This window comes from Acomys minous, assembly GCF_964271855.1.
Source record: "Acomys minous genome assembly, chromosome: 10".
NCBI classification, from domain to species: Eukaryota; Metazoa; Chordata; class Mammalia; order Rodentia; family Muridae; genus Acomys; species Acomys minous.
In genome coordinates this window covers 40771725-40843813 of record NC_140491.1, presented here as the reverse complement: position 1 = coordinate 40843813, position 72089 = coordinate 40771725, and positions in this window count along the sequence as shown.

The following is a 72089-nucleotide window of genomic DNA, read 5'->3' as shown; positions in this document are numbered from 1 at the left end:
AAAGAGATATCTCATTACTGAGAGCAAATGACATATATTATGTGGAATTACATAATAAGGAAATCATGTTGCCTCTCTTATATTTGCTTCTCTTTCAATCATCTTTGTATGGCACCGTATGCGTGCGTATGCTCAGAATAATTTTATTCGATATGTAATTATATGATAGTGCTATAATTTTGTTCATGTTGGTTTTACTTTGCTCTCAGGTACCTTTCCTTTTGGCAGCATACGTTAAATAGATACATGTATATGAAACTAATTGTGTGTGTGTGCGTGTGTGTGCGTGCGTGTGTGTAAGCGTGTGTGCACACACCACTGCTAGATATTTATAAACTCCTTTTATGTTGGCTTTTTGTTACCCAGTCTATATTTTTTAATATTTTTTAAAAAATAAATGTTGCCTTGTCTATGACTTCCTATAAAATAATCTGGTTTTACTTATGTTACTTTTACATTCTATTGCATTCACAAATAATTACGTTTCTATTACTTAGGTATACTTATGTTTGACAGATGTTATTCATGTAGTCTAAAGTTAATAAATATATCTATTTTGTTCAAACCACATAAACAACTTTGAAGGATTCAGCAGAACCCACACTTTTCATTTTTTTTCTTTTCAAGTCTTTTGCACAATGTTTTAGCCCAATATGTCTGAAACTTCTAAACTATAAATGGTGGATGTTATGAGTCTCTTCTTATATGTACATCCCAGTAACAATTGTTTGCTCATTGTTAATTAGTCTTTCTATTTTGATACATTAAACATTGTTACAACTTTCTGTGATTTACAGCACTGTAACATCATTTACTGTTTTCATAACACATTTCAAGTAGAATTTTGGCTGATGCTTCATATGCATCTGCAGTCCTAGGTTGAGTGGAAATGTTGGTGGTGGGGTATGATTACTGGAAATATTTTTCTTGGTAACTGAAAATTTGCAGTCATCTTTGTTATCATGTCTGTGTCACTATCTGGTCCTTATTCGGACAGCAGTTTTAAATAAATAATTAAAGTTCAACATACAATCTTATAGCCAAGTCATTTTTATGTAGTTCACATGTATATTTTTAGGTTAAAGATGGTGCTCATCCTCCTGACTTCTAAGTCATAGATGTTTAAGCATATTTGTTACCTTCATGTGAAATAAAACATACAGAATGTAGTTATGTAGTCCATTTTGCTTGACTTCTTTAACTCCACATTATATTTGCGAGTTCCATTCATGCCACAGTGCATAATAGTCATTCATTTATTACTATTACTATTAGATTTTCTATTTTAAAATCAGAGCAGAGCTTATTTATTCATTCTGCTGTCAGATTTTGTTATGTATTATTCATTTCTTTTTTGTTACAGAAATATATTCATCATGATTATGAAAAGATAGTATTCAAAAGTGTGAAAAAGCAAATACTGTGCACACTACATACCATTTTTTCTTTTTAAAACCATCAATGAAAAGGTAGAATTGTATGGATGTCAACTTAGAATGAAGGATATTTCATCAAATTTGGGGGGAACTTTAGGCCTTCCTTTAATGGCTCCTAAATTGAGAGCATGCTCCCAAACAGATGTGTCTCTTTGAGGATTTTTTAGAGGCAGGGTTGCTTAGAATAAATAGATAATTGGAGTATTCCTTTGGGACTGGGTCTTGTCCTAGTTCATTGTGTGTCTTTTCCCATATTCTGTCTATCCTGAAATAAAAGCTTACCCTCTGTGTGCTCAGGTTACCAGGGACGTGAGCATGGGGCCAGGAGTCATGGAGTGGACTCTGAAACGGTGAGTATGATCAGCCTTTTCTCCATCAAGTACTTTCTGTTATGTGCTTTTCACAGTGATGAGAAGACTAACTTAAATAGGGTTATTACTTGTTTGTTACTGGGTGTAATAGGTCAGAGTAAGATGATATATATATATATATATATATATATATATATATATATATATATATATATATATATATATATATAAGAAGATATTGTATATAGGACTCAGGTCATGCCAAAACCTACTTCCAGACATGACTATTAAGACCATTTACAAGATGGGCCCAGTGCTGCCTCACTGTAATCTAAGCACAGTGAAGTCTGAGACAGAAGAATCACAAGTTTGGTGAGATACTCTGACTCTGCAAAAAGAGCGGGAACAATAAAGAAAAGGAAGGAATGGGATACACAACCACATTTAGTTGTACTTATTATGTAGGTGAGTGAAATAACTTTTCCTTTTTCTTCCTAACATATTTGGGCTTGATTTATATAACCTGATGGTTCTAAGTGTACATTATGTATGGACAGATGCACAGAGAAATTTGTATGTAATATGAGAAACCTGTTTGCATAGACTCCTAATATAAATGGAGATTAACCTTGACCGGACTTAACTGGAATGAAGAATAGAGCCACAGAATGGACTGAACGCTGCACTTTTCAACCTTTTCATGCCAAATCAACCCTGGGGATCAGTGAGTTTTGTGAAACTACTTTGTTTTATGATGGCTGTGTCTGCAGATTAGAGGCTTTCATAAGTGAGAACTGGTAGTTAATCAATTTACACACAAAGTTCTTTGAATTCTAAAATTATTTATAAGGAATTACCTCTGTGACCTGGGGTTGGGATACTTTATTAACTGTCCACATCAGGAGTTTTGCAGCTAAGAATGTTGTCTTCTCTAATTTATTATCTTGTGGAAAGTGACTGTTTCATGGTCTCATCAGCATTTATCAAAGACATTTAATTATATATCCATTGTCGGGGAATTTTGGCTTATTTAAAACTTTTGATTTTTTATAATCTGCAGAGTTTGATGTAATAAGCATCTACATCTTTTCCAGTTTTCAACATATTTGCTGACTGCACAAGTGACCAAAGAGCTGTGTGAATCAAGAGCCAGCCAATGTCCAGATGATGTATACTGAGGGCAGGTGAGAACTGAAATTAGTTTTCTTTGCATCTACCTTATTTTAAAAGCATTTTTAAATGAATTCACATTTTCAAACAATTTTTGAGTATGTATCAACAAAGAAAGAAAATGTAATCTTGTAAGGATCAGTTAGCAGGAACAATCCTAGAGCTCATTGTAGAAAAATACAATGGACAAACGTTCATCAAACTAAAATTTACTGTTCCATTTATTTCTCCTAACTCCTATTAAATACAGAAAAGCATTCATTATTTGTTATGATTTGATTATGGAATTCCCTCTCAATACATTCAGTATCTTAAAATATTTTTGCCAGCTTGTAGTGTTATTTTGGAAGATAGTTTTCGCTATCTAGGGTCTGCAGGCATAGTTGGGGAAGTGGGATACCTGGGATTCTGCTTTTGAAGGTTGTGCTTAAATATAGTAAAACAGTAGATCTCCTACTCACTGTCTGTTTCCTATCCATAATGGGATGTAGCTCCTCTATCTGACTCTCCAGACTGTACTGTGTTCCTCTTCAACACATGGCGGCATAATCAAAGGGGTTAAAGACCAAGAAGTCTGAATTATGATAAACTGGAGTTTTTTTCTTTTAAGAAAGCCCCTATTGTATTTTGTTCAGAGTCATGTGGGAAATATATATATATATATATATATATATATATATATATATATATATATTGCATCCAAGATTCAATAGTTATAAATTTTTGGTCTTGAATTAATCAGCATTAACATAGCTTACGACTCAAAAAATAGACTTTATGCTTTCTTAAAGTTTTCCCCCCTTTGAAGAATTCTCAAACATTATTTTAATAAATTATTCCATAAGTGCCTCATTTCAAGTTCTTCAGAAGGTAGGTAGCATCACATTTAAACTAGTGGATTGACATATTTCAAAGTTGTTGACATTTATGTCCATTAACAATATACTTAATGTTATCCCAAACCAAGGCTATTATTGGAGTCATGGATTTTTACAAAGAAACATAGTAATATATGTCCTTGAGAAATGTTGGAAAAATTTACCATCAATATTATGATGAGGGTTTTCTAATTTTATGTAGAATTTAGATTTTCATATATCAGTAAAAGAAAAAAAACAATGTCCTTGAATCGTCTTTTTTTTATATACTTTAAAAGTTGTGTGGTATTTGAAAGTAGAAGGCTTTAGCCCTGATGAGAAAACAGTAAAAATAACCAAGTTGATAAAATATAACTTTTGGAAAAATGTAGAAATATGTCCAGTGATGATTGGAGTAAGGGAAAGAAGTGGTCAAGTCTGAGTTTAAAAGTATTGAAGACAATCTTTGAAGAAAGAAAATCAGTTTACAGTAGAGGGATGTCAGCTTCTACACAAACTGGAGGTAAATGGCTGCTTTTTATTTTTTTTATTTACTTGAAGTATAAACAAATGATACGAGTACTATAAGTGCGGGTAATGTTCATGCCTTGAAAGGAGCAGAAAGTTTGTTTTCCTAGGCTAAATATAAATGATAAAGATCCTTTTTATCAGCCAGGCGGTGGTGGCGCATGCCTTTAATCCCAGCACTCGGGAGGCAGAGGCATGCGTATTGCTGTGAGTTCGAGGCCAGCCTGGTCTACAAAGTGAGTCCAGGATGGCCAAGGCTACACAGAGAAACTCTGTCTCAAAAAAACAAAAAACAAAAAACAAAAAACAAAAAACAAACAAACAAACAAAAGATCCTTTTTATCTCCAAATGGCAACTACTATGAAAAGAAGATGACCCATGAAGACTCAAAAAGTGGCTTACAGATAATTGAAAGATGCTGCAGATCACTAGCCCCTAGGCAAGATGAATTCTGGGAGAAAACTTAGAAACTGAAGGGCTAACACTTGAAGAAATAAGGTGATATGTAATTAGAAGATACCTATGATCTGATTAACATTTACATATTTCAAAACTCTGTGCTACTATAGTTAATGAAGTTTGTTGAACAAAACAAAGAAAAGCACACATTCTAAATCCAGTGGCTTCATTTAAAAATATCAATAAATGTGCTGATTACCATGTGAATAATGGAGCAAAAACAGTTAGTAATTGTGCTGATTAAGATTTTCATTCCATGCAAGGCAAACATGCAATGTGACAAACATATATGATGTAAATAGTATATCTTTAGTATATGTGTTATGGAAATTCCAGAAGTAAGAATGTAAAAAGGTAAGGGAGGAAGATAGAGTCCAAGGGCAAGAAATTTACAGTAAAAATTATAGCACGTATGAACATGTATTGTAACTTTTTGTGGGACTTGTGTTTGGTTGATGCATACAGACTATGGTGATACTGAAAGGCTGAAAGCATAGGTGCAAGGAATTAATACAGCTAAGTTAATGCAGAGAAATAAAGTCCAAGTGGTCATGAAAGACAAAGTATACCTTTATTGGTCAAATATTTGATTCTTCAAAAGATATGACAATTACGTATTTGTTGAAGTTAGATCAGGAAATACTATTTTAGAATCCATAAAAATAAACTGCGGAACTATAAATGCAACAATGAGAAATGTTGATATTTCTCCTTATGATCCACTGACTTAAGAAAACTGGAATTAATGTTTTTGGGTCATGGTCACTTATTAAAAAATAGAAGAAAGGAAGGAAGGAAGGAAGGAAGGAAAGAGAGAAAGAAAGAAGAAAGAAAAGATTCACTTAAAGGAGAATTGGTATTTGATGCTGCTAAAAGAATCTTGCCACATTTTAGGAAACAAGAACACTATAAAAGATCTGCTTAGAACCTAAGAAAGGGGTTTTTCCAAGTCTATTGACTTGGGAATAACTATAAGAAATGATGTTTCAAACTCTAAAAAGAGGATAGGCCTTCATATCCTAGGTCATTGCTTTTAAAAACTAATGATGTCCAAATTTCTTGATGACAATTACACACAAACAGACACCCCCATAGGTGCACTAGGTAACCCTTGACATCGATGCAGGCAATCATAGGAATCCTTCAGCAGCCAGGACTATATTTATTTGGGGCTATGCACATCCTCTTTCTATAGCACAGTTAGCAGCTTCGAACTAGCATTTTTAAGTTCTTTGAACACATACCCCTTTTCAAAGCAATGTGGCTAGCAATCTCTTTCAGACTTAGAACTTCCACTTCCGTCAAGATGAATGCACACTTGTCTCTGAACAATCCAACATGCTTTTCCTCAATTAAGAGTCATTGTACTTGAATAGATTCTTTCAGCATTTAGTCCCAAAACAGTCAGTAGAAAGCCAAAAGAGTCAATTTTGTTTGTATGCATGAGACAAACTGTGACTTCTAAGTCAACTTCTAGGGAGTAACTCTTATTTGCCTCTTTATGTCTAGAAATTACAATTAAAATAAGATATATTACAGGTAAGGACATATGCTACCTTTTATCTAGATGTAATCAGGCGTGAATATGATTAAAATGAGGTGTGTTTTTGATAATAACGCATGCCACCTTATGTCTATTCATAATAATTGGTTGTGTGTATGAATTAAATTCAGATACATTTTGGGTAATTAAATATGCAGTGGATAAAAGTTCAAAACTAAATCAAAATAGGAAACACCTAATATATACTTGAACAAAGCAAACTCTTCCTTCTTTTAAATCTCTTGGAAGAAAGTCCACAACTTTAATTAGACCCTTGAGAACCTTCAGGTATGTGGCCCACTGTCAATCTGCATACTATAATCCTTTCTATTCTGTATTTTCACTGTGCTTTGTATAAAATACACTATTCATAATATACCCATTAAAATAATTTTAATTTTAATATGGGAGCTTTGCTCTTTGCCTTAATTGCCAATTGGGGTTTCTTTCTAACCAAACTTGTGTAGTAGTGAGCATTTACAGAAATGCCCTATAGCAAAGGGGTTATTGTTGTTAACTCCAGCCTTGTTACTGACCCTGGACATACTGAAGACACAAGATATGCTTTTAAAACTTTTCATGTAGAGATGACAAATATACACCATTATAAAGATAACCAGAATACTTAGAGACTGTAACATCTTTCAGTAATGTTCTGAGGCTTCCTTCATGGCTTGATAACTATGTGTCAAGATAAAATGTAAGATAATCTGTGCTAAGTTTGTTTTTTGTCACAACACAAGCTAGCATCAGCTGGGAAGATAGTATTTCAGCTGAAGAATTACCTCTATCTAGCTGATCCTTCTGGCATTTTCTTGATTGATGATTGACTTAGATAGGCTCAGCTCATTGTGACTGGTACCACTCCTAAGCAGGTGATCCTGAGTTGTATAAGTTTTCCTGAGCATACACAGAAAGCGAACTAATCAATTGGCAGCATTCCTCCATGGTCTCTGCTTCAGTTCTGCCTCTAGGTTCCTGCCTTCAGCTCCTGGTATGGCTTTCCCTAGTGAGACACTGTGACCTATCAGCCAAACAAGCCCTATGTTCTCCAAGTTACTTTTGGGTCATGGTGTTTAACATAGCAACAGAAAATAAAATTAGGAGAGCACCCTATGCTGAAAATGGAGAAAAAGTGAGCAGTTAACAAATGTCTGGCTAAGAGATTGATTAATATTCTTTAGCTGTAAGCAGATATTTTAAGGTAGTAATGAAAGAATTTCGTGATCTTGTGGATCCTGGGTAGTGAAGTTTTAACTCTTTTTTTTTTTTTATACTCAATTTTGTTTTGGAAATAGAAAGATTTTTAAAATCCATGACACCCAAAGTCATCAAGCCCATGTGGCAACAACCCAAGAGTTAAAACAAACTATCAGGTTTGCTTAATCCAATACAAGGTACAGATGAATTCCAAACAAACAAACAAAGAGAATGTACACAAATGCTTCCCTGTAAAGGAATTAAATACCTTCTGCTCTTTGCTTCTCAGGATAAATGGAGTCCTACCCCATCCTCACTGAAAGAACCCCAGCAGGTATCCTTGGGAATGATTCGTTCTCTTCTGAATGATTACATCCTCAGGAACATAGAGCGGTTCGGTTGTGTAAACTGATCTGTTTCACACTTAAAAAGTCTCTCTAAGCAAACAAGAGTGTCTTCTTTACTATGAGCATGAGGTCCATGTCTTACTTCGTCATGGGTTTCAGGGTCTTCATGTTTTGGCTTGCTCAAATGTGTCTTTAGACACTGCTGGTAGAATCAATGATAAAAATCTCACACTGTTTTTGTTTGTTTGTTTTAACATCTACTCTCTATCATGGTATTGATTCTTGGAACTGTTCTTTTCCAATTCTAAGTACATAAACGTCCATAGAGAGCTGTCAGTATGTTTCTTTTTTCCAACCAAAAGTCTTACTACTAAACTCAAATGTTCATATGGAGATGATAGTAACACAACCTGATGGATCTTAATTTCTAAGCAACGTAAGGACATCTGTGTCATTTTTAAGGTGCTTTGTATTTATACCTAAGGACAACTTATGTCTTATGTTTCATGATTTACTTACATCATGCATATCAGGAACCTCATGATAAAAAATTAGTAACCTTAGGATTAGAGTCTTGTATGCTTTATTATTTATATGGATGGATATCTTCAGTAGTGTCATCTTTCTTCTATATTTCTATCAAATGGTGATACTTAATCCTCGAGCTGGACTTTCCTCATGGCACTTTATGATCAGGCAGTTTGAAACTTTTGAATTCTTGATAGGGAAACTCTATGTCTCTAGTGGTCACTGAAGAAGCTGGAAAAAATACCTTCCAACTTTCTTTATCTCCTCAGGGTAAGGAATCAAAGGCTCAGATGGGGAAATTCAGACAAGCAATTGCAAAATTTAGAGGAAAGAGTAAGATGGGGTAGACTCCCACTTAGGAGATTAGTGGAACCCACACAACAGCTGGATCAAGAATGTGAAAGCAATTAGGTACATCTGAAGGGGTGTAACACAGAAAGAATATTACTTCTATAGAAAACTTCCTCAAATAAGAATGTTAAAATAGCCTACCTAGTCATGGTGAATGATATCTTTGATATGTTGTTGTATTCATTTTGTGAGCATTTTATTGAGTATTTTTGCATCAATGTTCATAAGATAAATTGGTCTGAAGTTCTCTTTTTTTGTTGGGTCTTTGTTGGGCTTAGGTATCAATGTGACTGTGGCCTCATAGAATGAATTCAGTAGAGTTCCATCCATTTTTATCTTTTGGAGCAGCTTGAAGAGTATTGGTATTAGCTCTTCATAGAAGGTCTGGTAGAATTCTGTGCTGAAACAATCTGGCCTTGGGCTTTTTTTAGTTGGGAGATTATCAATGATTGCTTCTAATTCTATAGGAGAAATAGGATTGTTTAATTGGTTTATCTGTTCTTGATTCAATTTTGGCAAGTGGAATCGATCAAGAAAATTGTCTGTTTCCCTTAGATTTTCAAATTTTGTGGCATATATGCCTTTAAAATAGGATCTTATGATTCTTTGTATTTCTTCAGTGTCTGTTGTTATGTTTCTCTTTTCATTTCTGATTTTGTTTATTTGGATAGTGTCTCTCTGCCATATATATATATATATACATATATATATATATACATATATAATTTATTCATATGTATACATATGAATATGTGTATATTCATCAGTTTCACATAAGGAATTTATATTTTTATTTCCTTTTGTTTTTTACATTTATATTAAAACCTCTCATTTCTAATCATATTTTTATTTATTTGCAAGGTTCTTTCAGAGTTACAAAATGAATACTGCTACTGATAAATACACAGCAGGTGAGTGGTTAGATCTTGTCTTACATACACATTGTTAATATCTTACTGAAGATGAAATGTAATTATATTTAATTTATGTTATCTTTAATATGTATTAGGTAAAATAAAGTTCTAAATTCTATAAGTTATTATATAATACTGTCACATTCTAATTTTAGTTTACTTTTATTGTCCTTTAGTGAATTACCCCGAGTCCTATTTATTATTTTTATACACTGAAAAATATTCATTTTTATTTTTATGTTCATTTCAGGAGTTTTAACACATGAATAATTTCTTAGCAGCATTTTTGCAACCCAATTCGATTCTGCAGTTTGTACCTCAAGAAACTAAGTTGAGCCACCTGTCCTCCAGAGGCCAATTAAAACAGCAAATAAATATTCGAAGCTGAAAAAAAGATTTATTAAATATGGCCACATTGAGAAGGGGGACAAACAGATCCAGTCATTCCATACAACACATGTTTCTGGGTCCTGAAGTAAGATAAAGATTAAATAGAATGCCAGGAATATGCAATTTTAGCAGTCCTCCAGGGATCTCTTATTTTCTGGGCTCCTGTCTCTGTCTCATCTAGGAAGGTGATCTGGGAAGGTAGAGAACTATGTGAAATCTCTTTGGGAGTGAAAAGTCACCTCTCTGGGTGGTCCCAGGCCTTTTCCTTCCACGACAGTGTGATTCCAGATAGAATTCCAGTGTCTTGTGGTCCATTGTTTCAATAGTCTGAGAGGTTGAAGAATACAGGTGTCTTTCATAATACTTTATTTTTTTGCCTCCTAAGCCAGTTACAACATCATTTCTTTTATTCCAGGAAGCTACCCAGTCAGTTCCCACATGAAACCCCTGTCTGTTCTCTGCTAGCTGAGCTGGGTCCCTTTCCTGGCTTACACCATCATCCACAGTTGGCTGGATCTGCTCGCATCCTCACTCCATGATATTCCTGCCTTTCCTGACTTTCATTTCATGGGTTAATGGTTTGTGGAGAATTTCTTGCCAGCTGAAATGAGGACCTTTTCATACCTTGGATTCAGCAAAAGGGCATCCTCTGGGAATGAGGCAGCTAATTTCTCATCTCAGAAAGACGAATAATAGACTTTTTCCAAAAGGAGAAAAGCTATCTCTTTGATTAGTCATACCTTCTGCATTAAATTTTCAATAGCTTCTCTTAAAAATCTAATCTTTGCATTGAAAATTAAAGTCATGTGAGTCATAGGAGAGACATTCCCAAATGTATTATTTTTCCTAGCCTGGTTAAATTACCTAATAAATGGTTATTTTTAAAATAACTTACGCATATATAGCCATGCATTCCATGGAAGAATAAATCTGATATATTCAATAGAAACAGCAATAGGTATAATGTATTGATAAATGAAGTATGTTAGAATTACTTATGTTTTCTGAATGATAAATCCCATTTAATAATGATTTTTAAATACTGCAGACCATAAGTGAGTTTTTTAAAAAAAATCTCCAAGCTATGCTAAGCCCTTATTTTGAACACTATACTCAGAATGTCTTAATCTTACAGTATATTTTATTTATTATCCAGAAAAGTTTAGAAAAGAAAAAGCAAATAATTCCATCAGTATAAACAAAGATAACTTTTTAAGCCATGGAATTCTAGCTTCTTCAAAGCAATGCTTAGAGAAACATCAAAGTATAAACACTGAAGATCTTTTGAGTATGGAATTGGGTAGAAAGAGTATTACCATGATATTTACCAAATTTAAACTAAGCCGATTATGCAAATGTATCATCACATTGGATTGATTGCAATTTCAACAAAGGCTACACAAATAGTAATAGATTGTATGATTGGAAATATGTGTATAAAATACTTTTAGTTAAACCAAAACATAAGATATTGGAAAGTAGTTGGATGACCTTAGAAATCTAAAAAAAATCTTTGTAAAATCTCTTTTGAGAGACCACAGTGATGTCACTGCTCATCAGGCCTGCAGTCTCTGCAGAAATTTAGGGGCAGGGTCATTAACAAAGTTAATGAAAATCATCAGATGAACTTGGAATGTTCTCATTGTGGGATAATTCAGATTGAATGATGCATCAAAGGACTTGTTAATTATATCAGGAACTTAAGCATATAACTTTCAAGGAATGACTTAATATTGGGTCTGATATTTAAATGTTTGAAACAGCAAAATGTTTTACTTAATACAGGACTTCATAAACATACCACAGTATAATTTTAGTTAGAATCAAAAGTCCCAGGCTTTATCATTTCTTGGTGTTTATTAGAATAGTAAACTTTGTTTGAGCAAGACTACATAATGTATTTACCATACAGGCAGTGTGTGCTATTGTTTAAATATATAGGGTAGACATTATGTGGATGTATTTTACTAAGTGATGCCATATTATTACATTATTACATATATATTATATTATTCTCTATTTGGGTAGAAAAAATGACAAGGCCGGGATGACTCTAGATTTACTCCAAATGCTATACCGAAAGGGCATGCTTCCATCCCTCAGAACTTTTCCACCCTTCATTTATCTATCATTAAAACTGAGGCGGCAGTACCGTTCGCAAAAGTTTGTTGGGAGAATCAACCAGATGATGTATATGGTAGTGGTTTATGATGTCTATCATGGATAAAATGCCTAAAATAATGACAAAGTAAATATTTACCATTTTAAATGCATAATTATATTCATGAACGGATAACCTGAACATAAAAACTGTTCCTAATAAACCTGGTAAATGTCATTGTTCCTTACTCGGCTACATCATTAAAGGAGCGTAATATATTCACTTTTCTATTTTTTGATTAACCACGATGGATGACCAAGACAACTTACAAAAGTTGCCATAAGCCAAAATAATGGAACAGCTGAGCGCTCACACTTCACTGTACAAGCAGGTAGTAGAGAGAAAGAGCAAACTAGGAATGTCGTGTGGCTCGTGAAATCTCAGTGTTTGCCTCCGTACTTTCTTCTACCCTCAGAAGCCTACCTAAGCAGTGCCACAAACGGGGAAACAACTATTCAGTCATCTGAGAATTGGACAAAGTTTCTCATTCAAACCCCCTCAAGGGGCTTGGCCAACCATGATGGTGAAGAGTTGTAGAGATGGAGATGCACGGTAGAATCCATGCTGTGGTACAGACAATACGATACTGTGTGTTGGATTGCACACGAGATAACCATCACATCACAGTCAGTTGCAGACATACTACATAAGTTCCATCCTATTTGCGCTTTAGTTGCTTTTGCTTACAAATGGCATCACAATGTCAACTAGCGAAGAGAAATTTGTTTAACGCAGGATTGTGGTGAAAACCCGGGCCTAAGTTCATCAGGTATTTCACAAAGATAATACTAACTGACAAAATGTGCATAATAGGTGGGCCTTCTTAGTGGGTTGAGGTGAGCCAGCAGCCCCGCCTCCTGGTAAGGCCTGAGCTTGGAAATAGGCAAGTATCACCTCGCTGCCTGCCGGAGAGAGTTCCCAAGACCCTAGAACAAAAAGTGTCAAAAGGCTAGTTCCTTGCAGAGACATGTTTCTAAGAAAACCACACAGACTTTAGGCCAAAAGGTGTCAAGAGCTGGCTCTTTGAAGTAACACTTATCAAAGCTGCCCTGGAGTGATCCAGAGGCAAAGCTCCAGGAGGTGTCCTGGGTATGACTCCTGCAATTTATATACCCTTGCCTTAAAACCTAGAGGTATGGGGTGGGGGGAAGTAGGGGGTGGAAAAGAGGAGCAGGCACTGGCCTGTCTATCCTTCATGCTAGCTCTGTCTTTCTTGGTTAGAACATTATGTTTGAGAATTAAAAGCTAGCTCATTGATTTTATTTTGACTAAGTGCACTTGACTATCCGATTTTCTCTTAAGTCTGGGTCTTCCATCCTCTGCTGGAAAAGTTGCAGACTCCTGATGCATTATCTTAGGTAAGTGCTGGCTGCTCTGCACTCCCTTAGGCTAGGGGATGGGACTGGAAAACTCCCTCCTTGCAGAGGAGGCCTTCTGCATGACAGAAGCACAAAACTGGTATCCTGAAGACTGAAGAAAATTCAGCCTAGCTTCCCAGCTGACAGAAGCTACAACACCCATCTCTGCTCTCTGTGACCAGTTAGAAGGACAAACCTCAGGAGGCTTCATTCCCCGCCAATAGTACCCACAATGATAGGCCTTTAAAAGTTGTGTCAGCATTTTGGAAAAGCCTTTAAGGTTTATAGAATAAAGAAAAAAGAATTACCCGTGTAGTGTCTCTTTTCTCATGCACACATACTGTCACACCCACTCCGATACACGTACAAATGTACCAATCCACTTTGGAAAGTTTAATTAGGGTTTTGTGTACATCTGCCTCCAGAAAGAGTTATTTATATTCCTTAATGAAAATTACTGAACTGCAAGGAAACTCAAGTATTTTGATTTTTATGAATCAGTTGATTAAAGTGGAATCTCCAAAGCAAACACATGGATCATTCACTTGTGCTCCTATTTGCTTGGTGTATAAATGGTTCTATATCTCCATGCAGACAGACAGTAAATGCATATGCACATAGTTCTGATAGGTAATATAACAAAATTAGCCAATGTATGATACTTATAATTTCAAATAATGCAGTATGACCATCAGAGTCCTCCCCTTCTGGCCTTGAATACAGAACTGCTTCTTTGGGTAAAATTGCTTTTGGGGGTAGTTCATCTGTGCAAGGAAAAGTCCAGCTGGAGAACCCAGTCGCGCCCTCTCCTCCAAATGCTTCTTGTCTTGAAGGGATAGTCACTTACTTGTGCATGTTGTTCCAACAAAGACAGGAACATTTGCTGAAAAATGGAGAAATAGACTCTGAGACAGAATTCAGGTGGAACTGCTTTATGACCTTGTTTACAACTATGACTCAATTGAAAAAGCAACCTTGATTATTAACAAGTGAATATCAATAACATAATTTCAATCTGTAAAAAGGTAGAACTCTGTTGGTGCATAATTTTTTTAAAACAATCTTCTCTTATGTATTATACAACCAGATCACAGTTTCCCCTCCCTCTTCTTCTCCCAGTTCCATCCCACCACCATCTCCCCTCTCTCCCAGACTCACTCCTCCTCCAGAAAACCAGCCCTCCTAGGCAGATCAAGCAAACATAGCATATTAATTTGCAACAAGGCTAGGCACCTCCTCTCATGTTTATGCCAGAAGAAGCAAGGCAAAATAGGAGGAAAAGAGTCCCCAAAGCAAGTAAAGGTGTCAGAGATAGTTCCTTATCCCACTGATGGGCGTCTGACCAGAAAATCAAACTGCCACAACTATAATATAGATGCTGAGGACCTAGGTCAGACCCATGCAAGCTCTCTGATTATTGGTTCAGTCTCTGTGGATTCCCGTGACGCCAGGTTAGTTGATTCTGTGGGTTTTCTTGTGGTGGTGTTGTCCCCTCTGGCTCCTACAGTCCTTCCTCCCCTCTTCTGAATGATTCCAGGAGCTCTGCCTAATGTTTGCCTGGGATTCTTCGCACTTCCTGTCTCGAGTGGCTGGATGAAGCCTCCCTGAGGATGACTACGCTTTATGCTAGGCCCAGTGTTACGATTAATAAAAAGAAAATAAGATGGCAAGATAATAAGATGCCAGGCAACAGATATTATATTATACAAGGTTTATTAAGTGAGCATGTGGGCGAGAAGAAAAAGGGGGAAGGGGGAACCCAGAGAGAGAAGGAAGAAGGAGAGAGAGAGAGAAAGTAGAGAGAAAGAGTGAGAGTAGAAAGAGAGAGGAGGGAGAGAGAGAGCAAGTAAGGAGGTAGAGCAGGTAGAGGGGGGAGAGGGGTAAGAGAGGGTAGAGAGAGGGGCACATGGAGGTTTGTCCTTTTATATGGCCCTGGGCAGGGCCACACCCCCGTGGCAGGTAAGCAGTGACATTACAGGAAGGCAACTGAAGGAGAATCCTAACACATAGTCTGTGGGGGGAAAACAGTATTATTAGGAATCATTTCATTGGCTCGTTTGGTTGTGTTTTGTGTTGTTTTTCCAGTTGCATTTGGTTTTATCCCAGGTCTCTTGAGTCCTAGGCCACCAGGAAGTCTAAGGGTGGGCTTGGATCCAGATCTCAAGCTGGACCACTCATTGGTTAGCCACTCCCTTAAGTTCTGTGCAGGCTTTACCTCAGCATATCTTGCAGGCAGGACAAATTGTGAAGTTCTAGGTTTTGTGTGTGTGTGGGGGGTCATTGTCCCAGGCCCTCCATTTGAAACTTTGCCTGGTTAGGGAAGATGACCAGTTCAGGCTCTGTACATGCCCTTAGCAGGAGCACTAGTAGAGTTAGTTTCCATTGCACATCTACTATAGGAAATTGCTTTCATTTTCTAGAAAATGTCCTGCCAGATCAACTTTATTTTTCTTTCAGTTCATTTTATTTTTAATAACTATGGTGTGTGTGTGTGTGTGTGTGTGTGTGTGTGTGTGTATGTGTGTGTGTGTGTGTGTGTGTGTGTGTGTGTGTGTGCATGCCTGTGCATGTACACATGTGTAGTGTAATGTAGTGTACATGAATATGCACCGAGTTGCCAAGGTATGCCAAAAGAGGACACCAGATCTTGAGTTACAAGCAGCATACACCACCTTCCATGGTTACTAGGAACCAAGCTGTAGTCCTTTGGATGAGAATTTGAAGAGCTCGTAATTGCTGAGCCATCTCTACAACCCCTACCAGAATACTTTAAGAAGAATAAATGTTCAGAGAACTCTATAACGGGAGATGAAGTTTTTGACGTCTTCTGTTGTTATTCCAAATGACTCACAACTTCAGCTATCCTGTCTCCTGTTATTGAAGAAGAGGGTACACTTTTAATTTCATTTAAGATTAAATAGAAATAAAGGCTTTTGTATCAAAAATTTCTAGCATTCATTGACTTATTTTCAGGCTTCATGGCTATCCATTCAGTACCAGAGTGCTGATTGTAGATCAATAGCAAACTCAGTCTGTCAATAAATAATATCACTTCTTACCCTACTCATTAAAGAATTATCATTAAGACTATTGAGGAAGACAGTGTTTTTTTTTTTTAATTTGACATTTACTTCATTATAACCAATACATGTTCAGGAAATGCCCAAACTATACAACAATTTTCTGTGAATTTGAGAGATAGCCAGATGTCTTTGTCATGGCACTTCAGGTAAGTCTGTAGTTTTGTTTATTTTGAGTCAGAGTTTTGGTATGTAAACCACCTGGCCTCCAACTACAGTCCTCTCGGTCCAGAATTTCAACATCTAATTTTGAAGTATGCTTTAGCATGTTCAGTTTCTTAATTATAATTTAACTTTTACCTTTCCAGTAAATTATACTTGAATATTAGCGGCTTCTGAATATTTTTATAGGTTGAAGTTTTCATCTAAATCTCTCGTCTTAAGAAATCACAGAGATTTAATAATTATATATAATTTTCAGAAGAATTTGATTCACTGATTAATATCAATAATGAGGATTAGATGAGAAAACCATGTAATTAATTTTACATTGCTGTTTGTCTCAAGTGTCATTTAATTATTAAATATCTCCTGTTTCATTATAAAGAAACCCATGGTGGTTCTATAATGGGATTCTTATGAAGTAGAAATAATTTGTAATGGTATGGTATTTTAAAGCAGATACTAATCTTTATTTTATCTGACGAATCTTTACCTGGAAGAAAAAAAATCTGTATTTTCTCTAGGTAAGCCCATTTAAAAGTAACTGTCTAAATTATATATGTCTAGAGAAATGTTCAGCAATAGATAAAAGGTAGTTAGCAGTGATGCAAATTTATTACTTAATCATAAATTTGTTGCATAAAATACTTTTCATATATATAGTATATTATATACATATGTTTATATAATACACACATATATATGTATATACAAAGTGTGTGGCTTTGTACCAGGTGTTGTAAAATATCTTCCAGATTTAACTCTGCTGGGAAAGCAGGAGTGGTCCAAGATATGTACACGTAATTGACACTCTAGAGATGCCTGGCCATTGTAGTTGATGAACCACAATTTCCTATGTGGAATTTGCCTTCCTCTAAGAAGAGACTCTGAGGAGCATCCTTTTCTTTGTTTGTTCAATATGTGGGCATCTTCCACAATGGCGAAGTGGCTATTTGGTACTTTTATTTATCTATTTTGCTTGCTTTCAAATATATTTCTAAGTGATGTGTATGTCTGTATCTGAGTTATATTCACAGGAGTTTGGAACCCACAGAGAACAGAGGTCCTCAAGAGCTGAAGGGGCAAGCACCTGGGTACTGGGCTGGTTGACATGGGTACTGGGAATTGAACTCAAATTCTCTGAAGAAATAGTACATGATCTTGGCTGCTGAGTTATGTCTAGACCATGGGTTTTATTTTATTTTATTTATATGAGTCAGTTCAGTCAGATCGGTCCTCCTCATATGTACTATCAGCCCATAGATTCTATTGTTATTATCTTAATAATCTTTGTTGAAAGAAGTCTTAATTTCAATTCAGCGAAATTTGGTTTTAATATTTGTTTGCCTTTTAAAAGTTCACTGATGATACTATGTAAAAAGTTTTATTTTACCAGTTCTTGAAGGAATTTTTAAATGATTTTTTAATAGAAATTAACAGATTGAGGTCTATGATTTATCTCAAGATGACAATTTTGTATGGTTTAAATAAAAAGTCATGACTTGCTCTCTTTCTAGGTTCTCGGTTCTTTAAAGATCGCATTGAGATTCAGTGAAGTATGTCCTTTAAATTGGGAAATCAAACAATGATGGGCTCATCTCGGCATCGTTTATTCTGTTTCACTGGTCACTATATCTAATTTGCACCAATATCAAACTGTCTTCCTTACTTCGGCTTTGCAGTTAGTGGTGATGAGCATGAGTTTATCCTTACACTGATTTCGTCTTCTGCATTGCTTCCTGTGCATCATCCTCACTTTCATGTATTTTTAAAATCACCCCATGGAGACTGACAAGAAATTGATGCGAACTATTATAATAGGTGAATTCCAGGTAACTTGAATTTCAGTACTGCACTGTGAATGTGTGAGCATACATGTGTTGCAATTATTTCAGTCTTTAACTATTCTAGGTGATGTTTTCTGATCTTTAGTAGTGGTCTTGTACATTGTATATTAGATTTACTAAGCAATAGCATTGAGTTTTCATACTGATGTAAATATCACCTCCAAATGTGCCATGTTCAATTTTCTGCAGATAACATAATAGCATAATAGTCTCTTTGAGCTATTTCTCTGAAGTCATGAAGGGCATATAAAGTCCCTTATCACATTTGGTACTTCATAGACTTTTATGTTGTTGTTTTTGTTCCACATGCATGACAGTATCACCTGTGAAGACTGTCCCCAGTTTGGCACTTCCCTGTGTCAACACTCAGTTAGAGTAGGTATCATGCTTTCTTCAAAATTGTTCAGTCATCCATGTCCTTCTGAATCTGTATTCATTTTGTTAATTGTTATTATTGCAAAATGTTTCTACTTCCCCATTAATTATACAACTAGTTTATTTATATTTGAATGTAAAATAACAAATTTTATATGGTATTGTGTATATGTATTCCAATAAGGTTATTTTCATTGTAATTTCATTTTAAAATTAACTCTTGCTTGATATGATCATGGTATAGCATTCTCCTTTTCTTCATCTTCAATGTATTGGCACTAGTGTGTATTTATATTTAATTTGAAACAAAAAGGACTTTTGAAAAATATCATTTGGAAGTTCCTCTCATTACTCTGCTTTAATTTCATTTACATTTATTATAATTCCTAATAAAATTGTATAATAATCAGTTAATATATTATTTCTAATGTTATATTATGTTATTGTAATATTCATGATGCTGATATCTAAAGCATAAATATTAATATACAATGCTATACATATTGTTCTCTCTGTATATGTCTCTTATAATTCTATGTAGAACCTTTTTACAATTTTTGTATGTAAAATTTAGAGCTGAAAGTATTATGATTATTTATCATTGCCATTTTCTTCTTTTGTGTTAAAAAAGATTACATGATCACTCCTATCAATTAAGATAACTTCAACATATATAGTACAAAGAAGCATCCATTTCAAGGTTCACCTGAAACTTTATTGGGCACTGAGCGTGGCATTTATCTCCACTTCTCCCAAGGAAGGTGCTTTGTTTGTCCTTCTTACCTGGCTATTCAAAAATAAGGTCAAAGCTGCTGTTTGTTTGTCTCCTTCGTGTTTAGTGGAATGCCAAAAATTGAAATACTCCGGCTGAGAATATGCAAATCTTCAGAATATGTAAGGAAGAGAAGAAAAAGTTAGCATACTTGCTTTCAAGATTATTGAGTTTATGGTATCCACAAAGAGGGAATGGCTGTAAACTATAAGAAAGAACAGCTAAGTTCTAGACACACCTTTATAAACTCAAAAAGAGAGTAAAAAAATGAATGATTTCTGTTCTTCAGAAAATGTTCCAGAGGTTTAAAATGTATAAGTTCCATCTAAATCTAATGATGTTTTAAAATACAGAATAAAATAATTTAGATTTCTAAATTCTTTTCCTCCATATGCCCTTGTCAGTGTGTCTCATCCTTATTTCAATCTTAAAATGAAAAACAATATTTTCTCCAATAATTTAAAGATCAGAACATAGAGAAAACAAATCTGAAAAAAAATCAACTGAATACCTCTGTAGAAATATGCAAATCTCAGTGTTGAAACAAAACTATTATAGATGACTTGGATACATTTTGTGTGGATATACATACAAAGAGAATTCAGTATGGGAGCAAAATATACATACCTATATGCATACATATACATACATATATATAAATACATATACACATATAGACATATATAGAACTAACAAGTAATAGCTAACAGTTAAATTTTTTATGAGTTAGCTCATTAGTTGCTAAGAAAAGCTCATGGAGTATTATTGTGAACTGTTTTATGCAAAAAAGAAATCGAGATGAATTAAACAATTTTATTCAAGTCATTGAATTTAATAAACAGCCAGAAATGGAATAAGTCAAGAAACACACGGTGTAATGACTTGGCTATCCCACTGTTGTCTCCTTTCCTCTTTATCCCCACACGTTACCTTGTAACTTCTGGTTCTTTATATCTATTTCTCCAATGTCTTGATTTGTCTGTTGAAACTATTGTGCACTTGTATCTGAAAGATGCTCAAGCCTGTGTTACTCCTTCATGCAAGTTCCTACTGACCTCACCTCAGTGTCCTCTCCTCATATGACTGTTTTACTTTCAGTTCATATGAATTTTGCAAGTCATTACATATACCTGTTTATGGATTTATCCATTTGCAGCAGTTGTCATAAGTAATTTGATTCATTTTTCCTCTTCTTCTTTTATATAATACTTTTTATTAAAAGTTTTTCTTACTTTTTCCTTCTGGAAGAATGACATAGGATCCGGGTATGGTGGAGCATGCCTGTAATCCTAAGATTCAGGGAGGCAGAAACAAGTATATCTCTGCGAGTTCCAGTGCAGCCTATTCTAGGACAGCCAAGGCTATACAGAAACCATGCCTCAAAACAAGAACAAGAAAGAGAAGATGAAGAAGAAGGAGAAGAAGAAGAAGGAGAAGGAGAAGAAGGAGAAGGAGAAGAAATTATATAGGAGCTAGAATTATCAAGAATATCACTTATAAAAATTAATTTAATTCTTTTGGCCACGTTCTTTCTTAAGAGCAAAAGTTTTAATGCACAGTACATGCAGACTTACCCATGATGTTACTTTCTTTATGAACTATCTTGATTATGAGTTAAGTACAGAATCGGGCTATTCAGCTGTCACCTTCCTGTCACTTTGTGTGACAGTGCCCCTTGAGCTCTCCTCTCCAGCTGCACTTTCAGGCCCCTGCTATTTATGCCTATGTACTAATCTGAGTCCCAGGTACTGTCCTTAATTGAACTTTTTGCAATGATTATATGTGTGTATGACAAAGTATTCTAACACAAATCATTTTATTCTATAGACATGCAAAAGATGCTTACTTTACCTATAAAACTAGAATTAATTGGGGATTATTCAAAGGAGATAATATTTTACATTGCAGAAGGCATACTTTAAAAATAGAAAAACTAGATTAAAAAGAACTCAGAGATTGTGCATGACCAACAAGATTTTAAGATAAATTGATCTTAACACAAAGAAAAAGGTGCACTATCATCATTAAATTTAAAGTAGTGAACATGTAATTGGTTCAATCCAATTGCATCAAATGCATTGCTTGAGTAGCCGAAGATCAGAAGGCCTCAGGGATTTGCATGTGAGTGTGAGTTTGAGAGATGAGCACCGTTTACCATTTCCAGAAAGCTTGGTTTGTTAGTTTAAACACTGAGAATACACCAGATGAGAACTGAATTAAGAAAAAATTCTAACCAGACCTATATTGGTTCAGCTACTAATTTAATTCTTAATACAATGCACATACAATTTTAAATCAGATGAGTGAATTCGTATTCAAATTGATGCTTAACCTTTTAAAATGTAAGGTCCTTGTCAGCTGGCTCTACATTTTGATTGTTTTAATTACTGCAGAAGCATGGTTTTGTGTAATAAAAAAACGAGACCAGGTGGACATTTTTTTTTCATTGCATTGCCCTGAATTTGTATTCTGTGACGATGCATCTCTCTTTGTGAGGCTTGTTCTGTTATACCGAGCTCTGCTCACTCTAGAATTTTCTTTATTTCCTTGCACTTTCCAAGTTAAACTTCAGCAATGCCCCTACCCTCGGTTTCTGTTCTCTCTCCAAGCCCTCTGATCTCCTTCCCTGGCTCTACACTCATCTGATCCCCACCCTCTTTTCCCTCCACTCTCTCTCTTTTCCCTTGTTCCCTCTCTACATCCACTTCTGCTGTTTATTTGATTTTCCCTTTTGAATTAGGTTTAAGAATTCTCCCTTAGGCCTTCCTTGTTACTTGGCTTCTTGGGGGGTCTGGGAATTGCAGTAAGGTTATCCCATACTATACGGGCTAATATCTGCCTATAACAGAGTACAACAGTGTAGGCTCCTGGAAGATTATGGGTGTGACTCTAACTAGGAATCCTAGTAGCAAGGGTCATAGAGACGGAAAAGCCCACTTTCTAGCTAGACAGGACTTCTAGTGGACAGAGGGGAAGACAAATCTGTACACACGAACTTTGACCTAAAACATTCCCTTTCTACAAGATGTGCAGGGATAAACTTAGAACAAAGAGTGTGGGAATGTCCAACCAATGCCTGATGCAAGCTGAGACCCACGCCGTGGGAGACACCCAATATCTGATGCGATTAAAGATACTCTGCTATTCTTGCAGACAGGAGCCTAGGATAGTCGTCTTCAGAGGGGCTCCAATCAGCAGCAAATCAAAACAGATGCTGAGACTCACAGCCAAACATTAGGCTGAGTGTGGGGAACCTTCTGGAAAGGTTAAAACCTTGTGGTATGGATAGAAGGATGCTGAGGGGACAAGAGCCCCCTATGAAGACCAGTAGAGTCAAATAACCTGCCCAGGGGGACATAAAGAGACTGAAGCACCATCCAAGTACTATACATGGACTGGACTTAAGCTCCTACAGATATGTATCCGACGGCAGCTTGGTCTTCTCATGGGTCTCTGTTGCCTGTTTTCCAATCACATCCCTCTGTTGAGGCTGCATTATCTGGCCTCAGGGGAAGAGGATACACTCAGTCCTACTGTGACTTGAGGTTCCAGGCTTAGTTGATGGTGTGTGTGTGGGTGCTCCCCTTTTCTGGGAAATAGGTAAGGAAGGATGGAGAAGAGGGAAGGAGGGAGGGTGAGACCAGGAGGAGAGGAGGGAGAGGGCTGTGATCAGGATGTAAAGTGATAAAAACACCATAAAGTTCAGGCATCAGTTTCTGAGAGAGTGCCCCTGTGTTAACCTCCTGATGAACGCTACTCCATAGTTAATAGTCATTTACAATATGTTTTAAAAGATGGTATTTGGCTTCGCAAATTCACAAACAAGTAAATATTTGCTCTTTACATTTTGGAAGTACCTGGCTAACTGAAACAAGTCGCAGGGGAAATGATGTGTTTTGCTAATGTTTTGAGCTCTTTACAGGGTATCTTTTCTACTTCACATACAAGGTTCACTTTAGACTTTCTCCTAGGAGAAACAAAAACAAAATCTGTTTCTGTAGAGTTACAAGGAGACTTACAGGAAGACTGACAGCTGACCTATTTTTACTGCCTCAAAATACAGAAGCAAATTGGGATGGATGCATCTCCAAATGCTTTCCCAGGGAATGAAGGCTAAAATCCTAAAATCTAAAACAAAAAGTGTCCCTTAAATAAATAAGCATAATCTTTGCTTGTGTTTCTCTTGATTCTTTTGTGTGTATACGTGTGTGTGTGTGTGTGTGTGTGCACGCGCGCGCATGTGGGTGGGAGTGCATGAGTGCATGCATGTGCGAAGGAGAGAGAGAGAGAGAGAGAGAGAGAGAGAGAGAGAGAGAGAGAGAGAGAGAGAACGAACATGTACACTTATATATGTTTGAGTTAAATGCTAGAGAACCATATATGGAATAGATGACTTCATTTGCCACAGGAAAGGATATTATTAATTGCATCTCTAGGTTAAAAAAACATACTAAATGGATATCGTATGTTAAATATGGGAGGCTTTCTCCACTGGTAAAGGGAAATGTTTTAATGTCATCCTCAACAGCTAGGATGCTGAATGGAAGAATAATAGGTAGCCTGGAAATTTCTATTTCTTTCTTATTCCCCCAAATCCAAGAGCATGAAGGCATGCTCCTGCATACAATGTGAAAGCTTACACCTCAGCATGAGAAGAAATATCAAAAACAAACTGCTCCCTGTCTCTTTCTAAATGCAAAGCAGCGATTTTGCTGTGCTTATAGTGGAGATGTGGCAGAATCGTAAAGGTTTAAGAGGCCTGATTAACCTGGCATGGCAGTTTTGTGTCCTGGGCATTTGGAGCTGGAAAAATATTATCTTATTCTGTTCTATTGAATTTTTTTTTTTTTTAGAAAATGAACAGAGCTGCTTACTAATATAAATTCCTTTATGAAGAACCTGGTTTATGAAGAACAACTCTCCAAAACTCTATTTTGTTGTTGCTGTTGTTTGGTTAGTTGGTTTTGGTTTTTTGAGACAAGGTCTCTCTGTATAATAGCCCTGGTTGTTCTGGACTCACTTTGTAGATCAGGCTAGCCTCAAGCTTGAACTTAAAGAGATCCACCTGCTTCTGCCTCCTTGGGTGCTGGGCTTACAGGTGTGTGCCACCACGCCTGCCTCACAACTCTGTTGTTAGCGGGTAAAAGTTGAATTTGTGTACATGTCTGTATTACTTCACCTTCTCTCAAAAGCAAACAAATGAGCTGCTTCATGAATGTACCAGGCAATTACACATGTTTCTGACTATACACATAATTTTGAAATAATCTTTTTGTTTTTAACATGAAAGTATGATGTAGGACATGTGGGGCAATTCTTGTTTCATATATCTCTTTGTATGTATGTATGTATGTATGTATGTATGTATGTATGTTTGTATGTGTGTGTGTGTGTGTGTATGTGTGTGTATGTGTGTGTGTATTTGGTTTTAAGACAGGGGTTCTCTCTGTAGTCTTAGATATACTGGACTCACTTTGTAGACCAGGCTGGCCTCAAATTCACAGATATCTGCTTTTCTGAGTGCTGTAATTAAAGGCATGTGACACTATGCAGGCTGTGTCATGTATCTCTTATTCCACAGTCTGGTATCACTTGAAGGATTTTAGCTTCAGTAGGCATAGCCAATATTGCTTTCCTATCTGGCATGCAAATGATATTTCCTGATAGCTTGGAGTTGCCTGAGTGGAGAGGGAAAACTTGCTTGTGGACACAGACACAAGGCAGTCACACTGATGATGGAGCTTTTTAAATTTTGAAGCTTTACCTAGGTTCCTGCAGAACAAGTATCCATAAACAAACAGGAGGATGTATGCGGTACACTGTAAGCCCTACTCACCCTCATAAAGAATCATTCACAACACTCCCTCTCAACAATTCTAATCAGGCACAAGTCCATCTTTAATACAAGGGCTGATATATAGACCCAATGTGTTTATGAAAATAATACAAATTTTGCGTCTTTGTAGTAACAATATAGATATGTGATGGCACAAAGTATTTGTAAGCATCATTATTTTATCTAGTCATTAATATTTACTAGTTTATTTACTCTTTAAGGAGTAAATAACTTTTCTTGAATCCTTGTTTCTATACAAAATTAGCCTGGTCTGAAAGATGATGCCAATAACTTAACTCAGATGACAAGCACTATAAATTGCTTGCTCTATTCACACAGGCCATCTGTATCTAAACTATTACCCAAATCTATATCCATCCCATCTATATCAAACCAATGAAAATCAGTCTAAGGTAGGTGACCTTTTCTTTTTCTGACCATATGTCAAAGATCTCGTTGTTTTACTGAGAAATCACAATATGATCAAGTCATAAATTTCTTCCTTAGTGGACTATGTTCTATCCTTTGGAGCATCTCACATGGTCTCATAATCAACAAAAATGCTTTTAATTTTTATTTATTTATTCACTTTACATCCCTACCATAGCCCCCTCCCTCTTCTCTTCTGGGTCTCAGTCTCTCTCCTTATTTCCATTCCCACCTCCTTTATTCCTCAGAAAAGAGGAGCCCCCCCCCCTACCCAACACACCCCATTTCATCAAGTCACATCAGGACTGAGCATGTCCTCTTCTTCTGTGACTTGATGAGGCAGTCCCATCAGAAGGAAGTTATCAAATAGCAGGCAACAGAGTGCATGCCAAAGACAGCCCATGCTGCCCTTACTAAGGGGTCCACATGAAACCTGAGCTGGCCATAGCTTACATTTGTGTAGGGCACCTATGTCCAGTCCACACCTGGTCCCTGGTTGGTGCTTCAATCTCTGTGATCTCCTCTGGGCCATGGTTAGTTGGCTTTGTTGGGCTTTTTGTAGAGAAAAACAAAGCTTTTTATTTTTGGTTACATGAAACATCAGCACTTTTCAAAATCCATTTTATTCGGATATTTGGCAAGTTTGTGGGACCTTAACCCAATCCTCCTTTCTGCCTTAAACTCAAAGGAAAATAAATACAACCACTGCATATAGGCTGGTACCTATACACCATTGATTTGTGACAGTTCCATGTTTTGGTCTTTGGTTTGGAAAAAAATAAATACTATTTTTTGTGAGCCAGAATTAATGCTAAGTGCTGACACAGAGTGTCAAATGACTCTTTACTTAAAAATGAATGTGAAGAGATAAAAATAAGAAAGTAGGAATTCTAAACGTTCTCTAAATAAAACCCTTTGTTCAATATACTACCAAGTCCAGAAGGAAGCCCATCGCACCTTCCAGCAACTGACTATTCCACAGCCAAGTCCTTTCTTGTCTTTGTTCAGAAAGTTGCCTCCACCTCTCTCTTTATTTAGGATCTTTTATTTCAACTAGGTATACTATTGTATATTTCCATGATTGGGAGCTTCCTTTAGCACAGTGTTATCCTCAACTTCTAGTGATCATTTTTTATAACAGGGGTTGGGATCTCTGCTTTTACAAGGGCTTTGATTGTCTGTGCCTTATCTTCCGTTTCTCACACTAATATCGTCTTCACATTGCTCTCTACTGCCTTCTCCTCAAAAACTATGATTATAACATATGTGAACTAACATTTTATAAATATGTTGTTTAAAAGTGATTTTTCAACTTGATGAGATCTAGAATCACCTAGAAGAATAACCCCTGGGCACACCTGTGAGAGACTATCTAGACTAGGTTAGTTGAGGTAAGAAGAAACACCTTAGCTGTGGCCAACATTGTTCCCCATGCTGGAGGCTGAGACTGAGCAAAAAAAGAGAAAAGAGAGGAAATATCTGAATATAAGATAAGAGCCATCGTTCTGTGCTTCCCAACTATGGTCACATGTAACAAGCTGCCTCAAACCTCCACTACATTGACTGTATGAAAGACTGTACCTTGAACTATTAGCCAAAATAATCCATCCAATTTCAGTTTGCTTCTTGTCAGGTATTTTATCACAAGAGTGAGACAAATCATGCAGTCACCATGTTGATATGTCTGTATTTCTGATCTAATTTGTATATACATATATGTATATATATATATCCTGCTTCCTTGATCATGCAATAGTGAATGGCTCCAATACAGAGCAAAGATATAATATTTAAAAATGCTTAAATTCTTACTCTTCTCTATGCTATGATTTTATTTAGTTTCTTTATTTTATAAAAATATAGCTTTTAACAATGCACATTTGTTATCTTACATTCTATAAGCCCTAAGTCTATTGTGTGCCTCTCTTAGCAGTAACCAATGTTCAGGCAGGGTTTCCTTTTTTATGTTTTTTTATTGAAAAATAAAATTATTCACAATCCATTTCAATTGCTATCCCATCCCGTGCAGCCTCCCATTCCTCCCTCCCTCCCGCTTTCACCCTATTCTCCTTCCCTATGACGGTTATTGATGGGGACCTCCTCCTCTTAAATATAGTGCTAGGGTATCAGGTTTCTTCTTGGTAGTCTGCTATCCTTCCTCTGAGTGCCATCGGGCCTCCCCATCAAGGGGACATGGCCAAATAAGGGGCACCAGAGTTCGTTTGAAAGTCAGTCCCTGGTCTCCACTTAACTATGGAGAATATTCTGTCCCTTGGCTAAGTCTGTGTAGGGTTTTGATGATGACTGCACATATTATCCTTGGTTGGTGCCATAGATTGAGCAGAACCCCTGGGCCCAAATCTGCCCATCATAGTGTTCTTCTTGTGGGTTTCTAGGACCCTCTGGATCCATCTATTTACCTATCTCCTATATTTCTCCCACCTTAGGATTGTCTTACCACTATCCAATTTTCCTGGTAAGTGAAGACAATCAAGAGACATACCCCTTAAGGGCCGTGTTTCTTATGGGGGTCTCAGTGACAATTTCTTTCTTTGTCTCTGATGGCTTCTAAGCTCAGCAACATTCCTGGACAATATTCTCTTTCACAGTCCTTACCTCTACTACTGGCTTTGGGTCTTGCAGTCATTTCACTTGTCTCTGATGTCTACTCATCTCTCCTCCTCTTCTCTGCCTCCTTTTTGAACTTCTATGGACCTAACCATAGGAATAAGTGGATAATCTAATCTAGAATAGTCTTTTTCCCCTGAAGTCAGTTTATTCATAATTACAATCTGGGAACAGCCAGATAATTAATTCAGGATAATCTTCTCCCCATCAGGTCAGTTTATTCATAATCATAATCTCTTTTGACTTGAAATATAAAGTGTTTACAGGTTATAGTGAGGCAGAGGAGTAAAGGGAAATATTTAAAAAGTTGAGACTTCACATCACTTTGACTACTTAAACAGTCTTCTTACAATGCACATGGTAAACTAGGACCATCATCTAGATGTACTGTGAACATATAAGTCTGTCCTAGCAATACAAATAACAATCCTGTTGGTGATTGAAGATTCCCATCTGCATCTAACAGAAACTAAGTTCTATTTCAAAGAATGGAAAAAGTTTCTCTGTTGCTAAGAATGAACTAGTGACTCCCCCAACTATGGGAAGTTTCTAGTCAAGCATGTTCCTTGATATGTTCAACTCTAAGAGGTTAGACTGTGATCTTGCCTGTAATGGTTTTGATTTTGAGGGAGAGCACAAAAAAAGCTATGTCCTTTTATTGGACCTTTGAGGAGAAACCCCTAGTTATCTTGTCATTTCCTATGCATAATTGAAAGAAAATGCACAATGAACAAGAATTTACATAATCCAGGCCTGTTCATCAAAGCTGAAAGCCAACCACACTATGTTCCTTAATAACTGAACATGCTTTTCTCTCTAGCATCAGAAAAGTGAGTTATGAATAGTAACGGGGGCCCTGAGTATTCTCACAGGTGTTTACTTGTAGCATATCTGATCTGTAGAATGTCTTGCTTTTAAGTAAACTTTACTTCCTATTGGCAGCATATAAGTGCTTTATTTCAATTCTTTTGATAAGATGGTAAGAACCTGGAAATACCACATCTAGACAATGACCATGAGTAGAGATAGAGACATGGACTTCCTGGGCCACATTCTTTCAAATGCAATTTTTATTGTGTTCCTTTTGTTAACATTAGATTCAGAGTCTTACTATGTAGCTGAGGTCTTCTTGAATTCATGTTCTTTTTGCTTGGGTCTCCCAAGTGCTAGGACTAGGAGTATGAACCATTAGGCCATGTCATAAATTCCTTCATCTTAATTTATTATTGATAATTTATTATCAACTAAAATTTTTCAAATTTAAATTAAGTCCTTTAAATCTATTTTTTAAATTTTTTTATTAATTTATTCTTGCTACATCTCAATGGTTATCCCATCCCTTGTATCCTCCCATTCTTCCCTCCCTCCCATTTTCCCCTTACTCCTCTCCCCTATGACTGTGCCTGAGGGGGACTTCCTCCCCCTGTATATGTTCATAGGGTATCAAGTCTCTTCTTGGTAGCCTGCTATCATTCCTCTGAGTGCCACCTCAAATCTTTCTTTCACTGATTATTGGATATTATAATATGACTACTATAATAATGAAGACACCTGGTAGTGTGAAGAACTGTCCCAGGTAGCTAACTGCTGGAAGAATGTAAGATTATCATCTTTGAAAGAATGGAATAAAACAATTACAGAAATTATCTCCCAATCATGGCTCTGTTATTCAAATAAGAGTTACATTTGAATGTAAATCCATATAAAAACCAAGCATCTATGTCTGAGCAAATATTCTGCTCTCTGGAGGGTGGAAGTTAGGTCATGTAATTTTATGTATCTAGCCCATGTAGTTTCAAATAACTCTTTGCTTAGATGACCACAGGTTGTTCGATGAATCTCTAACCTGCATACTCCCAAGTCTCAAAGTAGCATTGATTTGATCCATTTTAACTATAATTAAGTTTGCATAGCTCTGGGAGAAAGAAAAAATTAAAATGAAATGGAAAATCTTTTGGGTATTTGAGGATAGTATTCCCTTCATCTCCTTAATCTTACTTAGATCATGTTTCTCCTTCACAATCTCATAAATTCTAGAACAGTTCACAATCAGAAAGCTAAAGAAAATACAAAACTATAGAGATTGCCTATTTACCTTATACACATCCCCATGAGGGTGGAAATTTGAAAGCAAAGTCACAGTGCAGAATAGTGAAGGGTGAAGTGTTAGGCATCAGTCTCTTCAAGTGGAAAGCAAAGGCCTTTCCTAGCAACAGAGCTCATGTTCCTGCATGTAGGTTAGCAGAGGCCAGGTCCTGAACAGAAACAATATGAATTCAATGCCGAGCAAGTTTTCTCCAAATGTTTTGCAGCTTTCCCGAAGGGACTAGCATTCTCTTCAAAGTTTTGCAAATAGCATATGAGAGAAACAAAATAGATTTCCAACTTGGGAAAAGTAGGCAGAATGATGGGTGGTGACTCTGCTGTTGGTGCACTGGCACTGAAGTTTAGTCTCTTTTTGCCTTTGTTTCTGTCTCTATCTCTGTCTCTGCTTCTGTCTGTCTCTCTATCTTGGCCCTTTTCTGTATCTTTCTCTATCACTGACTCTCTCTGTCTCTGACTCTCTCTATCCCTAACTCTGGGCATCCTTTGCTGGAAGAAATAAAATTTAGACTACCATCTTGTGGAGAGCCACAGAGCCCTTTGTGGACCTCGCCCCAAGATGGCGCCTGGCATGCAGTCAGAGCTGCCTCGGTGGGGGTAAACAAGTCCTTATTTGGAAGACCCCTGCTGCTTGCATTAGCTCCGCCTCTACAAGCCTATCAGCGTGTGAGACGTGGCTTAGTGTGATTGGCTGTTTTGGCGGTATAAATGAGCGTGACGGGAGTGGCTCGGGGGATTCTCATGGAAACGAAGCCTGAATAAACCGCTTGAGAGAAGAACTGGTGGTCATGTCTTTCTTGCTGGTCGAGCGAGGCGCGACACCATCTCTATTGCACAGCGCCACTATTGCGCAGTATCCTCAGGAATGGCTGCACAGTGATACTTTCATCTTGTCCTAGGTTGTAAGTGTGCCACTACGCAATGTTCTCTCTACATTCAAGTCTCCTTTTACAAACCGAGTAAGCTACCTGAGCACATGTGAAAGCTCACATTTATTTAGAAACAGAATGTTTGTTGGTGATGCGGTTGACATGAGAAGACCCCTTCAGAAGAGCTTTACTAGGTGGCCCTAGGAAGTTCCATGTAATTTAGCCTGACCTAACTCATATATCAAGGAGCCAGGGAGTCAGGAAACCAGAGAGCCAGGTGGGTCCATAAGTTTATCTTGCAAATGCAAGGAGGAAAGGCTTTTCCTATTGAGATATGAGTGCTTTCTGGGACTTAGAAATTATGTATCATTTTTGTTGTTGTTATATGAGACAAAATCCAGCGGGTATAGCTGATTTGGGAGAACAGAGAAAAAGGTAACTACAGTAAATGTGACATTAACACAGATACTCATAAAAACCTACTGAAAAACTAAGCCCTTGAGAAGTAAAGCCACATAAAAGCAAGATTTGGTGTCTCCTCTTGTTCTTTTCCAATTTGGGGTTTCTGAGTTGTGTACTAAGTTCAGTTAAATATATACCAATAGAGGTTCCATTTATTTTCTCCCAGTAGCCTACTGCTAACTCAACTCAAGTCAAGATGGAATTATCTTGTCAAAAAACTGTAGCATTAAATTACTCCAGGGAAACTTGCAGGTGCAAAATGTGTTGTTTTTTAATGCAAATTTTGGGGTTCTAATCCAAACATAGCCTCACAGCAGATTTACCACACATGCTAAAAATAAACTCTGATGAATTCAAGATGTGTGTGTGTGTGTGTGTGTGTGTGTGTGTGTGTGTGTGTTGAAATTCTACTCAGCTAAATGCATTCATTCTACAGAATAGAAAACTCTACTTTTTATAATGGCCTACATCGTGTTGATTTGCATGCTAAACATTCCCAAGAGCACATTTAATGTCAGAAAAAATTTATGTTTCCTAAAGTCAGAATACGAAAGTTAACCAATTATTGTGAGCAATAAAATTTTTGACAAGTGTTACCCTAAGAATAATTATATAAAGAACAGGAGCTTATTTTCATTGACTATTGATTTCTTCTTTAGAACTTGTCTGTAAGATGAGAAAGTGTTCTTGGTTCTTGTGAAACCTTTAACTGTTTTTCATAATATAAATACCATTTATCCAAACATACTGAGGCATCTTTCAGAGACTAATGTAGACTTAATTTGAATGATACCACAATAGTCAATATTCTGTGAAAGCAGCTTTTAGAAATTTAAGATTTAGGTGCATTTCCAACATTATATCTATCCAGAGATAATACACCATAAAAAAGATGAAGACAGTTGGTAGAAAGAGTCTGCATGTGCTTAATCCTAGTGTGACCTTCAATGTCACTTTCTGTTCTGCTCTTTAGCTTATGTCTTCACAGTGTCTTTCAGAGCATGGTGAAAATAAATGAGGGAGCAAGGCAATTAGCTATTTACAACTCAAAATGGTGAGGACATTCACAGAACTAAGCAGTTACTGACAGCCAAGGAACACAGAAAAATGAATACATACTAGTGTTCAGCTCATTCTTTTCACTCTAGATGGTCCAGGGTCCCCTACGAGGGGATCTTCCCAGCCTGACCTGGGCTACAGATATGTCTGTTTCTTGTATTGACTCTAAGGAAATACTTCTTTGTGTAGGTATCTTCAAAGAGGAGGGAATCTCTCAGTTTCAGCCTTCTTCCTTCAAATTAGTTGGAATCTTCCTAGGATGTAACTTCTGACGTGTAGAGTTAACCTCTGAATATTTTCTATTAATCCAGTGCTGTGCATGTTTTGCTCAGTAGTGCTGAGCTTAGAATGTTTTCTGTCTTGAATTTTCCTCTGCCAAACAAATTATTTTCTTCAAGTTCAATGTCACTCAAGCTATAAGAACACAGACAGAGTTATTCAAAACACCACATATATATCCAATATCCCCCTTTTTGATAGAGTCCTGTTTTCTTCTGGTACCTCATGAGCCAGGACTTCACTGCTTTCATTTCTCGGCAGTTGTGTTTTCTCAGCTCCTTGCAGAATGAACAACTATAATGTTTATAGCATTCTAGAGCATTTCAAGTTCAAGGTTTCAACCTCTTCCAAGTTACATCCCAAAATAACTACAGAAGCCTAAGAGCTACATGATGACATCTGTTGCAGCAATAGCCGTATTTCTAAGTAGCAATATTTGGTTTAATTTATTTTCCTTATTGCTGTGATAAAACACCTTGATAAAAGTAACTTAGAGGAGAGAAGACTTATTCTGGTTCATGAAGCCCATCCTGGTGGTTAAGTCAAAATGGGATGAGAGTAAAGTATCTGATCACATCACATCAGTAATTAGAATGCATGTACATGTTATAATGGTGTTGCTCTCACTTATGATGTCTTTCTCTACCATTTGACATAGTTAAAGACTATCCCCTAAGGGCCTCCCCCAGGGGCTCATTTTCTAGGTGTTTCTAGATTCTTTCAAGTTGAGATCAGGGAGGTATTTAAAAAAAATAAAAATATGGTGAGAAATTTATAAATATTGTAGGCAGACAGGCACACAGCATCATGGGGATCTGAAATTAGGAGCTTCAAGTCTATCAAACAAAGTAAGGTGTCTATTCTTACATTATCGGAGGGATCTCAAGGTTCTTTGGCATGAAGAAGTTAAAGTGGGCTTAGCTAAAATGGGAGTAGTAATGTGTAAGAGAGGTGAAGGTCTAAAGGTCTAGGGATGAGTTTTGGCTGAGGATCTCTAAGACCATGTTCTCAGCATAAAGGAGGCTTATTTGCCCCCAGGGGACAAAGGGTAGAGAATAAGAGTCAAAGACAGAACATAGAGACTAAGGGAGAAGGGAAGGGAACAAGGGAGGGTGGGAAGGAGTATTTGTCCCAGAGGTAAAGGACTGCCTCTGTATAATGAGGAGACAGTTGTGGCCCATGTGAGAATGGTGGCTTATAAACCTAAGAGAGGAATTACTATGTTAGGCTGAGGTGTTGGCTCAATGGGTATGTTAGTTAGGTTGGCCAAAGAGAGCTTTTGATTGCTAGACATCAACACTTTGATAGCTGGGCCTTGATAATCAGCCTCTGGAGGAAGAAATGGCCAAATAGGGGAATAACCTTGGTGGGGAGTTATAGGAAGGTAATCTAATGGTTTTTAGCAAGACAGGGTGAATCCAGGTAGACAAGGCCTGCCAGAGCCTGCTCACCTTGCTCAGGCTGGCCAGAGTCCATTCAAAATTAGTGAGTCTTTAGGTTATATAACACTGGATAAGAGACCATGGTGTGGTTGTTATGTGTCCACATTCAAGGTTTCATGAAAGCTGCAGGGAAAGTGGCTGTAAGAAGCAAAAGCACCTGGAGATTCTGGCTTCTAAAAGCAGTGAACAAAAACATTTAAAAATATTCTAGATGCAGATGGCTTACATACTCACCATTTACAAGAGAACGTTTTAGGAGAGTAACATATATGCTACTCTACAGAAAATGAAATCAGTGGCTTAGCTCTTTAGATTGTTGTTCCTATAAGATTTCTATGTTAAAAAACACAATGTAAGATGAATATAAACAGCTCACACATCTTTCATTATTGAAGAGAAGTCATGAAGAAGAGTCACCTTTTCTCTCTTTTTTTTCTTTTTTCTAATTAATTAATAAATTTATTTATATACTTTGCATCCAGGTCGTAGGCAACTCCCTCAACAGATTCCCATTTTCTCCCTCATATTAAATGAAGTTCACTTATCAAGGAAAGCCACAGCCATGTTAAAGATTCTGCGAAGAATAAACCCTGTAAAATGATTTTCATAGCAAGAAGATAGTTTCCTAGAAACAGAAACCATAAACATATGATCAGATATATATAAAACTTCAGCTGCTTTCCCTTTTGCATCTGCAACTGGAATTGTTTCCCAGCCTTATTCTAAACCCCAATCCCTGCAACTTGCTGAGTGTGGCAGCCATAGCTTCTTCAGCCTTGTCTTCAGCTCTGTTCAGAGAGCTTCCTCCTCAGCAACACTGGATTCCCAGCTTCGTGTTCTCGGGACCGTCTGAAATGCTGTGAAGTGCCTTTCTCTTAAAAGCTCCCCAGGCATTCTGTAGTCTACAATCACATATACATAGACAAATGTACTGTGTTATACTTCTTTATGATATTAGAATAGTTTTACTAATTAAAATTGGAGCAAAAGGGCCTATATTGACCCCACCAAGGTTACTGAGGAAAGAAAGAATATCTGTGAAATTGCTGCCAGTGCATTCCAAACAACTGTATTTTTGTGAATTTATTATTAAATATATTCTGAAATTGTGGGAAGTCACAGATACATTTTACTGTTTCAGACACAGCATACTAACTATACACAGGGTGATTTCTGCAAGTCCAATAAAGTGAATGATCACCAAATTTTGGGGAATACACATACCTAAGAAAGACTAATTAAATTGAATCCTCAGAGGGGAGCAAGAGAAAATAAAAGACAGAAATATATTTTTAAAATTTAATTTATTAAAATTTATTCAGATTATGCTCTGATTGTTATCCCCTCACTTGTATCTTCCCTCTTCCCATTCACACTCCTCCTCCCTCTTCTACTCTTTTCCTTCCCCTGGACCTCTCACAACAGGGGACCTCTTCCCTCACCATATGATCAGGGAAAGGGGGAAACACACTAGAAATAAAGGGAATGAAAAGATGGATGGTCTCTAAAGTTAAACAAACAATTCAATGATAAACAGCAGAATAAGCAGACTCCTTGCCCGCCAGAAATTGATGAGTTTTCAGTGACTACTGCCAAAGAATTCAAAAGCAATTGATTAGGAACCACTCTGGCTTACTCTTAACATTCTCTTTTAGTGTTGAGACTGGATGATGGCAGATGTCAGGCAAACACTGACTCAGAAGATTTTCCTCTAGTAAATACATACTAGAAGACTATGGAAGTGGAAAGCTTTCCTAAACAGGAGCCATTTGATGAAGGGATGTCATAAAATCTTAAGAATAGAATAAGAAGCAACGTCAAGCAAATAAAAAGAAAGAAATATTTTAAAAAATTAATTCTTTTTCTTCTCATGTTTTGTTTTCCTGGGTCTCTGTAATGCCCTATCCAAGGTTCCTGGCCATTCACGAACTTTCAGGCATGGACTCTCTTTCCTGGCATGGGTCTCAAGTTGGGCCAACTCATTGGTGTCTCACTCCCACAAATTCTGTGCCACCACTACTCTAGCACATTTTCACAGGCGGAACAAATTGTAGGTCAATGGTTGGGGCTCTGGGTTGAAGTGTGAGTTCCACTACTAGGAGCCTTGCCCAGTTATAAAAGATGACCAGATTAGGCCCCATATCCCCAGTTACTGAGACACTTTGATAAGGTCACTTTCCTAAATTCCAGAAACTTCTACTGCACTGTTTCTTCATCACTTCCCAAATGTCCCCAATTCCAGTTGTCTCCCCCCAAAGTTTTCTTCCTCAGTCTCTCCCATCCCCTGCCTGGTACCTTTTATTTCCATCTCTACCAGCTAAACTGTACCCACTAAATCTATTCTATTTCTGCTTCCCAGGGAGATGCATGTGTCTGCCTTGAGTTCTGTTTGTTGTTATCTTCTCTCCATCTCACATAGCAGGATGATTATCCTTTCCTTAACAGCTAATATCTATTTATACATGAATACCTACCATGTTTGTCTTTCTGAGTCAGGCTTTTGTTACTCAGATTAAGGACCTCAAGTGAGGTTCTTGAGTTCCATCCATCTGTCTGCAAATTTTATGATGTCATCATTTTAAACAGCTGAGTAATACTCCACTGTTGCCCCACCCTTTCACATCACCATATCCTGGTTCCCAATTCTTGCAAGAATCCATTCAGCATGTAATAATTAAAACACTAAACATTCTGAACAAAGAAAAAATATTAAACACTGCAAGGCAAAAGTCCAAGTAACATATAAAGGCAGAGAGCAATTAGAATTGTACTGAACTTTTCCATGGATACTCTAAAAACATCTTGATGTAAAGGAAATCTATTGGATATATTATTAGTTTTAACCAAAGCAGTTCTATTGAAGAACATGCTAAAGACATATAATACATCTTAAAACTACAAAAAAGAAGAATACACTTTGAAATAGAGGTTGCTCAATCAAGTATTTTTCTCAAAGAATAAGAGACTTGATGCCATGCCTCCAATATAGAAATAGTAAGACAGTGATGCTAATGAGAATATGAAGGACAAAGTGTTGCTAGTTCTTAAGAGATAGAAATAAATTAGGAAATATGACAGTTTCCCAAACAGCCAAGGAAGAAGATGAAAAAAAAAAAAAGTACAGAAAGTCACAATACAGATCAGAAGAGATTTTTTTCTCAATTCTGTCTCTTTTCTTTTCTTTCATGTATGTGTGTATGCATTAATTAATTAATAAGTTAATTAATTAATTAATTTAGAGGCAAGGATGATTCACCAGGTCACATTCATATCTCTGAAATACATAAATTTTTGATGTTGAAAAGGAATAGAATTAAAATTCACATGCTAAATGATGAAAAACTTTTAAAATATGTGTATTTCCAAAAATGATTTAAAGAGAGTAAGTACTTAAAGGAAAATAAACTTGACTTGGAAAACAGTGGTGGCCAGGGCATTCTGCATCTGAGTGGCAGAAGGTCAGAGACTGTGGATCCAGTGAGTTACCTGGTGGCTAACTCCAAACACAAATGTAGGTGTTTCTCTGAATGGGAGGGGACATCCTGGGAGCTGGGGACACAGAGTTTCAGTTCCCCCACCCGACACCAACCCTGACCCTAGCCATCTCATCAGTGAAGAAGTCATACATTCTCTGGGATTCTCTGCACCCACTTGGGGATTTCTGGGTACCTACGTCTAGGTCCACAGGTCCAGTGGCACTCTGCTCCAGCATCCAGACCACGGATTCCTCGTTCTTACCTCAGGGTAGTGCCTGATATCACGGATAGCACCCCAACTTTCAATCTACAGTTCCACTGGTTCCCCTGGGAAGACTGATAGGACAATAGGAGCACGGTTCCAGGTGCACAATGGCAGAACCCAGCTGAATCTGAGTGTCAGGAACACAGTGTCTGCTCTGCAAGCAAGGAGCATGGCTGACTCTGAGAGGCCAGTAGCAATTCATTCCATACTTGCCCTGTCATGCTCTCTGGAGATGTGCAGATCCAGCCTTTGGTTCACCTCTACTAATGGTATTGAAGAGACATACCTGCATGACCTCATTGGATTACAAATGCCCAAGAAACCCAGCAGTTTCACGGAACAAACTGCCAATGTCATGAGCAACCAGATGGCTAATGATCAATGTAAGAACACAGTCAACAAAAATCCAGAGGAATATATCTCCAATAGAAGTCCTAGCGTTATCTGAATGTCCTAATTCAGCTGAAAAAAGAAAATGACATTGAATCAATGCTTTTGAAGATGTCAGAGGCTTTTAAAAAGGAAACAATAGAACACTCAAAGAAACGCAGAAAAATACAGTCAAAAAATAGAGGCCATCAAAGACATACAGGAAATACAAGGAAACATGTAAAGCAAAGTAAATAAATAAATAAATAAAATTGTTAAAGACCTGAAAATGGAAATATAATCAATAAAGAAAATACAAACTGAGAAAATTGTAGAGATGGAAGAGCTAGAGAACAGAACAGGAAGCACAGAGGTTAAGCATCATCAACAGAACACAAGAGATGGAGGACAGCGTCTCGGACAATGAAGATACAATTGAAGAAATCAATACATCTGTTGAAAATATTAAATTAAAAAAATCCTGATATGAAACATCTGAGAAATCAAAGACATCATGAAAAGACACAATCTAAGAATAGTAGGAATAGAGGAAAAAGAAGATTCCAGAATTTAAGGACCAGAAACTATTTTTAATAAAATCATAAACGAAAGTTTTCCCAACCTAAAGAAAGATATTCATTTAAACATACAAAAGACTTATAGAACACCAAATAAACTAGACGAGAAAAGAAATTCAACCTACCACACAATAATATACTAAATCTACAGAAACAGCCAATGGACAGCTCATTCACCACAGTTGCAGGCGGAGCAGGGATTGCCTCTACCATGAACTCTACTTCCCCTGATTTTATCACTTCCCTGTGGTGTGGAGGCCCTGTGGACACATAGAAGAAGGGGAAGCAGGCTATGCAGAAGAGTGCAGTCATACAGGGGGAAGGTCCCCATCTGTTAGAGGCTTAGAGGAGGAGAACAGGGCAGAAGAGGGATGGAGAAGTGAGAATAGGAAGATACAAGCAAAGGGGATAACAATCAAAATGTGATCTGAAAAATTATAACAAATTAACATTTTTAAAAAGACACAGGCTAACAGAATGGATATATAAACTGAATCCAACATTCTGTTCCACACAAGAAACAAACCTCAGGACCATTGCAGGGGGTCCAAGATGGCGGTGCCAATCTCACACCATGTCTGATCACCAGGACAGCAGTGACTTTAGAGTGACCTAAGGAACAAACTGAGAACTACAAAGCAGCCGTGCTGGTGTTTTCCAGGAGATAGGGGTCTACACTGTGTGAAGCATGGGTGGGTCTGATCCCTGGGAGAACCTGGATAACTCACAGAAAAGTCCCTGGGTCCCTGCAAGTGGATGCACAGTTTTCCATGTCTAAGCACTCCACTGCAAGTCAAATTGAAAAAACAAAGAACATTTAAACAATAATCTGGGTAGCAAATAACATAACAAAGATATCAGACCATTTTGCAAACCTAGGGAAACCAAACACAGCAATGCACAGAGTTATCCCACCTTTCACAGATCAGTGTAGTCCTAGGTATAATTCTCTTCCTTAAAATATTAGACTACTTCATTCTCTTATAGATATGAAGAATAAGATCCAATATACATGGTTTACAAAATGTTAACAAATATCTTTAATTTGTATACATTTAGGCTTCAGTAAATTATGACTGAAATTAAGATCCAAACTAAACTTGGTGAAACGAACATATTTTTCTATGGATGTGAAACGTAGTGGGGTGCCAGATGCACACAGACTTTCTGCTGTACAGGTGAGTTTTGCTCCGTGGAACAGCATCTGGATCTGACACATTGACCAAACTCCCTGTAGAGATTGCATGGCTTTGACATCTAGTCTGCAGTGCTTCTCCCTAGAAAGCCATTTGGCCAACATTTTTTACATTCTAAATCTTTAGAATCACAACACCATTCTGTTAAAAATAAAAAAATAAAAAAAGGAAAGAGATCCAGATGACTGCTTCTCAGATAAGGTGTGTGAACATTATGAATGTGTGTCTAAAAAACACTGTTCACTGCAGGTAGGAGGAACCCTGGGCACCATGCTACCTATGTGGTGAGTCTCTAAGCTGACTAAATCTGGTATTATATGGCACTGTGTCCAGTGGCTAAAAAGATGGAGCTATGAGACCTTTGGCAACTTGCAAGGAAACAAAACACATTAGTGAACAAGATCAGCATACCTTTGATACATGCTGAACGTAGTCACGATGCCTGAGTTGAGTGCATGAGATTTTCAGTAAATATCAAGTGAGCAAAGTCTGCAGTGTCATTTCGCAATAAGCTGTTTCAGACATTGTTGCTATTCAGAAGGAGGAAAATCTCCACCTGTTTGTAGATGCTCTTGTTTTCTCTCAGAAGAGTGTTGACTTATTCATTTATTCATTAATTTTGTTTCTAAGGATACATAAGACTTTAAAAATTGTACATATCACTGAGTGCCATCTGATGGTTTCATCCTTACGTGTATTATGTGATACAAATTCAGGTTAACTATGTCTGTCTCATTGAACATTTACCATTTACGGTGGAAGTATGAAAACATTTTTTTCTGGCTTTTTGAAAGACAAAGTTCATTGTTGATGTATCCAGTAACCCTTTCATAAAACAATTGATCATAACTTTTAGCTTTGATGTGTTACCCATTGGTGAACTCCCTTTCCAGCACCAAATACATTCTTATTTCATCAGACCTTACACTGGAACATGCAACTAACAGAATCACTATGGATTTCTTTCCTGTGACTCTAGAGTCCTTTGCTTGATCTCAGAGTATCCTAGTTGGTCTGTGGCTTTTATTAGCAGCATTGTCCGTACAATTTATTTGACCGCTGTACCAAGATGTAGAATGTCATGAGTAATTTACCAATATCTCCTTAGGTTAACAGAAGCCATGTCGTCTCTCGGAGCTTTTTTGTAATGATTCATATATTGATACAATATGTACAGATGCTAATTCTCCAAATGTCATATTTTGCCCACAGAGATGTGTTATTACTTTAAATATCCGGTTTGGAATGCGGTTTGCCGTATTAAAGTTCAAGGCTCTGTCATGATGTCATACACAGCCATGACTTGGGTGTATTTCTCATACTCACTCTTGACATTTATCTAAGTACTGGAGGAAATCAGTAACACCAAGTCTTCCTTCGCCAGTCTTTCCTGCGTCTACTTGGCGGATGCCAAACAAGCAGTCATTTGCTCAAAAACACAGATGCAATGACCATCAGCAAGGAACAGATAAATCCTGTGGTTTTAAAGAGAAATGATACTTCAGATGCCACTGTTCCTCTGGAATATTAGGGACGTGGGTTAGCTGTGGGGTAGAGCATCAAGGGTGGCAGGGTGCGTGGAGCTGCAGCAAATATATGGTCCTGTAAACTAGAAAATAATGACTACAGATGTGGAGGTCGGAGAGCCCAGAAACAGTACAGAGCGAGAGATGTTGAGCAGTCAAGCAATAGGACATGTAGAGAAATAAGGAGCTTTTCTTAAAGAGAAACTGTCTTTTAATATATGAATGTAAGCCTCTTACATCATCCTCTTATTTCCCCATAAATTCTTTTGTGACAATAAAACAAAATTGAGGTAAGACTGTATTTAATGAGAAGTTAAGTCCTGCATTTTCCTTTTCTGTGGGAATTCTTTAAAGAATCATCTGCTCAGAGCTTGCAGATTTGTACCACTTGCAAGTTTAGCTTTCAATACTCTTAAGTAAAATCTAGTTGGAAGTCATTTCATGTAATAGTAATTACTACCAAAATGAAATACTTTCACAGATGTTAAGTTATGCATCCTTTTCTGTTTAACCACTAGATGATTAAGATAAAAAAAATAAATCCATGTTCTGGTTTCCACCAGTGATGGTTGCCTTGCCTCCATTTGCTGGAGCCTTTTTCGATATTATACTTTATAAAAACACTCTGCTAAGGCAAAGATACGTATGAATATTTTTACAAATATTTTATTTTTAGACAACCATATATTAAACAGTTTATAGTAAAATTGGCTCAAGGAAGCAGTGCTTTGGTGAGATATTAGGGATTATATTTCAAATAAGAACCTAACACTCACTTGGTGGGCTGTGAATGCTATATTTTATACCATATCATTAAATTCACAGTGGATGAAGATGGAGAGGAATACGTGCCGAGATCAGGCACAGGATATGAAATATTGTGATCATAAGGACTATTGGGTTCAACCTCAGCTGTTGTCTCTCAGATGTTAAACAACTTGATTTTTGAGAAAAAAAAATCTACTGGCTTGAAGTTCGATGATTATGTCATGGTGGTCGTCCAGCGAGCCCCAAGGATCAACCTCTGCATTCTGGGAATTTCATTAAGATGAACAACATTTTACGGAGTTAACTTTCTCTCCAATCACTCAATAACAATAGCAACAAACAACAACAACAAATAATAGCTATGATCGTCTGCATTTTATTATAAAAAATCCTTCATATGTTCCTTCCACAGTTGGATATTTTCTCTCCTACATTCTTAACAGGAGATTTTTTTAACTGAGTTCCTTTCTAAATAACACATGGGTTATAATTAAATCTTCATTTTCATTGATTTTGTAGAGTTCCTGATTACTGCTTCACAACCCTGCTTAATGTTTTTATCCATACATTCTGCTATTGCCTTAACTCACCACAGAGGCAAAAAGTGATTGCATTCCTCGCATGGACAATTCCTTTCCTCACTTCCCAGATTCTGTTAACAGGAATTTTCTCTGACTCTTTCACCTTCTTCTCCTTTGTCTGCATATGTATTGAAATGCACTGAGCATATGGCATCTTGCATTGTAAACAGATTCCATCTATCCCTTCTCAGTCCCACCTGAAAGGGCTGGCTATGTCTTTCTTGAACTTTGATACAAACGAATCAATAATGGGTTTAAACTTATACCTCTCTTAAGTACATCTCTGTAAGGGAAGTCATAATAACAGTAGAATTTGTATATTGGCTTATTGTTTTCTTGTTCGTGATAATGGCAGATAGGTGAGCCCTTCTACATTTCTGTGTCTAGAGAGTACTGCACTCTGTGGATGTGCTGCCCGTCATCTCACCACTTCATAAATACTTCAGTGGTTTACAAAGCTTGGTGAACTAAAAATAAAGCTATTAGAGTTCTCACAGAATTCTTTGTATGGACAGAGTTGCCGCTTGTTTAAAGAAATGCCTAAGAATGATGGGATGTTGAAACATAAAATAACCATACAGTTTTTTTCTTTTATTATGATCTAGATTAGAATATCTTATTTGCTCCAAAATAATCAGAATAAATTATATACTTTTGAAATCACCAAATAAAAATTTTAATTAATTTACTTATTTATTCAGTTTACATTCAGGAGATCATAGACCCTCACTCCTTCTCTCTCTTACCAGTTGCTCCTTGCCTCCCTCCATCTTCCCCTACTCTTCAGAAAAGGGAGATCCACCCCATACCAGCACATCAACTTACATCATGACTGAGCATATCCTCTTTCTCTGTGGCCTGGCAAACCAGCCCCACCATGGTGAACTGATCAAATTACAGGCAATAGAGACAATGTCAAGTTCATTATGCACTAACCAGGGTACCCACATGAAGTTCAAGCTACAAATCTGGTACTTCTGTGTAGGGTGCCTATATCCAATCTATGCATCGTCTTTGGTTGGTGCTTCAGTCTCCACAAGCTCCTCTGGGCCCTGATAGGTAGGCTATATTGGTCTTCTTGGGGAGCTTCTGTCCCCTCCATGTCCTTCTATACTTCTTCCCAATTTTCCACAAACTTTCTGTGTTCTGCCCAATTTTGATTATGAGTCTTGTCATCTGTTTAGGTCTGATCCTAGGTAAAGTCTCTCAGAGTATAGCAATGCTAGGGTCCTGTCTTCAAGTATAGCAAAATATTATTTAATAGTATCAGAGGTTGGTTGTTTCCCATGGGGTGAGTCTAAGGTTGTGACAGGCATTAGTTGGATATTTCCTCAATCTCTGCTCTATCTTTATCCCTGCACATCTTGGAGGCAGGTAAATATTGGGTGAAAGTTTTGGGGATGGGTTCATATTCCTCTCCATCCACTAGAGGTCCTATCTAGCTAGATGGTGAGAAGTGTCTCTATCTCCAATTTCAGAGCCTCGTTGAAGCTGTCAAAACAAAAGAAAAGAAAGAAAATTGGAGATGGGGTAGATTCTTTCAACTGAGCCACAAGGAAGTTCTTTATTAGATAAATAGCAGCTGTTTAAGAACACTCTGGAAGAATGCTAATGCCTACATAATATAGGAACACTCAGGTTTAGCACAATGGCCCTCAAAGAAGATGACTAAAAGATGGAATCCACAGTACTTGGAAGTGTCTTAAAAACTACACAATCTCTAGGCCAGCCAATGCTTATTGAGTAAAGAATTCCAGAAATGAGCTCAGAAATCGGTGGGATTTTCATTATTTTGTTCTAAACAAACTCTCCAGAGGATTGGGATGAATGCTCGAATTTGAGAGGTAAAATGCATGGCAAAATATGTGGGCCAACCCACAACGATCATTGCTCGCACTTACTCTCAATGGTTCATTCTCTGAAAGGTGGCTCTGACGCTTGATTAATCAAGGACAAATAAAACAGGTCAGATCTTAAGGCTTGCACCTGAAATAACGTCAGGACATTTTAGTGGGATCCTTTAAAAACACTATCCCAGAGAAAAATAGCTATGAATGGCCACTGTATAAGTTACAGGATGACTGTATTCAAATACATCTATCCTTGTCAATCAACATATGTTAATGTCAGTTACCTGGAGAAGTCACAAATCATACAGACCAGTGGGAACACTATGTCATGACTGTCAAGAGTCTGGCAGAATGCTGCCAATTTATTTTTGACAAGTCCTAATATTGTTTTGTTTACTCGTGCTGCAATGACAAAGTACACTAAAAAAGATCACCTATAAGCCACAGATTTTAATCTCAGACACCTCTGAAGGCTTTGAAGGTCAAGATACTTTATTCTCTTAGTTACTGTTCTATTGTCGTCAAGAAATACCACGACCAAGGCAATTCTTATAACAGAGAGCATTTAACAGTGGGCTTGTTTACACTTTCAGAGGATTAGTCCATTGTCAGTATGCAGGTAAGCCTAGGGCCATATAGACTGGAATGATACTGGAGAAATAGCTGAGTCCTTTATCTCCTGATCCACAGGCAGCAGGCAGAGAGAAGAGACAGGAGACAATAGAGAGAGATGTAGAGACGACAGAAATTGATAGATGATAGATAGATAGATAATAGATAGATAGATAGATAATAGAGATAGATGATAGATAGGTAAATATAACTATATGTGTGTTAGTTAGACAGACAGAGAGAGAGAGAGAGAGAGAGAGAGAGAGAGAGAGAGAGAGAGAGAGAGAGAGAGAGAGAGACCTGAGACTTGGCTTGGTTTGGACTTTTGATATCTCAAAGCCTGCTTCCAGTGACATACCTTCCCAACAAGGCCACAACTCTTAATTCTTCCATATAGTCTTCCAACCAGAAAGGACATTCAATTATATATACATATGGGAGAAATTCTCATTTAAAGCACCACACATACCAATATGATTGGTATCCAGAGAAGGTGACTTTCTTCACAAGAGCTGTCTTCTTGCTGTACCCTCAGATGGCAAAATAATCTAGCAGGCTGTTTAATGTAGTCACTGATTTTATTTACAGGGCAGAGCTCTCATGACACAGGGAACATTTCATCATTATCACTTCAGATGCTAGGATTTCATATGTGAATGTTAATAGGGTATAAACATTCATACCTCCACTGTACCAGAGACCACAGCAGACAGAATAACAAACAGTACAGTAGAGTGATAGGATCTTCCACTGTAAGATGCAATGAAACTTATGGTTTATCATGATTCCCTTTGAAAAATTCTACAACATGAGTCAGAAGAGCCAATCCTGCTTATACTTACTGAGTTAGCAATTTCACTTATCAAAATTTATCCTGAGAAAATTTATTATTAAATTTACATATAGGATACACATCGATCATTAATTATAATAGCATAAGTTAAAACTACAGACATATTTATCAATAGAACTGGGCTACAGAACAAATGACATGTCCATATATTAACATAATAAGCACCACTAGTGATAATGGATATATCATTTTTTCTCAACTTTTAAAGATGGAATATCTCATGTCATAATGTCAAATTACAATGCAAGAGATAGAAATGTTTACATTGTAGACTCCAATATGTATATATGGATTTTTATGGAAAAAACTATGGGGGATGGATGTTCCAAAATATTGCTACAGTTGTCTCTTAAAAGATAATTCATTAAATTTAATTATTTAACCTAGCTTAACTCATATTTGACACAAAATTAATTTATGATAAATGATATATTATATCATCTTTATCATGTACACTAAAATGTATTATGTTATGTTATGTTATTACATTTTTGCTATTTAAATACTTTTGTGATTTAATGATATTTGAGTGGTCTTATTTTAAATGACACTTTTCAATTCTCTTAAAATTATATCCTTACCAGAGACATTTAGAAGAAAGAAAAGTAAGGAGAAAACATCAATAAAAAAACAAAATTCTCTAGTTCTAGGTAAAATTTAAATATGTACTCATAAGCTAGAAAGGACATTAATATTTACAAAGTAAAACCTTTATCTTGGAAAAAGAATCCATAAGCACATATAATTTGAAGAAACCTTTGTAAAACTAGGAAAATTGGTTTGAAAACTAAGAAATATTTCAGGAAAAAAAAGAATATATATATAAAAGTTTTTAATGATAAATATAAGCAATTGGCATATATTTCAGACAAATTTATATCTGGTTTACTATGAAGTTTTCTTTTATCCCCTATCAGTTAATACTTAAAGGATAATTTAGGAAACAGTACATTTTAAGCAAGTTAGTTTCATCTACATTTAAAAGTTCAATATAAACTTTGATTCTTGGTTAGGATTTTTCATTTTTGAAAAATATGTGACAAATGATAAGAAAACCCATGGAGTCCTACCAGAATTTGAAGTATCCCTGTTTTTTTCACTCACAATTTCAGCCCACACATAATTTTAGCATCTGTGAGTCAGGCATTATTTTCATGAGTGGAAAGATCATAGGACATGTGATGAGTAAGGCATGTGGCCTTTAGGTTCTTCTCCTCTTGTAGAGAGTCAAATAGAGATAATGAATGTTTTAATATTATTAGAAATATGTGGCATTTAAAAATTCTATTACGTGGGGCTGGAGAGTTGGCTCAGTGGTTAAGAGCACTGTCTGGTCTTCCAAAGGTCCCAGTTTCAATTCCCAGCACCCACATGGCAGCTCACAACTGTCTGTAACTCCAAGATCTGACACCCTACACCAATGCACATAAATTTAAAAATTAAATAAAAATATTTTTTAAAATTCTATTACGCTATAGATGAAGGTAATGTTAAACCCCTTGTGACATTGGATGGCAAATGGCTTAGAGTTGAGGGTTTGCATTGATAGCCATGCGGCAGCTGAGCTCTACTAAGGAACCACAAGTTTCTGAGCTTGCTCAACTGACTTCATCTCTTTGCATTTGGATAATGAAACAAATATCCTGTTTAACAAATTCAATCCAATAACCCTTGTGGTATATTTGTGCCCCTTAATAGACCGTAGAAAATGCCTATTCCATATTTATTGAAAGGAACTTCTCAGCGATATGAATTAAACCAATAGCATTGGCATTGGAAAAATCAATTTGCAATGCTATCTAAAGTATTAGGGCTATCAACTCCGCACACTTCCTTCTGTGCCCTTCATGGTATGGCTGACAGGAAAGAGGAATTATGCAGTGTGTAACAGATCCTGGTTTTGTGTAGTGACTGAACCAGGAGCCTTACATCCAGATCACCCAACGCAGTGCTTGCTCTGTTTCTTGATTACTCTGGTGTAAATGAAGGTCTTACGTGTTCTTGGGCTACATAGTGAGCTCTTGGGCTGCCTAACCCACAGTGGGAAAAAATAACAACCTGTTCAAGAAAACAGCCTTGGATGGGGATGTATGATGCCTATGTGGATTGTCTGCTTCAAAGGAAATTGCATCTAAAGGGTCAAAATTTATACTCATTTGTAGGTGGGAATCGCTGCTCTCCTATTGATTACATAATACACTGAGCTAGAAATGCCATCACAATAGAACTCCAGGAGAGGAGCAAAGCCACATAAAAATTACAGATGAAACAGTATGAGGAGGTGCGGAGAACACTGTGGGAAGTGATCGTGCATAAAGCAGAGAGGATGCAGTATGAAGCTGCAGAAAGAATGACAGTGCTTTCATGTCTTTTGTTAGGTTCTTCTGAGCTTCCCAAAAACTTTAGAAGGTTGACTAAGCACTTGAAGTATTTTAGAAGGAAAACCCTTTAGTGACTTCATATATGAAGCATAGAAACTTGTGTATGATTGTTTAGGACAAAAAAAAAAAGCAATGATGCCCAAAGCAAGGCAGGGGAGGATGCATTTGTTAATAATAGAATCTGAAACAGGACAAGGGGCCTTCTGCAAAATGATGTGAGGAGAAGAACTGTCAGTCAATGTCAGGAGTATGATATCACGTCATTCAGACTGGCATCCAAACCAGCTCAAATATTATCCTTTATAAAATCTGTTAAATTCACTTCATCTTAAGGTGGCACATTGTTGGTTGTGTGGCATCATATGGATTCTGTAATCTGTGCAGAGTTAAATGTGCCTTAATCAGAACATAAGACCTTATAAGACCTTAATGCCAGCTCACAGTACAGTCCAAATATTTGCATTTTTTATTTGGATGGTCATGATTTAAGTAGAATTGATGAATCCTCTGAACACCACACCATTTTCAGGGTAATTAATAGACTTCTCCTATAGACTAGAGGTGGCATATACAACTTTGAATATGAATGATTTTAAGCGGTTATGGTTTGAATTTGAAATTTGTTCCAGAAGAATCTCATGTTGATGATTGGTATTGGCTACTTTATAAGGCAGCAAAAATTTGGGAGGGTAGAAAGTAGCTAGAGGAATTAGGCTTATAAAGACTTTCTGAATCCTGACTCCTAGTTCACACATTGTTTCCTATACAGAACGTCCTAAAGCTGCCTAATGCTGATGTCATACCCTCCCACTGATTTAATGTTCTCTGAAGCCCAGAGGGCCAAACAACAGTAGATTGTACTCTCATATTCCTCAGTCAAAATAAATCCTTTCTTTTGGGGTGTTATAACCTAGATACTAGGTAACAGTGACAGTAACACTAATACATAAGTAGAATTTGTCTGTCATTTGTTTTGAAAACACTGTAATGTTAAAATATCTGTTGTGACAATAGTTACATAAGGCATTCTCAAAAGTCATCCTGCTATAGAACCAGTTCCTTAAGCACAGAAGCTGTAAGATGGAGCTTGCCTGATAAGCTCATGCAGAAAGCAACTCTATTTCAGAGAAGACAGTATTTGACAAGGATCTGAAGTCCCAGGTTGGCTCTGAGTGAGGTCTAATCATGTTCCTGATTGTTTTCTAATAGCTCTGAGATTAAGCCTCCAGGGCTACTGGCAGCTTCCTTGTGCCAAGTTGCTCATGTGATGGTACAAGCTCTGGGTTCTCAGAGAGTGTGGGCTCAGTGGTCAATCCCACACAATACCGGCTGGCTTAGATGCAACTACATTTTATTCATTATGGAAAAAGCTTATCATTCTTACATGTTCTTTCTTATTTTATTTTATTTGAGTGACAGCCCTCCCTCCCTCCCTCTCTCTCTCTCTCTCTCTCTCTCTCTCTCTCTCTCTCTCTCTCTGTGTGTGTGTGTGTCATTCTTTGTTGTTGTTGTTGTTGTTGTTGTTGGAGTGTTAGCTTACCTGTCTGGAGGAATTATATCAGTGATTTCTGGTTTTATATCATCACATGACCCAATCAGATAGATGCCACTGTGAAGATTTATGAAGAAATTCTAATCAGGGCCTCCATTTGCTTTTAGTGCTAAGCATGGGTGATGAATTTCTTCTAGGAAAATATGGTCGATAAAATATAGAAATGGTCCAGGAAACCCTGATTTGGAAATAAGTACATTAGAACTTGTATGATTTGGTCCCCGGAGAATCCAGAGCCACTTCTGGGAACACACTCCATCTGTCATAATTCAGTGAGAATGTATTTGTATGCACGTGGAAGCACCTCAGTGCCTGACTATATGGAGAACAAGTATGTTTTCGCCATAACAGTGGTCCATTGCTGTGATTCAGGTAGTCTTGAAATACTGCAGGAAGATCCAGGCTCAAGGACCGGCTGGGCTGATGTATGATACCACAGGGCTGTAAGGTGGCTTAGTGGAGATCTTGAATAACATCTATGAGGCTCTGGCTTCTGCCCCACCACTGCAGTCTCAGAAAGAAAAAAATAACCAAGAAAATAAACCAGTTTTTTTAACTTTATGATAAGTGTTACTTCAAAACTAAATGTCACATAAACATTGTTTCAGTAATTCATAGAGGAAACCTTAATCATTGTCTTTTTAAAAAATAAACAACCTTATTTCATCTATTTTCTTTTGTAAAATAATGGTTAATCTATATGCAATGATTTATTAAGCCTATTACTTTTATCTTTAGTAATTAATAGCATTAATTTTAATCCTCTTAAGTTTACTACTTGTATTGTCCTTGGTTAGTGCAATAATTTTAGCAGAACCCCTAGACCCCAATCCACCCATCACGATGTTCTTTGTAGGTTGCTAGGACACTCTGGGTCCTTCTACTTTCCTATCTCTTATATTTCTCTTGCATAGAGTCTCAGTAGGATGTCCTCACATCTATCTCAATCTCCTGGTAAGCTAAGACTTTCATGGAACATGCCTGTTGGGCTAGTGCCCAATTATAAGTGAGTGTATACCATGTGAGTCTTTCTGCTTCTGGGTTAACTCACTCATTATGATCATTTCTAGTTTCATCCATTTGTCCACAAATTTCGGGATTTCCTTGTTTTTAATAGCTGAGTAGGGTAAATGTACCAAAGTTTCTTTGTCCATTCTTCAACTGAGGGACATTTAGGCTGTTTCCAGGTTCTGGGTATTATGAATAAGGCTGCTATGAACATGATTTAGCATATGTCCTTGTTATGTGGGGGAGCATCTTCTGGGTATATTCCAAGGAGTGGAATAGCTGGGTCTTGAGGAAACCCTATTCCCAGTTTTCTGAGAAAGCGCCAGATAAATTTCCCAAGTAGCTGTACTAGTTTGCATTCCCACCAAAAATGAAGGAGTGTTCCTCTTTCTCCACATCCTCCCCAGCATGTGGTGCCACTTGAATTTTTTATCTTAGCCATTTTGATCTTAGTACATTATAATGGGTGTACGATGGAATCTCAGAGTGGTTTTGATTTGCATTTCCCTGATGACTAAAGATGTTGAGCATTTCTTTAAGTGTATCTCACCCATTCGATATTCCTCTGTTAAGAATTTTCTGTTTAGTCCTGAGTCCGTTTTCTCAATTGGGTTATTTGGTTTGGTGGTGTTTTATTTCTTGAGTTCTTTACAAAGTGACAGCCTACACACTGGGAAAAGGTATTCAACAACCCTACATCTGACAAAGGTCTAATATCCAAAATATATACAGATGGTATTTTTTAAACCAGTGGTTAGCAGTACCTTGGTTAGTGATGTTGTCTGTGCACATTGGTCCTGTGCATCCTCTTCTCTTTTATCACTGGCTCATATTCAGATTTAAACAGAATATTTGTGCTTTGTTATAGATACAGTGCTCTGACTTCTTGGAGAGCCACAGTGCCTGCTCTTCCAGGTCATAAATTCTAGTGAGGAAAGGAAACCATGTAAAAAAGTTTACTCAATTGAATAAACAGACTCTTCTCTATATATTTATATAATTATTATGTTTCAGTAAAAGCAAAGATAAATTTTCATGTTTTGTAAATAATTTGTTAATATTTGAAATACTATATTTTATAATTAAGAAATACTAAAAACTATCGATATTATAACCATTAAATCATAATTAAATTTAAATTATATACATTTAATTTTATATATTATAATTATATAACATCAGCAAAATAATATAAAAATATTATATAATTTTCTTCAGGTAATATTATTTTCCTAAAAACATAACAATCTAATAAGTGTGGCTATCGTTTAGCCTTTTAAATTTTGGCACATTTTTATACATTGGTAATAAAACAAATTATTTATAAGATCTATAAAAGATGATTGGATTGCTTTGTGTTTTCAACTGTCCTACATAATGCTGTTGCTAAGAACAACTCTGTACTCATGTCATGGCTAATTTTTTGAAGTATTTATAGAACTTTGACTCTCACTGTTGAAAAAGTTTATCTTGATATTTGACAATGTCTGGAGTAATTCCAGATTGTCACCTAGAGAATGTTATTCACATTTAGTGAGAAAGGATGAATAGATTGCTAAATATCCAACAACATACAGCAACCATATCAGAATTTTTCAGTACAAGTGTCTATTTGCCATTGTTGGGAAACCTCGATCCAAAGTAAATGCCTAAGGGCTAAATTTCTTCAGGTTATAAAACATAAATATAGAGCTTTGAGCTTTGTGAAAAAGATGAACAGTTTTCCAAATAGAATGTTTAGATTTTCATCAGCCTTTCATAAAATTTAAAATCCTTGTCATCCAGAATGTTATGTTTTTATTCTTTTACAGTTTTTATGGCTATAAACCCGTGTTTGAGTGGGTTTTGTATATATATATATTGTAATAAAACAAGCTGTGCAAGATGCCTGATCACTTGTGTTTCTATTCACTTCTTTGATTTTTAATTTTCAGTGCTATTCTGTATGTTAGACACCAATTACTTCTGCCATATAAGGGCACTCTTCTGGGCTGTACCTTACACCTTTCATTTTTATTTTGTTTTTGCTTTGTTTGTTTCTGCTTGGAGTACAATTAGAGATTGAAGCTAGGGCCTCTTAATGCACAATAATCAAGATGCAGGCACTTATAGTAATGCCGTTAGAATCAAGCAGGTGCTTAGCTGCAGCTCTGTCTATCACAGATATTGACAGGCACCTACTAGGATATTGGAATTTCCATATCGGGGAAGGGAATCAACATTAAAGGTACTGATATGATTGATATTATCAGTGCCACACACATAACTTCTCATCTCTTCTACATGATTCCTACTCTGGAATGTGAAAGGCTGACTGCAGGCTCTTGCAGGGATATGTGTGTGTATATATATATCACTCTCTTTTTCCACATGAGCACAGGTTTCTCTTCAGACAAAACACCATGATGTCTGTCTTTTGTGTTGGGTTTGAACTCTCCTCAGTGTCCCCACCATACTTCTGTCTCTCTGTCTGTGTGTCCATACTATTAATAACTCTTTTAGTAAACTCCTCAGTCCCCAGTAATCCATGTCATTATCTCTTAATCTCTATCATACCTGCCACCCAAAGCCTGCTAATGTTCTGCATCTGAGGTATATTCTCTGGTACAGTGGTTGTAATGTGCAGTATTACTTAATTTTATAGGTTGAATTTACAGCTATCACATGTTCCAGGTATTCTTCAATAAATAGTTTTTATTTGATGGTAAATGACACCTATATTCTTTTTATCCCACCATGAAAATATAAGAATGTATTTTATTGCTGAAGACAATACCTACACTGCTCATTGAACATGGAAAATTCAAGCGGGGTGCCTATATAGTTCCTTCTTCCCTATGTGCTTTCATCTTTGTTACAGGAAGGCAGTCTGCCCACTGCTAAAAGAGAAATGTAAATGCTAACTCATCCATGCTCAAACCCTTTAATGTACAATGGTGTCTGGCATGCAAAATATGCTATTGCCATGGTGGCACAGATTTATGGGAGTAACCCACCAATTTCTAATTTGACTTACCGTCCAGTCAATGAAATGGAACCCATACCCAACATTACTTTAGAGACCAAAAACCAGAAATAGTCCAGGATCCTAGGGTAAAACCAAATGCATATATATATATATCTATCATATGACTCTCCTAATGACATCCTGCGACACTCATGATCAGAGATGTGCTCAGCAATTAGCACATAAACTTCTTCCTGAAGTAGCAAGTGCACTGCATGGTTTATGTAAATTTCATACAAGTTAAAGTCATTTGATAGGACAGAACCTCACTTGAGAATATGCTTCTTCAAGATACGGTTGTAGACAAGCCTTTAGGGTCTTTTCTTAATCAGGGATTGATGTGGGAGGACACAGACAATTGTGGGTGGTGCCTTCCCTGGGCTGATAGTTCTGGGGTCTATAAAAAGTAGGCCAAGCAAGCCTTGAGGAGCATACCAGTAAGCACCACCCTTTCATGACCTTTGCATATGCCCTGGCCTCTACGTTCCTTTCCTTTTGGAGTCCGTGACTTCCTTCAATGATGGACTATAGTATAGAATATATAAACCATTCCTCCATAGCTTGCTTTTCATCAAGGTGTTTCATTTCATCAACAGAAACCCTAACCAGGACAGATTAGAAAAATACAAAGATCCACAACCTTATAATATGTAGACAGTGAGAGATCATGAACTATTCAGTTGCAATTCGCTATCAAATTCTTCCACTCAGGGCTCAAAGAATCAACTTTGTAGGAAAGAAGCAAAAAAGCAAGAGGAATGGAGGACACCAAGAAAATAAAGCCATCTAAATCAACAAAAACAATACATATATGCATGCACAGAGATTGAAACAGCATCACAGGGCCTCAGTGAGTTTGTACCACATGGAGTCTTTTTGTCTGATTGTTAGTTTGTTTTTGTTTTTCGAGACAGGGTTTCTCTGTGTAGCCTTGGCTGTCCTAGACTCACTTCGTAGACTAGGCTGGCCTTGAACTTATAGTGATCCGACTGCTTCTGCCTCCCAGGTGCTGGGATTAAAGCTGTGCGCCACCACGCCCGGCTGCACCACATAGAGTCTTAAAGCTGAATGGAGAGGTGCATATATGCCCCCATCCCTATCATAGAAGTTATCTCCAATTGATAAAAGTTTGTCTGCATCAAGAGAGTATAAGGTGGGAAAATTCTACTCTAGTGTGGTAGACTGCATCCCCAGCAATAGGTGGCCAACAGAAATTGAACTCTCCAGCATCTTTTTTTAAAATATATTTTATCAATTTATTCATATTACATCTCAATTGTTATCCCATCCCTTGTATCCTCCCATTGCTCCCTCCCTCCCATTTTCCCCTTACTCCCTTCCCCTATGACTGTGACTGAGGGGGACTTCCTTCCCCTGTATATGCTCATAGGGTATCAAGTCTCTTCTTTGTAGCCTGCTATCCTTTCTCCGAGTGCCACCCAGCCACGGACAATACATGCAGTAAACGTCAAACTCCTACCCAGATCTACCCAATGGACAGGACATTCTTCACAGTTGAGTGGAGAGTGTTGTCTGACTTTCACACGAACTCTGGTGCCCTATATTTGACCACGTCCCCTGGGTGGGGAGGCCTGGTGGCACTCTCCAGCATCTTTAGTGGCTTCTTTGGAGGTTCCTTGTCTTAGAATTCATTGTCAGGGCTTTATTATTACTATTTTTATTTTTATCTTATTCTATTTTGATTTCTTTCTCTGATTTTACCCTACAGATCCATTGGCTTTTAGTTTATTCATTTTGTGGAAACCCTGTGTGTATGAAAGAGTGGGTCTGAAGATCCATATCTGTTCCTTTTGCCATTTCTTGGGTTTCTTTTCCTTGTTTTTTGTTTGTATTGTCCTATTCCAAAGTTTTAGCATATATAGTAAGTATTTTATATTATATTAACCATTAGGAACCTGTTTTTTCTTTTGGAGGGGTCTTTTAAGATGCAAATTTATCTGCATACCTACCTATCCTGGAACACACTGTGCCCATCAGACTAGCCTCAAACCTGCCTCTGCCTGCAGAATGCTGATATTAAAGGTTCCCCCCCCCCAACTTGGGATCCTGTTTGTTTTCTAAGGAGAGACAGACAGAGAGTAGATCTGGAAGGGATGGTGTCCTGGAAGAGCTTGGAGGAATAGAAGGAAGGGACACCATAACCAAGATATATGGCACGAGAGAAAAAAAACTATTTTCAATAAAAAGAATGCAGTTTAGAAAAATATTGGGCAAACCCATTCTAAATTTTTATATGTTTTACATAACTGGCTTAACTCACTTCCCATATTAAAATGTTGGGTTATTTTTACATTTTTATTAATTTATTCATATTACATCTCAATTGTTATCCCATCACTTGTATCCTTCGTTCCTCCCTCCGTCCTGCTTTCACACTATTCCCCCCCCCCATGTCGGTGACTGAGGGGGACCTCCTCCCCCACTACATGATCATAGGGTATCAAGTCACTCTAAATGTTAAGTATTTAGCTGCAGTTAATTAGGCCATAACACCTATAAAATCCTGTTTCTCAGCCACAGACATTGCAAAAGACTCTTCAACCCTTACCAAACTCCTCAGGGGCTCAGATTCTAAGAGAATTCTAGATGCAGCCCTGGAATCAGGGGCAGCATTGATGTAGGGAGCAGCCCTGAGGAGTGGGCTACTCAAACCACATGATGTATCCCCTCCCCTCCTCTGAGAACTAAAAGGGCTCACACATTGCCTTGTAAGTCAGAATGCTCCAGAGTTCCCATCATACTAATGTCTGTCTGTCTGTTCGTGCAACTAAAAACTGTCTTAAGTAATAACTCTCTGACATGCAAGGACAATCCCTCAAGTGTCCACTAAAATCTACAACAGAAAATTTAACAAATTCTTTATTGCTTTGGCCTTCGACATCCATATTATTATTTTTTCTTTCAGGACCACTCCTCTGTTCCAGCAGCTTGTTTATTTTTCTACGTAACATTATTCACAGTTATTCACTGAAAAACAGTCTGCATTTTGCAACCATATGAGTCTCATCATTACAGAGAACATTTGCCACCTTTTTTATCTTTTTAAAACTTTTTTATTAATTTATTCTTGTTAACATTTGCCACCTTACACTCATCCTTCAGATCAATTTGCTGACTTAGGCTTTTGGGTCCAAATTAAAATTCTCATTGTTCCTACTCTTCTAAAGAGTCTCTAGTTATTTTTCTCTGAAATTACATTGAATAGATTAATTTTGGCCAACTTTACTTTTAACAACTTTTAATCTCCTTGTGCATTTATCTTTAAATTTTACTTACCATCTAAACTACATTTTTATAAGATCTGTACCTTGAATTCTCTCTCTCTCCCTCTGTCTCTCTCTCTCTGTCTCTCTCTCTCTGTCTGTCTCTCTCTCTCTCTCTCTCTCTCTCTCTCCCCCTCTGTGTGTGTGTATGTGTGTGTGTGTGTGTGTATGTATCTGTCTGTCTGTCTGTCTGTCTCTTTCTCTATCTGTCTCTCCATCTCTTTCTCTCTGTCTCACTCTCTTTCTATGTGTGTGTGTGTGTGTGTGTGTGTGTGTGTGTGTGTGTGTGTAAAATGATCTTTGTGTGTCTTCTCTCAGCACCCTCTATTTTATTTGTTAAGCAAGTTCTTCACTGAGCCTAGAGCTAGTGATTATGGGTTGTTATCTTGATAGAACTTTCCAAAGATCCTTTATTCATCTCTTAGCACTGGAGTCACAGCCTGCCCCGGGCTTTTTACATAAGTGTCAGAGATTGAAACTCTGGTCCTCACAATTGTATGACAAGGAATTTATCATCTGAATTGTGATAAAGAAACAGTTCACTAATTGCTTTTCAATATAAGGCATTCACAGCAGGGTAACCTAGAGTTGGTAACCTTCAAAATTTTTAAAAATATAGTAGTTTTCTAAATTTTTGTTCCCAATTTGTCAAGTCAGAAATGACTCTGACAGCTTCTTTGATTTTATATTTAGTCTTTTATGAACTAATACTTATGATTTATTTCAGTCCTGGATTTTGAGTGAGTTTTCTAATATATTCTACCATGTATGTGAAATACATGTATACTTGAATATTTGATAGATCTAATGGATGTTTTGTGAACATAGTACCTTCTCTGAGAAAAGTTTAATTTTTAAAGACTCAGTAACTTTCTTGTTTATTTTTAGTTGAACATTATTCTTGCTTCTTGGTTTCTTTTTTAAAATACAATATTATAAATCAAAGCTTTTTTTATAAGGTTTTGAATCTTTGATAATAGTGTGGTTCATGGGGTCTTATAGGAACTGTAATACCTATATTATCATTGTATTCCTCGTATGAATTCTACATCATGCCTGTCTTGCTTTTATTCTTTATCCCTTTCTTCTGTACAATTTCCAGATGCTTCTCAGTTATTTGTTGTTAAAAAAATAAAGGTAAATTTATTTATTTGCCTGCATTTTCTGGTGTATTTTTCTCTTATTCAACAGTTTTAATTGATACCTTTTTTCATTCCTTTAACCTTTAGAGTTCTTTTTTAATCTTTCAATGTTTAGTGATTACCTAAATTATATTTAGTTTTTTTTATCATCAGTGTTTACAGATTACACATTCCTTTTGACAAAACTAAGCTTGAGCCTCAGATGTTAGGTTGTGAGTCATGTCTGATTTGCAGTGCAGGAATCATGGAATTAATTAAATAGTTAATTTGCTTAACTAGATGCAGGTTTGCACATTTTTATCTATCTACTTCTGCCAATCACTATCTCTTGAATTGAGCTATTTATCAAGTCATTTTGCACTATAATCTGCTGAGTATGTGCATAGAAGAGAAAATTGGAAATCCATTGTCTAATTTACAATACTAGTTATATCTTCAAATTATTGCTGCTTATTAGAACTTCTTGGTACATTTTCTTACTGATAATATATTCATCCCTTCCAAAAAATTTCTGTGACACCTACTTTGGATTCATTATCAAATAATGATTTAATTAGGAATACAGTAATTGATGTCAATGTGAATATGAATGTGAATATTTCCTGTTTACCTATTTTTCTCCAAAACTTTTGTATTATTTGTGAATAACATTGATTATTTCTTATTTCTTATTTAAATTCAAACACCATTAAAGAGAGAACATGTTCCTAAATGTCCTGACGAGAAAAGAGGTGAAAGATTTGGATTATAGAGATGTGATAAAGAAACAGTTCACTAATTGCTTTTCAATATAAGGCATTCACAGCAGGGTAACCTAGAGTTGGTAACCTTTAAAAAATTTTAAAACATAGTAGTTTTCTAAATTTTTGTTCCCAATTTTTTCTTATTATCTCATAAAACTGATAGTGTGTGTTTATTATTCAGAAAAAGAATCTCATTCTGATATAATTAAAATCTGGAACCCCATTGTAATTTACAAGATCCACAGATTAAACACCCAATCTTAAAAAGTCAATTAAAACATTTAAGTAGATTGTGTTTTCTAATAGACAAGGAAACAACAACAACAACAACAAAAAAGCTCCAGTGATTTATGGTTTTACTCTAAATAGCTCCCTGCCTTTCCTAACGGATGATCTCACTGCAGTGGTCACTAATACTAAAACAGAGAGAAATAACTGGAAATATGAATGTACAATACCTACCTCAGAAGTGAAATCTCAGATGGAATGTGGAGACATAGTGCTCTATAAACCACAATTACTCAGGTGGTCATATTTAAAAACTTTGTGTTAAACTAAGTGCTTCAAACTTCATGCTGGAAAAGATTTGCCTTAAAGCACAGCATTTCCATTTTTAGTAAGAGGGCATCCCTTTACTAAAGAGACAAACAAACAAACTACATGTCTGATTTTTCAGCAACAAACTCAGAATTGGATTTTAGCATCAGAAGAATGAACATTGTCCTTCTTTTTGCTGTTAGGACTTAATTCTTGTATTATTTTATAACATTGGGTTTTGATATATTTACTTTACACCCAGAAATTCTCATTTGAAAAGCTATACTGCATGTGCATTGTATAGTGCATTTGGAGGTTTGAAGCCAGCATTTACTATAAAAAACAAACAAACAAATAAATAAATACATAAAAACAGTGCATTTTGCAAATACCATATTCCCCAATCCTGAGACTTCAGCCTACAGACTGAAACATTCAATGCGGAGCCCCAAAAGGTATAAATATGTAGAGTGTCACCATAATTTAAAAATTTTAGTTAATTATATATCCATATCACATGTTAATATGCATATCTAATGCGATGTTAATTTTAACTTACATTATAGACATATACAGGGGGTTGCACTGTACACATAAGTATGGTGTTGGCTCTGTGTCTCCTGTTTTTATTTCAGGGAGATCAAAGAGATTCTTACTTCTTTAGTGTTCCTAGGGACTTAATAAAGTTAAAGGTCTTGAATAAAGTGAAAACTGATATAAAATCAGAGTGTTTTTCCAGAATAGCATATAAGAAATTAGCACTTAAGTGAATCATTTCTCTTTGGATACCCGAACATTTTCCAAAAGATCTTGAATAACAAGGTTGTGATTGCTATACTTATCAAAAGGTGCCACAAAGTTCACCTCAGTTCTGATCCTCCTCCTCTTCCTCTATTTTTCTTCCTTTCTCTCTCTCTTTCTCTAGTATATGTATGAATGTGTGTTCAGTTTTATGTATGCATGCTTACATGTGGATGTAGAATGCATTGGTGGATATCTTATGCCTTTTTGATTGTCCGTTACACTTTCCTCGTAAGACAAAAATCATACTGGACCTAAGGCTCACTAATGTTGCAAGACTATCTGGATAGTGAGCTCTGAAAATCCTACTTTCTCCATCTTCCCAGAGCTAGGATTATAGACGTGCATTGCCTCACCAATCCTGTTGTAGCTTGACCCGGATGGTCTCGTCAGTTGTGTTACAAGCACTTTAATGGATAAACCATCTTCTCTGTCCCCCAAATTTGTCTCTAAAAGCAAGAACAAGGAAGCTTGAATTTTAATCCAAGCTGCTAAGGTAAGCCAACATTGCTTGTTATAATTATAATTTTAGTATTAGCATGGAACAGCCAGCCATAGACATCACTCAAGACTTATGTATTTGATTTGATTAATGACGAGGCCCCTATGCCACCTAACATCTGCTTCCGGTACAGGACCATCCATCTCTATCATTTATCTTGCACCCTCTATACTTCAGCCACCATGGATCCTTCTCCCTTTACAGGCCTCATCTTATATTTTGTCCTTCATCATCTGTGCCCATTATCTGCATTTGAAATTTCATAATATTATTTTTAGATTTTTAAAAATTATGTGTATGTGTCTAGACATGGATGGGTTATGTGAATAGAGTTGACCTGTGGACTGCAAATAGGGTACTGAATGCTTTGGAGATAGGGTTATTGCTCAAGATGGGTTCTGGAAACCTAACTCATGTCTTCTGCAAGAGCAGCATTCTGTCTTAAGCAGCTGAGCCATCATTCCGGATCTCATAGTACTTTTTAAGCACCTTAAACTCATAAGAATTTATACATTCCCAGAGTGTGAACAACCCAAAGCACAACAGAAGCAGTTGTTTCCTTCCCGCACAGCTGTCAGGTCTACACTTCACACTTGGTTATTTGAGCTTAGCTCTATCACACACAATCTACCATCTGCTCCACCTGCCTTCTAAATCCTGACTTGCTCACTCAAAACTCAAGTTCTTAAGAGCTTCCCTAAACTCTCTTCTGAACCACTTAAAATTTCACCTGTGTATTAACCTGCCCATTGGCTTTGGAGGCATCTTTAAAATCTTAGTAAAAAACTAACATCTATAAGGCAATGGGAGGTTATGCAAAAACTTATAACCCTACTTGTATAAACGTGTGGCCACTCACTTTATAGAGGCAAGACTGTATTTTCCATAATCTCCAAGGACTAATTTAGACACTTAATGCTATCTTTGACTGAATATTTTATATCTGCAACACAGTGTAAAATGAGGTGCATAGTTGCATCAATTTTGATGTCCCTTGCACCCCTTAACAATCTAGACTCAGCTAGTTTCCGAATTGCTGTAAGACAAAACACATTCTAAGAGACTGAGTGTGAAGTGTGGAGACTATGCCAGAGTGAAGAGAAAAATACTCTGACATTTAAAACGACATAAAGGGTAACTGCACTTATATTAACAGGAGTATGTATGGATATTCACTTTGTACATCTAGTAATCAGAAAAGGTAATAGACAGCAAGGTAGGAGCATGGAAGCAGGCAGGCAGACATGGACCCAAGAGGTAGAAGACAGTTCTGCATCCAGATCAGCAAGCATCAGAGGGAGAGAGACAGAGACAGAGACAGAGAGAGAGAGAGAGAGAGAGAGAGAGAGAGAGAGAGAGAGAGAGAGAGAGAAATTAGTAAATTAGTCCTGGCTTAAGCATCTGAAACCTCAAACCCCCAGTGACACACTTCCTTCAAAGCCACAGCCACTGCCAAAAGGCCACACCTTCTAATAGTGCCCCTCCCTGGTGTGACCGGGCATTCAGTTCATGGTTCGCTTGTACCTGGGTGGCCTATAGAAGGATCAAGCATGGTGTTTGTCATGGAGATAGCATAAATGTAACTTTTGGCAATTAGTCACCTGGTCCTGGTTGTGGGAGCTTTAGGGAGACCCTGTCCATACATAGAGTGCAAAGACCACCTAGACTAATACATATCTCCAGTCATGCTTGTGGGAGAATGATATGGCTTTATTCTTATGATAATTCAGATCACCAGTAATGCTACTAATCACCTCCAATCCCCAGGCTTCCAGGTGGAAAAACAGGTTATACATCTTTTACTTTGAAAAGACAAGATGCCCTATACTAAATATTTCTAGTTTCTCTAGTGATCTATGGGATGCAAGAACTTTTATGCTTCTAAGCATGGGAAACTTAGGTGTTAATAGGGTTTCTTTAAATTTTATTCATATTACATTTCAGTTGTTAGCCCATCCCTTGTATCCTCCTATTCCTCCCTCTCTCCCGCTTCCCCCCCTACTCCCCTCCCCTATGTCTGTGACTGAGGGGGACCTCCTCCCCCTGTATATGCTCATAGGGTATTGAGTCTCTTCTTGGTGACCTATTATCCTTCCTCTGAGTGCCACCAGGCCTCCCCATCCAAGGGACATGGTCAAATATGGGGCACCAGAGTTTGTGTGAAAGTCAGATTTTCTTCTCCACTTAACGGGGGAGAATGTCCTGTTCATTGGCTAGTCTGGGTAGGGGTTTGAAGTTTACTGCCATTCTTATACTGAGGGACACGTATGCTGTTTCCATGATCTGGCTATTATGAATAAGACAGCTATGAACATGGTTTAGCATATGTCCCTCTTGTGTGGTAGTGCATCTTCTGGGTATATTCCAAGGAGTGGAATAGCTGGGTCTTGAGGAAGCCCTATTCCCATTTTTCTGAGAAAGCGCCAGATAGATTTCCAAAGTGGTTGTACTAGTTTGCATTCCCACCAGCAATGAAGGAGTGTTCCTCTCTCTCCACATCCTCGCCAGCATGTGGTGTCAGTTGAGTTATTGATTTTAGCCATTCTGATGGGTGTAAGATGGAATTGTGATTAAAGACATACTGTGTGGGCAAGATATAAGCAGGATAGAAGCATTAAAAGGATGAAAGGGTGAATATCCAGGAGGGAGTCATAATTTTTGCAGCCTTTGAACTGTAATAAGTTTGTTTCCTGCCTTGAGGTTCAAATTGAAATGATCCTCATAAGCTCAAATGTTGAATGCTTGGTCTCCAGTTGATGAAACTGGAAAGAATTTAGAAGTGTTGCCTTATTGGAGGAGGCATGTCAGTGGGGCGTGGTAGGCTTTGAGGTTTCAAAAACTGGTGCCCTCCAAATGGTCTCTCTTTGTCTGACTCCTGTTTGTAGAGCAAGATGTGAACTCTTGGTTACTCTTCCAACAGTTTGGATACCTGCTGCCATGTTCTTCACCATGATGATGTTCATCAACTCTAACCCTCAGAACCGTAAACCCAAAGTTCAACACTTTCTTTTATAAATTCCTTTGGTCATGGTGTCTGTCACAGCTTTAGAAAAGTAATTATGACCTTGTTTTCCTGAAAGACAGCTGCCAGACATGGCTCTTCACTGTTGGTTCTTCCTATTATTGGGTATTTAGATTTAGAGTCCATCTATATCACTGGGGAATGAGAAATCCAACTTGTTTACTCACATCCAGCTAATTTTCTGCAATAAATTCTGAGCCATTAAAACATGTCCACATACAAGGGAACATAAATGCAAATCATGTGCATTTCTTATTGGTTCTGGGGAATTATGATTCATATACTAGCAATTGCTACCTATGTAAAATATGAAAATATATGTTTAGGCTCTTTGAGGCCAAATATATGTCCGTCTTGTAGTAGGTTTAGACAAAATGACAAATGGCCACTACATAACTTTACTCAGGTGGCATCAATGGATAAGTAATAATCATCACCTCTGCTGGTGATGCTCGTGATCAATGTTTTTGTACTAGAAAGTATAACACTACAGAAAAATATTTTTTAGGTTTCTTAAGTAGATAAGATGAATTGTATGAGAAAGAAAGGAAGAAGTGAGTTATAAATGAAGACTTGCAAGGTACCTCTATGATCCCTATTTTTTAAAAAACAAAACAAAACAAAACAAAAAAAAAAACCAAACATCAGATGGAATTTGAGTCAAAGAAGAAATGCCTTACCTTAGAGAAGAGGAAGGATTAAAGTAGCCAGAAATCCTTACATTTTGTAGATGATTTCAGAATAATGGTTTTTATATAAGTAAGCAAATTGAAAGAGCATTACCTGATATCCTCATAGAGACATGTTGATCTATGGTGTTCCTGCCCTGGGCTATTCATAAGAGAAATAAACTACCACTTCTCATGAACTACTAAGGAAATGGAAAGAGAAATAAAAAAGAATAGCACTCCCTCCCCTCTATCTGGCAGTTTTTAAAAAAGTTTTTGAAGATATCCTACTTAGGGAACTACTTGAAAGCTATCAACACTGGCCAGAAAGGCAGGGGAGGAAACATCTTCCATGGATGCTTTGGTTTTACAAAAGGATAGATGATATTGTGGCAGGAATTGGTCTCACTCACCAAAGTATAATCTAAAATGTACTATTCAGAGCAGGGCACTGATATTAAAAAAAAAAAAAACTCTTGCGATTTGTGAAGTGTGATCCAAATGGAAGCTAGCCAAAACATTGCACACCCTTTGAAATCGACTCTTCCTCGAATCTCAGGAAGCTGCTTCCTGCTGTAATGTGAGTGGTGGCAGCCCCCTGTGCCTATTATCGAACAATATCTTCTATATGTCAATTCTCCTTCTGCACAACATTTGTCATCATACTTTCTAGTTAGGGACCATCTCTCTGAGCTAGTTGTTTGAATACTAAATATTGATGTAAAGAAACCTCTTCAAGCCTCTTTTCAGAGTCTCTCTTTCTGTGTAAAGCTGCTCCACTCATAATCATGGCTACTCAAATGTCAATTTTCTTCTTTCCCATTATTATAAATGAAAAGGTGTTTTACTAGCAACATCAGATTTACAATAGAGCTTGAATAACACTCTTGCCCTGCATCTGTTGCTTGACAGACATAAAAGCTTGTTATGATTTCAAGTTGAGTGGGAGTGGTCTGCTTATTTAGAGTTTGCCTTTATAACATAAAACACCATGCTACAGATATGTCCCCAAGCCAGTGTTGCCTTCTGACTTTCTACCTCAATTGCTCTGATGCTCCTGTCAACCCAGCATTAAACAATGCTGACAATCCCCAGATGTATCTTGCCACTTACTATTCCCCTACAGCTCAGTGTCTTGGCAAACTAAAAAGATATTCAACTTCTAAACATGCACATACCATTGTCCAACATAGGAAACTATAGTTTGAATGAGCCTCTTCTTTAAAGGCTTCTTGCAACAGCACAGGAATTTTCTTTCTTTTGAAATTTCTTTAATTAATTTATTCATATTACATCTCAATTGTTATCCTATCCCTTGTAAACACCCATTCTTCCCTCTCTCCCACTTTCACCCTATTCCCCTCCCCTATGACTGTTGCTGAGGGGGATTACCTCCCCCTGTATATGTTCATAGGGTATCAAGTCTCTTCTTGGTAGCCTGCTGTCCTTCCTCTGAGTGTTACCAGGTCTCCCCATCAAGGGGATGTGGTCAAATAAGGGGCACCAGAGTTCGTGTGAAAGTCAGTCCCCACTCTTCACTCAGCTGTGGAGAATGTCCTGTCCCTCAGCTAGATCTGGGCAGGGGTTCGATGTTTACTGCACGTATTGTCCTTGGTTGGCAGCACAGGAGTTTTCTATGGTCCTATGCCATCAATTGGTTGTTTCTTTCACTTAAAAAAAAAACAATTAATTTAATTCAATTGACATCTCAATTACAGCTTCCACTTACTCCTCTCTTGCTAGACTTTCCCACTCTGCTCCCCTAACCCTCATCCTATAGTCCTTTCTTTCTCCTCAGAAAAAGGGAGTCCTCCCATGGATAACAACCCACCTTGGCATGTCAAGTTGTAGTAAGACTAGGCTCATATTCTCCTATAGTGGCTGGACAAAGGCAGCCAAGTTAGGTGAAAGGGGTCATGAGACAGGCAACAGAGTCAGAGACAGCTCCTGTTCCTGCTGTAAGGAATCCCACATGAAGACCTAGCTGTACAACTGTTACATATGTGCTGAGGTCCTAGTTCTGTCCTATGTACACTCTCTTTTTGGCAGTTCAGTCACAGTGGGCCCTTATGGGTCAAGGTTAGTTGATTCTGTGTGTTTTCTTGTGGTGTTCTTCAGTCTTTTGCCCTCCCTTCCCTTCACAAGATTCCCCAAGCTCCATCTAATGTTTGGTTGGGTGTAGTTAACTTCATTAGGTTAGAGTTTTCTTCTGGTGTTTTCTGTAGGGTGAGATTTGTGTATAGACGTTTTAATTTTTAATTTTGTAATAAAATATCTTGTTTTCTCCATATATGGTAATTGAAAGTTTAGCTGTGTATAGTAGTTGGGGCTGGCCATCTCTGTTCGCTGAGAGACTGCAAGACATCTGCCAAAACCCTTACTGTTTTTAGAGTCTCTGTGGCCTGTATGTCCTCTAGGATTTTGGGCGATAACCTTGTCTCTGGGGTCCCTAGTAAAAGGGTGGCCTGGGGTCCCTGTTGCCTGCAGGCCTCTGGGAAACCAGGTGCAATAGTGGACAGCAAAATGGAGTTCAGGAGATGGACTGGGATATCAGGAGGGATATGGTGTAAAGTCTTTGGGAAGGTTTTTACCTGATTGCCCTTTGTGTCAGCAGTCCTCCAAGAATGCATAGAGAGTAGTGGAGCTGGAAATGTAGCATGTGGTATGGGGTGCAGTTTACAGCAGCTGGATGTGCTGTCAGTGGAACTGGCAGACAGGGACTGGGGAGGAGAAGGCTTACCTAGTGCCCTTGGTGTCTTCAGGCCTCCAGGAAAACAGGCAGAGTAGTGCAGCGGGAAATGGTCCATAGGGTCTGGTGTGCAGGTTACCTCTGTTGCTTATGCTTTCCTGTGAGATAGAGAGCAGGGTCTTGTCAGGAGGCTTAACTGGTATCCCTGGTAGCAGAGGGTCTCCAGGAAAGCAGGCAGAGTTGTTGGACAGAAAATGGAGCACAGTGCATGGGGTGCAGTTTACTCCTGTTTGGAGTGCTTTCAGGGATTTGGCAGGCAGGAGATTTGGGAGGAGGAGTCACATACTTGGTGGTTTTGGTGCCCCCTGACCTCCAGGAAAGCATGCAGAGTTGTGGAACCTGAAATGGATCACAGGCTATGGGAGCAGTTTACTGCTATTGGGAGTGCTTTCAGGAGATTTTGTAGGCTTGGGTTTAGAGGAGAGGAGTGGGCCAGAGTTTGTTGATGCTCCCAGGCATCCAAGTAAGCAGTGTTGAGGGATGGGAAATGAAGTGCAGGGTATGGGGACTAGTTACCAATTTGGGGTGCTGTACTTCTTTATTTTTATATCACCCAGTATCACATTTAAACATTGGGTATTGCCCCAATAAGAAATGTCCTCATATTCCTTTCTCTCTGAATCTCTACAACGCTTCAGTAAATTCTGTTAGTCAACATGAGTGATAAACAGAGACTAAGTGATTCACCTGCATTCTGCCTCTCTGATTGGATGAGTTGTGGGGAGAGGACAGCAGGCAATCTATCTGTGTTCATACAGACTTCCTGGTAAACATCCTGCAGAGATCTGAGAAGAACTTTAATTTATTGAAAGGTCTATTGTGGGACCAAATAATTATTAATTATGTTCCTGGATTTTTAAAAACTCATAATTGTGAGAACCATTTCTACATATAAAAATTATACATATAAATTTTTTAATTTAAACTTAAATTTTAACATTTACCTTTAAGAAAAACACAATTATTAATACCTTGATACCTTTTTAAAGAAAGTAATCCTATAACACGGGAACACGAGTTTCTTAATAACTGATCTCTTTGAAAGTGTTTGGAATCCATTCCTTCTGAAACTCACTCAAACTGTGAAATTGTGAGTTCAGTCCTCACAGCATTTCTTCATGACGAGACTCATGGACCCAAAGAGAAAGACTTCTACTTCAACTCAAGTGCCTGGACCAGGAAAAAAGAAGGAGAGTGGTCAAGAGTCATCCTCTGAAGACAAAACTCAAGCACGGGAAGTGTGCTTGGTTTGTATTCTAACTCAGGGGGATCTCAACTCCAATATGGAAAGAGTTGTCAAATCCCCAGAACGCAGCAGTGGACCTCTCTTAAGTACAAGTTTAACTGTATTTCATGGAAGAGATTCATTCTTATTATTTCTTAGAATAGGCTATGCTCTTGATATTGAATGCATTCTCACACTTAGAACATCTGTTTTAGAGAAATGGTCTTATGTTTAATAAGAATACTCATATGAAAGGCAAAGGCATTGTGTATCTAGCCTAATGTATCTTTAACATCAAGCTGAAGATTTACATTAGCCACAGGCTCATAAACAGACATCCCATAAATATAAACATGTTGAATGCTTAAAATGATGATGTAATTTGAGCTTTTTGTGGTGTTGTTCAATTTAATATTTTATATAAAAAATAATATTGTCTTCTTAGGAAATCTGTTTTGACCGTATTCCCTCCTAAGTCTTCTGTGACAAAGGGGGAAGCCAGGGTCCCTTTGAGATTCTAAGTCTCACTAGTAAAATTATTTAGAAATGGACTCAAATGGAAGAACAAAAACTATTAGGGTTTAAAAGATGAATCTCAGGGCAAGCAGCAAATTTCACCACTTGAGCTGCTTTCCATAGAGATTGGAGGAGGAATCCATTTAAGCTGCCATGGGTGTCAGAAACATGACTGACAAGCAGCCATATAATGCAGAGGGAGGCTTTACAGAAAAAGTAAGAAAGCCTGAAATGTCATGATAAAATAAAACTCCAAACTGTTAAGGAATGCATTCTTAGAAAAGAAAGAATAAGAAAAGGGAAAGTTGACTCTTGTAGATAAGAAACCATAGTTATGACCCTTCAATGCTGTAGCCCATAAGGTACTGTGCTACAAGTAAAGATTCTGGGAAGCAAACATAGAATCTTATTAATTAACTAATTATTATACCTATCCATTTGGCATAGCTTAGGGTGAGCCTGCCTTCCTGGGAGCCAAAGTGATTGAATAAGAACAGCCTGGATATTGGATCTCTATCCAGACCAGAGGGATCTATTCTCTTAACCAAGAGACTTTTTTTCTACTCCAGCATTTCAAGGTCCACAAGCAGTCCCACCTTAACTACTCACACAACTTTGTGGATTTTCTATTTTATTTATTTTCCATGTATTAAATCCAAATAATGGTGCCTATATATTCTTTCTTTTATGTGAAACTTTACACTGTGGTATAGCCAATGTGCAAAGAAATATACTCTTAAAGAAAACAGACACCCCTTTCAGCAGCAGCTCTGAATTACGAATACGCCGTTGGTGGAGGGCTAGAAGTATAAGTCCTTCCTTCTTCTCTCCATGTTGGGAATAGGACTATGATAAATTTTGACATCCTTTCATGATAATAGACTTAGAAAACCCATATAGCAAGACAACAGCCAATACTCTTCTAAGCAGAAAAAAATCAAAACATTTCTATTAAAATCAGGGAAAATACCAATCCTTTTCCTGTTCAATATAGGGAAGGCTTAAAATAATAAGACAAGTAAAGGACTCAAAGGAGATACAAATTATGAAAGAAGGAAGTGTACATATGTTTATTCTCAGACATCATGATTCTATACTTAAAATATCCTAGAGACTCCACCAGAGATGTCCTGCAGTTGATAAACACATTCAGCATGATAGCAAAATAAAAAAGTTAACACACAAAAATTAGTAGCTTCCCCACATACAAATTACAAATGTGCGGAGAAAGATATTTGGGGAATGAGTATCATTCTTGGTAGCCTCAGAAACAAAATAAGATATCTCTGACTAAATCTATTTAACAAAATAAAATACTTGTACAAGGAGAATAAAAATCTTACCGCACACATACACAATCAAAGAAGATGAAAGTAAGAAAGACTGACTCCCCACCCCCACTGCCGCCCCTTTACTTACTGATTGGTAGAATTAATATTGGAAATTGGCAATTCCTCAAAAACAACCGATTGAACCAAGAAAATCTACATAGAAACCAAACACAAATTTTCACAGAAATGAAAAAAAAATTAGTCAGCCTCTCACTCCATGTAGAAACAAAATAGAACAAGAATAGCTAAAATTATCCTGAAAAAAAAAAGAGAGAACTTCTGGAGATATCATTACCTTATATATCAAGTCATATCATGCAACTATAGTACTGGAATAAGAACTGGCACATCAAGCAAGGGGATAAAATTGAGTGCTACATGTTTCTTGACGAAAACAAACAAACAAACAAACAAACAAAAACAAACCCAACAGTGCATGTTGGAGAAAGCACAAACTCTTTCAACAACTGATGCTGTTGAAACTGGATGGATACATTGAGAAAAATGAAAATAGCTTGAGCTTTTTGCCACTCAAAATAGGCAGACTGGCTCAGGCATCATATGAGAAAGAATCAATGGAGGACTGCACAGGAGAGAAGAGGAGGGAAAGAGGGGATGGGGGAAGGAAGGAAAAGGAAAGAGAGAGGAGA